The sequence below is a fragment of the Pinus tabuliformis genome, chromosome 8 (genome assembly GCF_031772625.1).
Source record: "Pinus tabuliformis cultivar Carrire ecotype Pingquan chromosome 8, CPIR1, whole genome shotgun sequence".
NCBI lineage: Eukaryota > Viridiplantae > Streptophyta > Pinopsida > Pinales > Pinaceae > Pinus > Pinus tabuliformis.
In genome coordinates, this window is record NC_142294.1 from 1,569,363,702 (window position 1) to 1,569,435,790 (window position 72,089).

Below are 72,089 nucleotides of genomic sequence, written 5' to 3' on the forward strand. Positions count from 1 at the left end.
ATTAGTTTCAAAGGAATGTTCTTGGAATTTTTGTTATAATTCATATTTAGGGAAGATTCAAAGAATGGAATTTTGGGCATATCAAGATTTCGCATTCATAACAGCTCACATTTCATAAATATCTTAGGACAAAGGTCATTCATTCATATAGTCTACAAATAAGGGTTTTGAGAGGTACATAACTTACAATTGGTATAAATTCTTATTAGATGATCTATTTTTGGTGATTCAAATTTTCTGATAATGAGGGAAAAGAGGAGAATTATTATTTATTTCCTCCAAACAAAAATATTAGAAGTGTTGATGAGGATCATAAAGAGTTTCCTCCAATTGAGAATTTTAAAAGAACTGTTGAAAATGGAGATTTTTCTTTAAAATAGGATTTTGAGTGTATTGATGAGAATGATGGAGATGATGTTAAAAAAGTATCGAAGAACATTATTACGAGGATAGATGCTTTCTTCCTAGTGGGGAATCTGAATCTAAAAGCACTAGTGGGGATGATGATAATTTTTCTTCAAGTGAGGATTTTAAAGACATTGATGATGATGTGTTGATGATCAAGACATTCCTCTTAGAGAACTTAATGGCAATGACAATTGAGATTTTCTTCTTGTCTCCCTAACAAAGTGATTATAATAAGGATAATATCCCTCCTAGTGATGAAGAAACTCCTTGTAGTAGGTATGATGAAATGATGGAGACATTATAAGTAAATATCGTATAAAAGACTAGCTAACTAGACCTTTTTATATCATTCCAAATTATTCCAATTATGTAATGTTTAGGAAAGCATTTTTCATGAAATCAAGTTCCATTACTACATATATTTAAAGTGAATATTGTCAAAAGAATTGCTTGAAAGGTACATAATTCATGTATTCCTTGGAACAAAAAAGATATATTTGTCAATGAATAAAAACATGCAAAATTTATATTTACTGAGGTGCATGATATCCACAAAGACACCTAATCATTATCTCATTGGAAATCTTTTATTCCATAAAAAGGTTTTCAACGCTCAATTAGTTATCTTCATTTATTAAAAATCCAAACACGTTCAAAAAAAGAACCTACATTTTATTCAAAAATACATCATAAACAAAAAAGTGGGTCATCAAACACTACATTGTCATGTATGGAAGACCTTTTTTCCAAACATGGAGGGTGTAAGCCATAAAGAGACAATACATATTCCAATAATTTCTCGAGACACTCTACAACTTATGCAAAGCCTATACACCCCTTGTTTGTTGAGAACGCTCCATAACAGAGGCTATTTCTTTTGGGCCAGCGTCATCCAGCAATGGCGATGGGAAGGAGCCATTCTTATTTAGAAATCCGCAGAATAATTGCAACTCTGTGGAGACTTGAAGTACAGTGGGATTTTGTTTTATCCTCATTAAATGGCCATGGGATTTTTCGATCAGCGGATAGACCTGCTCATTTGGGGAGGTATGGATGGTTCCATGAACGTGAAGGTAAAACATGTGTATTTGCAGCTCCTAGGTACTGAGATCGAGATCCATGGTGAAGTTTTCCCTCCCACATTGTCGAAATCAGGATGCCCCACCAAGATTATCTTTTTTGCTTGGGTGGTCTTTTATAATAGGAATCTTACGTGGGAAAACCTGCAAAAAGCAATTCGCACAGACCAGCCATATGTCCGCTATGCAGAGAAAAAACAATTTTCATCTGTTCCTCAACTGTCTACAGGTGCGGCCAATCTGGCAGAGCCTTGTGGCTCTCTTTGGTTTTTCATTCGGACCTTTTCCATCCATTTCTGAAGCATTTAAAGTATGGGGCACCATGAAGAAAGAGTGGAGAGCCATCCCCTTATTGGCCATTTGGGGCATTTGGATTTGGAGAAATGGCAATATTTTCAGCACAAAGATGGATACAAGCCTTTCTGTAACCAATTCTATAATTGCCCAATACTATACCCTCGATATACATGGGAAGAATAACAACATTTATGGAAGGAATCATGAGTCTCCAAAAGGCAGGTATGAGGGTGGAAGTAGACCCTAGACGACGTCTGATTTGACACCATGTGCGGTGCTGCCCAACAAAGTATTTGTGCATGTGGTGTTTACATTAGAACAACAAATGCACAAGCTATAGAAATCTATTGGAATGCTGGTCCAAGGACAAACAACAAAGCTGAAGTTGTGGCTTTAGCGGGTCTCCTCTCCTTCAGCGATTTCCTTGATATTCCAAAACTACAAATATTTGGAGACTCCAAGGTAATAACAAATCATGTTTTATCAAAGCAACGCGTTAAAAATATTCACCTTGCCGGATGGTTGGACAGGATAGCAGCATTATAGAATAGTAGGAAGGACTATTCAATCTCTCATATTGATAGGCAAAAAAACAAAAAGGCTGATGCCTTATCTAAATGAGGTCTAACCTTGCCCCAAGGCTTATGGAAAAACCAAATCCAGGATTTCCATTTTCAAGGCATATAGCATTAACATATGGTAGAAATTTTGGTTTTTTATAATATAGTTTCTTCTTCCTTAATCCACATCATACTCTGCAGTTTTTTGAATCCTTTTGAGCTCTATCTCAACTGAGTTTCCCCTCAGTTTTCCTCTCAGTTTTAGAGTATGTATCCTGGAACTTCTTTTGTCAGTTTTCAATGTTTGGGATATGTTATCTTTCTACAGTTTATCAACAGGCAGTCTCATAGCCATACTATGTAAGTCATTGTATGTATATCAAACATGGATTAGAATATAAATATTTAGCTTTTTCGTGCTGAAAAAAAAAAGCCTATACACTAAGGGTAATTTTATTACATTGGCATATTTTTTGAAAATGGAAGAAACAATTCAACAATATCCATATTCATAGGAAGTCAAATTCATAAGAAGCCATATTCATTCATAGGAAGTAAAATTCATAAGTCAATGATAGAGATTTGTAGTACATGTGATTCTCTTAAATAAGAAGAGGATAAATCTAAAGGAGTGGAAAGAGGTATATGTTTACAAAATTAAAATATATATATATACATAAAAATACTATAACCAAAACCATGAAAAATCTACAAAACGCGAGACTTGGTACATCAGAAGTCAAAATAGATCTAAACAGATTAGATATATATATATATATATATATATATATATATACAAAACCATGAAGAATCTACATAAAGTTCTCTGGCCAAAAGTCCTTGAAACGTCGGGTCGGGGTCCTAGAACGATAAATAAGTCAGAATCCCGCAATTAAATAAACAACCGCTTAAAAGGGATCTTTCAGACACGTCTATGGAACGATCCCACTAAGATTTCAGCCCAGTTGCATGAACATGGAAACCCGTACTAGTGTCGGAAACAGGAACCCCCAGAAACACAAGCTCCCAAATAGACACATGTAGACCGTCTCATGGACACTTTCCGAGTTTCCATGCGTTTTCTGTACTGGTACGTGGTGAACCAGGTATATGTAGAAAGTAGTTAGTGCGTGTAGTGCATAAAGTTTTAACCAAATATGCTTTCTCAAACATGTAATTCAAGGATGGATTTTAGAATGATAAGTAATAACAAAAATCACTCTCTACACCAAAAGGTTTAGTGAAAAACAATTGTCATTCTCTACACCCAAGCTTAATTCCTACAAGAGGCATATTGATCCTTCAATGAGTATATAGTTCTAATATCTTTGAGCCTTAGCCCTATATGCATAAAACCTTGAACTTCTGGGGATCAGTGGATCTACTGAATTTTGCCAAATATATATTTTGGTAAAACTCCGATGAAAAGCCCACTCTACAACTTCATTAAATGTAGCGCGTAAAACAAGAAATTGTGATCATCCAGAGAATGATAAATAACTACAGAAACAAATTACCAAATAAACAGCAGAAATAACAACATAAAATATTATGGAAACAAATCCATGAACATAATCCCATGGAGATTACAGGTACGATGCACATTAACTATCGATGTCATCATATATCATTTAGCAAATTAGAACTCTAACATCTCTCATTAAATCGCCTAAACATGGCTCTTCCAATGAAACACCAACAAGAAAGGTTCCATCAGTCCACACAGTCAAGATCCAAGAATCCCGAAATATTATTATAATAAGAACGATAAACTTTTTATATCCCTACTAATATTGCTTCAGTGTTGCAAAATAAAAACATTATATTTACTAAATTTTCAGTCCATAGTCGCAACCGATGACAAAGACGACGGTTCTGTAACTCTACTTGGAATATTCTCATGCACTGTACCAATATAAATAAAGCTGAAATTTACCAGTTTATTAGTCCCTAGAACCTCGAGCCTGGGTTTCTGGTCACATACTACCCATAACCTCCAGGCTCCAGCCTATTTCATTATTTTCTTCTAGGTAATCGGATAAGTACTGGATGCAAAGTAAGAAATAAAAACGAGGCTATGCAGAACTTGCATTAGCACAGCAAATGATTCCGATCTGCGTTCCAAAGCCAATATGGCTAGCAGGTGCTCCTGCCACATATTCAGAAAGAACGGAGATTTTATATATTACAAATTTACAAATATGTAAAAAGATTTCAAATTTCATTTGCGTAAGCAAAATTTATTTATTGTAACAATCATAGAACGCAGATAAAAAAAATCAAACCCTAACAAAACATACCTGCAAGCTGTGCAATGAAAATACTTGATTAAATGACCTGCCTGTCCATTCCAAAAATATCGAATCATTTACTCTGCGCTGTTCTATTATTTGTAGAAAACCCACCATGACATGATCCTTGAATGAAAAAACCTGTTTCCAACATGAACCAGTGTAACAGAATATGCCGACCTCAAATTTGCCTAGTCTTGAAAATAAAACAATTGAACTCCCAAGGCCTGATGCCGAGCTGTGGTCGGCATTCTTAGGATAGGTATGAATTGATTGTTATTCAGAATCTTCATACACATCCTCCCCATCGGACAATTCGTCAAAAGTCCTCATATCCAGCTGATAACGTAGGAGACCACCAATACCACCAAATCCCCTGCAAAATTGAGACCCTTCCTGTGATTTGTTGGTCACAAATTCAAGAGTGCAGCCAAAATTCTTGTATTCATTTGCAAACCACTCCAACAAGGATGCCTTGTCTTGAACTTCCAACTCAGCTTTTGAGCCTTGGTCCCTGAAATTGTTTTGATCAAGTTCTCCGTCTTTGCTCAAGTGCTTAATGACAATTTCACCAGTAACAGAATTCTTCAGAGTGTATCTACTGACATCTAAGCTCTCCCACACAATTAGGATTTCAACAGCTCCCATCTCCAGCGCCTTTAAAGTATCCTCCACACCAAATACGTACTTGCCTGTATCTTGGCTGATTTCATCAAAATATTTACCAATCAAGCGCTTTTCCTGAACAAACTTAACATTTGACAGAATCTCAGATGATAGCTCAATTGCTTGATTAAATCCATTCTCCCCTCCATACGACACATCCACGACATTCAATATCTTAGCCTGAAGCCTAGGGTCAAACATGTCAGATTGACTCAACTCTGTCTTAAAGTCTGCGGATCCAGCCAAAATCAAACCAGAAACATTGGGTTGACTCGTTGATGGATTAATGTAAAACTGAGTTGCCAGCTCTGCTGTTTTCCGGACATAGTTGTGACGCTTCTCCATCCGAAGACGTGCAAACCGCAGGGCTGACTGCCCTCCCCTTCCATGCTTTTTAGGCAGGTCTACAGTAAACTTGTGAAGCACTTCACGAGTGTTACCACTCAGAGTACCAAAAAGGGTGCCATTACCATCCATAACTATAAAACCAAATTTATCATCAGACTCGAGAAGTTCATTCAGTGCCTCTGTATGGAACTTATTATCACAGAGATAAAGAGAGGCATTAATAGGCTTGAAAGGCTCAAAATCAATAGTAACCTTCTTCTCTTTTCCGTCATCTGTGACAATAGTTCCTGTGTACAGCACCAAGCCATTAGGTGGAACCTTGCTGTAGAGCTTCAACCTTTGCTGAGCAGAAGTTATTGCTCCCAAAACCGATTGCCGGTTGACTCGACTCTTAATGTTTGATGCCGTCCCAAACTCATCGCCTAGCATTTTAGTGACACGTGAAATTTGGTCCCTTGGCGGCATTATCAAAGAAATCATACTTGTGCCATTGCCCCTGGCTGCCTCCAGGGCCTTGATTAACTTCTTGATCTTCCATATCTCAATGTTCTTATCAGTTTCCTGTCCCTCCACCATCTTTAACGAAGGCTTAACTAATTGAGCCTAGGTATGCAAATTAACGAAAGATAACTGTAGCCTTTGTCAGTCCCCTCTTCAAATTGGTGCTGATGGGCTATTGGCACCTACAAGGAAGCACAATAATAATTTAGAGGTTGGGAAAAAATCTCACCAAATATAAGATATCAAACAACTAGAAATACAAATAAACACTGAAACAATCACATTTAATATTTTTTATAGCCTACAAATGATCTTTAACGCTTACAAAAGAAATATAAAAGAAATACAATTAAACACTGAAAATCACACTTAATATTTTTTTAGCCTACAAATAATCTTTAACGCTTACAAAAGAAATATGAAAGAAAATATAAGTTAAATCAATACTAAAAGAGTTATAAAAACCTAAAAGAAGAAAATAAAACCAGGGAATGAAATCTCCGATGAAAAGGCAAATTATCAATTTCTTTAAATTTCAACAGTTATGGTCAGTCAACTCATTATCATTGTCTCCTCAGGGACTCCCAGAGCTCCCTCCCCAACTTTTTCAGATGTCAAGATCAGCAATGCTTAGCCTCGTACATGAGGGAGACCCTTGGGCATGGATCTCACACGCAATTCCCAGTGCTTAAAAACAAAGCCACCAAAAGACACACTGCAGCTACACCTCAGCACTAGATCCATGAGACCATGAGGAGTAATCCAGGATCCACCTGTGAGGCCCTTGTGACAATATCATGTTCAGACCCAGGACCTCCAGCCACAACAGACATCCAGAGGCCAGCCTCATCCAGGTAAGAGGATGTGCCACTTTCGTTCTTTCCTCTTTTTCTTTATGATTCCCAACTTTTGTATCTTACTACTGGATGACAGACTTTGGCTTTTAGGTCTTGGGTATAGAATTTAAAAGATTATATCTGTTTTTCTAAAGAGCTGAATTCGCACTCGAACTTGTATATTGATTCTGATGCCTAGCAGTGCCTTCGACCAAATTTGGGTCACTCGTCAACATTAATAAAATTATTCTATCTTCCATTAAAAAAAAAACCAATAATGTGCCAAATATAAACAGAACATAATAACAAGAAAATGTTGACTCATGCAACTATAACTACTTGGAATCAGATATGGGAGCACCTGGACAGCTTGATAAATTCATCAGCCTTAAATTGCCAGCAACAAGGAATACATTATTTTTGGAATGCATTATTTTTGAAAGCATCTTGTCTTGAGGATGAACTACATTGGCTGGTGGCTGGTGGCTGGTTCAAAACAGGTCGACCAAATATTGGAAATGTGGATTTTTCCGAAAATCTTCATAAATTAACATTAAAATTGCTGATATCAAAATCAGCAAACACAATTCCAGTGACAGCCTGGTTACCCTATAATGCTAATGCTAAATCTGCATGCATTAGCATCAACGGTGATAAGAGAAAGCCAATACAACAAAAAAATTGATTGACAGGGTCAGGGTCAGCAGAACACATTAGTTGGAATCTGGCTAAGTCGTTGAAATTTTGTTCTCTTTTTCAAGAGACATCCTAACTTGATCCTCTCTCTCTGCTGGCAAGTCAGACTTGGACCAGCATCTGGTTGTCAATTAAAGCTTTAAGAATGATCCACAGTGAAGCCACCCAGCCTGAAGTTGAAAAGTCCATCAATGAAGGAGAAGATGAGTACTTAAACTAACTGTCCTACTATGCATCCAAGCAAGCTAGCCACTATGCTCCTAGCATGCATTAATGCACTAGTTGGATAGGCTACTTCTTGATAAGGTCACCCTAATGCAAAAGCAAGCCCCAAAATCCACAGTAAAACAATGCGCAAGGCAGAAGACATCATATCCAGTTATCCATGGACACCGCTAAATGATAAACATGGTAGAGATAAGTATTAAAGATACAAATGTCAATAAAAAACTTGCTCTAACAGCAAAAGATGCAAACCCTAACCAAGTATATCAAGTGGTAATCTGGTTGAGGTTTAGGATCAGAGATATGAAGCCTCGGCAGGTACAGGTGACCCCCTCCAAAAATGCTTAGCAGTAATCCAGGAACAAAGCAAGGAAGCAGAAGTAATAGAGGTGTGAAGTGACCTCTCTCAAAGATTGGAACAGGATTAGAACTAGAAACCCATAAGAGGGAATATAGGATGACACTGCACCAGACTTGAGAGTCAAAACTTAAATCTTGCCTACTAAATCAATCTCAAAGGTTGCTTACGTTATTACAACGTTCTTTTCTTTTCCATCTCCTGTTAAGAATTTGCAAGTCTCAAAATAAGAACCCAAAACAAAAGGGCACCACGAACTTCAAACTACTTACACAGCTCCAGAGACTAGGAAACAAGTCGACTCATAGAAAAGCAACCCTTAGGAAAAATTGGAAGTAATTATTATAAAATTAAAATTAAAATTGAGGAAACCTTCTTGACACAAATCAAGAACACAATTGTCAAATGAGGGTGACAAGAACACAGTCTATAAAGCCTAAAGTGAAGCCTGAACAAAATTTACAGATTTTTTCAGGCAAATGGGACCTTGGTGGAAGACCATGGCTAAAATAAAGCGGAGAAGTTTGAGATACCCTGTTGGCAGACCCTGGAGTCTGTAAGAAAGAGAGAATAATTCCTACTTCCTCTGTCCTAAAGGTGATCTCTAAGGACCTCAAAAGCAAAATTATGACACCAACTTCAGAACTATACTCTTTTTTATAGAAGTGTAAATCCAGGACCAGGAGTTTCCAGCAATTTTCCTCCAACACAAAAGGGGCACAATTAAAAGATCCCGGAATCAGTTAAAGCAACCACAACTGGAATCAGTAGAAGGACCCTGGACATGAGGAAAGTAGAAGGACCCTGGACATGAGAAAAATTCCGAAGTATTAAAATCCAACGTTTCTAACCCTATTCCCAAAATGACAAGATGCCTCTACAATGGAATAATAATATTATCTCAAAAATAATATCCTCCGGACCAAGATTTCAGCTGGACAAAGTTAATATTAAAAGAACAAGGAACAAAGATATGCTGATTAAACTAGAATTTGTCATGGCATCCAGTACGGAAATGCTTTCTTAAAACATTACTTTGCCGAAGTAGCCAGCCCCAGACAGACAGAAACGAGCATCAAAAGGTTGAATTTAGTCAATTCAGCATTCAGAGCTAAATCACAATGACGATTATCAAATGAAATCAACCTTTTGATCAAAATTTGGAAGAACCTCTAAGACTCTCCAAATGGCAAATGAAACGCATAGCAAATTGGCACGGAATGAGAAAAATTTCTTTCAGAATTATGCCAAGCACGGGAAAAATATATATACAATTTAAAAATTGGGAAAGGACGCTGAAAGTAGTATGAAGATTGCAAAAAAAATAACTTAGACATTGGTATCCCCCATTCAAAATATCTCCCGAGAACCTCAACAGAGATAACTAGACGAGCTTAAAGAAGTGTTAATATCTTTCTAAAAAGCTAAACCCCCAGGCTCTCTGGTGGGTGGATATTGGTGTTCTATTTGGATATTTAAGATCTGATTGAGGATCTATAAAGGGGATTGGAGAGTCTTCCAGGAAGGTATTCGGTTCCACCAATCATACATTTGTATCCCTCGTCCCAAAAAAGGATAACTCTGAAAACTTTGACGAGTTCAGGCTAGTATCTTTATGGAATATCTTTATAGCAAACAGGTTAAATAAAGATTTTTCCTAAAAAGGTGGTTCAAAAATGAATTAATTCAATTAAAGTAAAGAAGATCCCCGGCATGGCTTTAAGGCTGGATCTATCCAAGGATATGAGAAGCTGGATCTATCCAAGGATATGAGAAGGTGACCGGTTATTATGGCCTTTTGAAATGAATAGGTTTTTAACCCAAAGCATATCCTTCCGCTGTAGTCTAAAAATTATGCTTTCTTGCCCTGCCTGAAAGTTATGGAAAGTTATTGAAAAAAATCTGAAATATCTGCCAAGAATTTTTCTAAATATAAGTAAAAGCAATTAAAATCCAAAATTTTAGGTGTCTTACTTTTTTGACGTTTTTGATGTGCTGAAAATTTCAGCCATCAAAAACACTCATGATTCAAACACTGCATCTACCAAATTTTTTATTCAAACACTACATCTACAAATTTTTTACTCAAACACCCCATCTACCAATTTTTTAATTTATTTTGCCCAAATTCCGATTTTGCCCAGATTCCGACCAATAATTTTGGCTGTCCGGGCAGTTCGACGACTCCTATCCTTTCTGTTGCCGTTTGGCTTTATGATCTATCATTTAACTGTTTTTGTTTGGGTTGGTTTCTTCTTCCCATTGATTCACAACCAGAATATAAAGAACTCATATTAGAGTTTCAACGCAAGTATTCTATTGGTCCTCTGTAATATCCCTTGAAACCCTAAACTAAATTCGAGATCTAAATCAGCTGACCCCAAAAAAAAAAAGCAAAATAACAATAAAAGTACAATTTTTATTACAAAGATTATTTAAATTTTCCTTAGTTGTTTCCGATTTACCTACAATGAATATTTGCAGAATATAACTATCAAACCCTAGCGACTTTTGTTATGGAAAAACAAAATAATAATAATAAATAGCTGCAGAATATAACTATTAAACCCTAGCGACTTTTGTTATGGAAAACAGAATAATAATAATAATATTCAACATGGAACCTGTCTACTAAGAAAATCGCGCGTTCCTCGCGAAAAAATAAATATTTTAGGACAAAATACAAAAATTCGAATAACAAGAAAATCCTGGAATGTATTGAATTGCAGACAACGCAATATAATATGTAATAAAATGCTCTTTAATAATAATATGTTTCCTGTCACGGAAAAGACAGAAAACATCTGCTAAACATAGGGTAAAGAAAATAAAAATAAACTGCAAACACGCAGCTGAGAAAGTATACAGGAAATTCAAAGGGAATCAAAATATTGGACCTACCCAATAACGCACTGCTTCACTTCCTTCAAACGCTCAGAAGCAACCGTCCCCACTAAAAATTGCCTGAGATAATAGGCGAAGGCATGCACTCAGGGATATATCAGTGAGGAATTCCGCGGATTTCAAACTCTTCTAAAACCCGATATAATCGTTATCTAATTACCTTCTAAATTCCGCCCTATATAATTTGGACATATACTGTAACTTTGCTTTAGAAAAAAGGAGGATGAAATTAGAGTCGGTTTGGGCGGTGAGGAGGGTGATATGGTCATAAAATTATACTAACTTTCAATATTTTATTTTTTGGATTTTTTTCAATAATTTTATGAGAATTTTTAAAATTGTAGAGTTTAGATTTTTTTAATTAGAGGGGCCACAAGTAGGGTGATACGGTAATAAATTTTGATTAATTCTCAATATTTTATTTTATTTTTGGATTTTTTCAATAATAATTTTATTTTTTATAATTATTATGGAAAATAAGCTTATTTTTTAGTGATATTATGATTTTTATTTAAGTACATAAATTAATATAATATTTTTAAAAAATTGGGTAATTGTACTAATTAATTTTTAAAAACTAATTAATATTTAAGGTTAGAATTAATTTGGTTAGAATTAATTTTTGTAATTTTTTATTAAATTTTAAGTAAAGTGGTAAAAGATTTAAAAAATACATAGTCTAATTTATAGTTGAAATGGTTTCTTTCGTGACATGTTTTTTGGTTAATTTTAATTAAAATTGAGCAGAAAAAAAATTAAAACTTAGTTTAAGTTGTTTAGAGTGCCCCATGGTGTTGAATCTATTTATGCATTCTAAACAATAAGAAATCACATTTTTTTTGTAATTTGTTTTGCTGGGTGAAAAATCTATTTCTTCTATAAGTTAGACTATGCCTTTAAAAAATAATGTTTAGATTAAGTTATATCATTTTATGGCTATATGTAAAGGAATGTTGTAAAAAACTTGATGTGTTAAAATGTAATATGTATGATGTGAATTTCAGTAAAATATATGCCATGGTATCTTTTAAGTGCTGAAGGAGATATAACATTTACAAGTCATATGAGCAATAGTAGTAAGGGTTTAAACATGGAATTAAAGGGACTCTAAAACTAGAGTCTTTTGTACATGAGATCTTAGACATAGAATAGACCAAATAGTGGTGGTGTAGTGTTGGGTGCTTTGTTGTCATCTACTCTACAGGGAGTCCACCCAAAGTCATTGACATATAATCACCAATGTCATTTGATATGCCTATTGGTGATGGTGTTACATTAATGGGTGTTGCCTTCCAACCCATTCAAGATGCATTGGAACAATCTATTGAAAAATGCAACAAGAAAATCCTAATTTAATTTTGCCCTTGAATCAAATTAGGAATTAAATTGTAATTTTAGTTATCATAACAACTTGTAATAGTTAATTAAGTTAATTTGACTTAGTTGGCTCAGTTAATTCGAGTTAGGAGTCTATCTAGAGTCATGTAGAGTGGTTCCTAAATTTTAAGGGCCCATGTTGAGTTCTTTTGGGTTGTAATTAGTTAATTCAATTTAACTGAGTTAATTCAGTAAAACTAGTTCCAACTGATGGAGGAATTAGTGGGAGATCCAGTAGTGGGGTGTAACCTGCAGTATTGGGGTGTAATCAACATTGCTCAACTAGTAAACTGAAGATTCACTCATAATTAACTCATGCATGTCAGATCAGAGAAAGACCCAGTTGAGATTGGAGTTCAGGGACAGTGTACTATCAGTTGTAAAATCATCTAAATTAAACTGATGGTGCATGCAATCAGAGGAAGGCCTATTGATGGATTATTAAATATGGGCGAATTCCCTAGGAAGATGTGCAAGGAAATAGGAGCTTGGCAAACAATAGATTTGGCTAAGTATTGGCTAGAGCTTGTTTGTGAAGCAGTGAGATAGATTGTGATAGTGCAGAGTTTGCTCGGGCTTGAGCAAAGCATTGTAATCTTCTCAAATTTTTTGATTAATGCAATATATAGATAGCAGGGGTTTTTAGCTATGGCTTTACCCGGAAAATTATTGTGTTATGTGTGATTGAATTCTTCCTTTTTCTGCATTGTGATTTCATCGATCAGTTATTGTTTCCGTTGATGAGTACAATAGATTCAAGTCAATTGTTTTGGCATATTACAATCTGCATTTTGAATCTACAAGGAATTTCTACATGGTATTAGAGTTGAAATCACTATAGAAGGGGAGAATACAAGTTTGTCTTTTACAGGAGAAGGAGAAATCGAATTTGCAACATCATAATTCAGAGCCAACAGGATGTCGTTCTACAGATTGAGGCTCGAATATGCCCTTGAGGGCAGTTCAAACTATATTGCATGGAAGGACAGGATGGAGGCAGTGTTGGAAGACAACGAGCTTCAGGAATTCATAGACAACGATATTCCTAAGCCTCCAACAACTGATGCTCAAGATCTGGCAGAGCGGAAAAAGTGTGTGGCAAAGGCAAGAAGGATTATCCTAGGAGTTCGAGATCATATTGTCTTAAACCTCCACAGTAAGGAAACTCCATTCGAAATGTGGAAGGCCTTGACGGATCGGTGTCAAAACAACAGTGACCAAAAGAAGTTGGCATTGAAGGATGCGCTCAGAAAGATCAAGATATAGAAGGGCAATACAATACCGAAGTACTTGACCAAGTTCACCCAATGTCGGGATGAGCTTGGAAGTGTCGTTGTTATAGTTGTTGAAGATGATCTGGTGAGTCTAACACTTCTAGGACTTCTCAAGAGATGGCACAACTACCAGGACTCAGTTAATGGGAGGGAGAAGCTACCAGAGTGGGAGTGATTGTGGTCCAACTTGGTACAAGAAGAGATCCGACGGAACACCAAAGATGGATCCTCATCCAAGCATGATGACAAAGGGAATTGTGCCTTAGCTGGAAAGGAAAAAAAAAGGGAAAGGGAAATCATCCCATTCCAAATTAGATTCCAGTCAGGGCGGCAAGAAGAAGGACATGTCAAAGATTAAATGCTTTCACTGTCACGAGCTGGGACACTATGCCACAAAGTTTCCACACAAGAAGGCCAGTAAGAAGCCCTCAAGAGGGGCAATAGGTGAAGCTCTTGGTTCACAATTCGAACTGGATTTCACCCTCATCATTTGCATGGTGACATCAGTTATGGGTAGTGTGTGGTACCTGGATAGTAGAGCCTCATTCCAAATGACCGGAAACAATGGGTTCTTTAATGACTTGGAGGAGAAGGACCTCCAGATACACATCAAGATGGGAGGTATAGCGCGACCGAAATCGATACTGTTGCCTTCCAAAGCGAGTCTGGTTCTCCCCTCACATTAAAAGATGTCATCTATGTTTTGGGTTTGAAGAAGAATTTGGTTTCAGTTGCCATGTTGGAGGATTGTCGCTACGATGTGATATTTAGCAAGCGAAAGGCTTTCTTTCGTCACATAGCCTTAAGACAAGTGAAGCAGATCGGGGTTCGGGTGAAGAACCTCTACAAATTGGATGTAGAAGACTACGCTGCTTTGAGCACAAAAGTAGAGAAGGTGTAGAGTCGAAACGTCGATGACCTGTGGCATAGAATATTGGGTCACTTGCACCATAGAGCTTTGAAGATCATGCAACAAATGTCTACAAGATTTCCCAAGGCTACACTAGAGCAGAGAGACACATGCAAAGGGTGTACATTAGAGAAGTACACTAAATCTTCCTTTCATGGTAAAGACAGTCAAGCGCAAGCGATCCTTGATCGAGTTCACTCAGATGAGTGTGGATCGTTCTTAATAGCCTTCATGACCAAGCACGTGTATTGTGTAATATTTATTGATGATTTTTCCTATAAGTGTTGGATTTTCTTCATTCAGAATAAAGATCATACATTCGCTCAATTTTGTGAATTTAAAGCACTTGTTGAGAAAGATACTTGTAGGAAAGTTAAAGCTCTTACAAGTGATAACGGTGGAGAATATGTGTTGAATAAATTCAAGAACTTGTGCATCAGAAGGAAGAACAGAATGGGTGGCTGAAAGGAAGAACAAAAGTATTGTGGGAGTGGTACGGGTGATGTTACATGATTAGGGCTTACCGTTTCACTTGTGGGTTGAAGCATGCAACATTGTTGTTTATTTGTAGAACTTAAACCCTCATTGAATTCTCGGGATGAGTACACCATAAGAAGCTTTTTTCAGGTAAGAAACTAGATGTGGCACACTTTAGGATCTTTGGTTCACCAGTCTACTGTCATGTTACCAAGGATGCAAGGAAAACGCTAGAGCCAACAATTGAGTTGGACATATTTGTGGGGTACACTGATACACCTCACAACTATCAGGTGTACCTATCATCCAACAGGATGACAATGGTCCACAGAGATGTGAAGTTCAATTAAGAGAAGGCCATGAGATGTTCCCTTGAGAGGGAGCTTCAGTTACATGTAAGTGAGTAGCTTTTAGCTCCAAAGGACGAACCTCAGGATGATGTGGAGCAGCCACATGCAAAGGAGCAGATAGTGGAAGAACCCACTCATGTAGAGACTTCTACAGATGGAAAGAATCGCACCAGAGAGGTTGAAAGATTGATGTGTGATACTAGAGAGAATGCGGGAGCACCCTCATCACAACGCAGGTAGATGAGGTCACCAGATCGATACACTGGCTACATGGCTCTGAGGAGCGAGAGTGTAGAGGTTGAGCCATCCTCATTCGAGGAAGCAATGCAACAACCAGTGAGGGTTGATTCCATGGTTGAGGAGTATGACTCCATTATCAGAAATAATGTTTGGGAAGTGGTCCCAAGACTGGCAGACAAGTCAATGGTGAGTTCCAAATGGATTTACAAGGTAAAGCAAACAACAGATGGGAGTGTGGAGAAACATAAGGCCAGATTTGTGGCGAGAGGGTTCTCTCAAGTGGAGGGAATTGATTACGAGGAGACTTTTGCTCTAGTAGCAAGTTACTCTTCAATTAGATCTATTCTAACACTTTCAGCACAAATGGGATGGAAGATACATCAGATGGATGTGAAGACAACATTCCTCAATGGTATGATTGAGGAAGAGGTGTATATTGAGCATCCGGAAGGATTTGAGACCTTCAACAAAGAGTCGCATGTGTGCAGACTCAAGCGAGCGTTGTATGGACTAAAACAAGCACCTCTTGCGTGGTACATAAGAATTGACAACTATTTCACTTGGTTGGGCTTCACCCATATGCAAACCTTTACCATATTGTGGTTGAAGGTAAATTGTTGATTATAGTATTATATGTCGATGATTTGATTCTAACAGGTGATGAGAAGCTGATAAAATCTTGCAAAGAGGATCTTGCAAGAGAATTCGAGATGAAGGACCTGGGGCTCATGCATTATTTTCTTGGTATGGAAGTATGACAAGGAGATGAGGAACTGTTTGTCTCTCAGGGCAAGTATGCCAACGAGATACTGAAGAAGTTCCACATGGAGAGCAGCAAACCCATGGAGACTCCTCTAACAGGTAACTAGAGGAAGGAAGATGCTACTTCAGGTGAAGTAGTGGAGGCTACTATTTATAGACAACTTGTGGGTTCACTTATGTATTTGGTGAACACATGACCGAACATGTGTTTTGCAGTTAACCAACTTAGTCAAGCTATGGTTAAGCCAACCAAAATTTATTGGAAGGCAGCTAAACATGTGTTGAGATACCTCAGAAGCACCACTCAATTTGGTCTTTGGTACAAACAGACAAAGGGAGTGAAGCTTCAAGGCTTCATAGATGCAGATTGGGCAGGGAGTTCATTCGATAGAAAGAGCACATCATGGGGAATCTTCAGTATTGGGTCAACAACGATTTCTTGGTATAGCAGGAAGTAGAGATCAATTGCACTTAATTCAGCAGAAGAAGAGTACATGGCTGCTAGTCAAGCGACTTATGAGGCTATCTGGATGAGGAATATCCTTGTTGGGTTATTTGGTCAGCAGATGGATCCAACAGTGATTTACTATGACAATCAGAGTTGTATCAAACTCTCTAAGAATCCAGTTTTTCATGATCGGTCCAAGCATATCGATATCCAGGATCACCATCTACAAGATTGTGTTGCAGAGGAGAATCAAGTTGTTGGAATACATTCGTACAGAGGAGCAAGATGCAAATATTTTGACAAAGGCATTGTCAAGATGCAAATTCGAGTTTCACAGAGGCAAGATCGGGGTAACAAATAATCCCTTTCTTGTTGAGAGGGAGCGTTGAAAAATGCAACAAGAAAATCCTAATTTAATTTCGTCCTTGAATTAAATTGTAATTCTAGTTCTCATAGCAACTTGTAATAATTAACTAAGTTAATTTGACTTAGTTGGCTCAGTTAATTCGAGTAAGGAGTCTATCTAGAGTCATGTAGAGTGGTTCCTAAACTTTAGGGGCTTGGGTTGTGTTTTTTTGAGTTGTAATTATTTAATTCAGTTAAACTAGTTCCAACTAATGGAGGAATTATTGGGAGATCCAGTAGTGGGGTGTAACCTGCAGTAGTGGGGGTGTAACCAGCACTGCTCAACCAGTAAACCGAATATTCATTCATAATTAACTCATGCATGTCAGATCATGGAAAGACCCAGTTTGATTTGTGATGGGGTGTTCATGTAGCAACACTCAACAACCAGTTGAATTCTCGAAGTGGTAGTTGCCCGAGCATTTCTCCTACCTCTCCTCCCCCCATGATGTTCTCTTCCTCAAGGCATTTTGTAATTGTTGTTGACAACACTAATGATTTTGCTTTCCCTTAAGTATTTTTCCTCACTCTTCTTCCAAGCATCTTTGTAACTTTCAAATTGCAATTTTATGCTTGTTTTATTTCTATATGTATTTTCGAATAAAATTTATGCATGAGAATAATAGATCAAAGGAGGTATGGTGTTTGCAAAACACATGTGGCATCCATGTGCCAAGAGATTTGGCATGACATTGTTAACAAAGTAGAGGTCAACAACATTACATCAATGGTCAAAACAATCTCAATGGTTGTCTTGGCAAATCGAGAACTCGCGTGCACAAATTATTTCATCTAAAAACATAAACTCTATAGTGGAAATACTTTACGATGTACTAATTAATATAAATTTGCTTCCTAGATTGTTCTAGGAACATGTTTGAGATTACCTATTAAAAGTAGCCCAAATGGTTGAAACTCATGATGATAATATCACCCATCTCGGCTCAAATACCAACTAACCTTACTTGTTATAATTTGCAAACTATTATATTAGATCAGGAAATTTTCTTTACCGCATTACTATATAAACTTTGATTATTATCAATCTCTATTATATTAGATCAGGAAATTTTCTTTACCGCATTACTATATAAACTTTGATTATTATCAATCTCTATCTAACCTAGGAAATAAATAAATAAATATTTAAAATTTACTAGTAACATTAGAATTTTCAATTAACAGATTATAAAAAATTATTCTAAATCATATTGAGAAGTGGAAGATTTTTATTATAAAAAGAGAACACTGAATTGAATTTCGATGTATGTGAAGTGAAAACTTGTAGCAATGATGTCCAGTGATTAAATATCTACTTAATTTTCATGGCAAGAATAAATATCGTTGACTTGCACAAGAGTTATTGAGATTTTGGAAAGAACAACTGTTTAAAAATGATGTGAAAACCACGGTTCGATTTGTCATTATATGTTGGAGACCATGAAATAAATCCATATTAAAATTAAAATCAAATATAAAGTAGGTTGGGTAATTAATCATATTCATGTTATAAAAGATATATTTTATTTTTCAATAAAATGTATAGTAAAAATATTAAAAATATAGTATAAGAATGGGTAATTGAGAAATTAATTTAGTGAAAAGAAATTCAATTAATAACTATAAGAATACTAATGTGTTATATGTTTTAGTAATTTTATTTGAAAATATTTAGTTAATTTTTAATAAATTTTGTTGTTGTTGTTGTAATATAAATTAAATAGTTGATAAACATTGATAGTATCAATTCATAATAAACATTAAAACACTTACTTCATGATATATCTCAAGTTGTTAAAACCAATCTAGATTTATCTTAATTTCGATCTACCAAACGCTGAGAAGGATCAAATATCTATTTAATTTTATTTTTATTTTTTTAATAATTTGACTAAGTCAAAATGTTTACGGGACAAGAAAGGACAAGACAGGACATGACATTACAACGTCCCTTCCATATCGGGTTGGAAAGTGCTTCTCGGCGCAATTAAAAAAAATCAAAAATTTATTTTAAATTATTATTATTGTTAATTATAAAAAATAATAATAGATAAGTTAAAGATATATACATTTTAAAAAGTCAATTGGGGTTACCTCAAGCAGAAGGGAAAAATGGTTGTTATCTTCCCCACCCAAATTCAAATCCTCACTAGTGACATGATGAGTTATAATGCCTTATGAATATTGTTCTAATGACTTCATGTGTATGAATATTATTGTATTGCCTTTGACCCTTGTGAACTCTTAAGTATACATGTGGGGTGGTCTTATACTACAACCTCACTTTAGCCCTTGGGTTGAGAGGAGGTTGTTTATATATATATATATATATATATATATATATATATTATTGCAGTGGAATCGGCAACAGGGGCAGCCTCGCGACTCTCGTTACCTGGGGTCGATTCTGACTACTACCTCTATAACCACTGGGAGCTACGTCCGCCCCTCTATACAGCTCCAGGGTAAGTCCGAGGGATTTGAACTCGTGACCTTCAGTACAGATCCCGCCTTTCTAACGAACTTCACTGCATTGTGATTACCAACTCACCTACCCCCGTGGGGATGGAGGTTGTTTATATATTATATAGACACCCATTTTTTATTTTTTTTTGTAAGCTTGGTAGGATTGCATCTTCATCATGTCCAACTTCTCACCCCGATCGGGGGGAGATAACACAAGATTTGAACCGAAGACTTTCGGTTTGACAAGACTCCATTTCCATGACCATTGCCAATTGAGCTACCCCAAGCAGACCACATTTTAAAAAATATGTAACAATATTCTTAACCATGAGATTCACCCTGAATTTATCATAGAGATTCTTATCATGAGATTTCATGTGATACTTATTCATACGATTCTTTTTTTAATTAATCAATTTAATTAAAAGGGGAAAATTTTCATAACTACTTTGGGAATAAATTTCAACCTTTGATTTGTGAATACTATTAATAATATTCTAGAATTATTAAGTGAAGGTTAAATCCCTATCATCTACCTAATAATTGTTGATATTAAATTAAACTTCTAGAAGCTTGTTCCAAAATTGACACACCTAATCTTAATTGAAATGAAGAATGCATTTTTAAAATATATTATATATTTAAAATGCTTATAACAAACATAATAAATAATTAATTAATTATGATAAGAATTTATTTTATAATTTTTTTATTGAAGTGATTATATTCTTCTTTTTAAAGCTAAAACACACACAGAGCCTAGATCCATTTTATCTTTGGGTCTACCAAGTGCCAAGAGGAATCAAATCTCTTTTCTCTCTAAAAGAGGTTTGCATTTCAAGGGATTTGATCCCTCTCGAGGCTTGGTAGATCAGAGTTAAGATGGATCTAGGCTAGTTTAATTATTAATTTTATGTTTTTTATTTTATTTTATTTTTTAATTTAATTTTATTTTGACCGAGTCAAAATGTTAAACAAAACATTACAACATCTCTACAATACTGGGTTAGAGAGCACTTCTTGGCACAATGGGAAGATCACAATCATTCTTAGTGAGGCTTACCACCCAGCTAGTGCCTCTAGTGGTTGAAAAAGAACATGTTATATCATATATATCCTTGATAAATATTTTGGTTTTCTAGGTAATAAGAAGAAGCCTCCATTTTGTCTAATGGTAAGCTATATGTAATAAAAACTAAAAGAAAAGACAACATGCATATATTAAGTAGTGGGCCTCGTTAAGAAATCAAGGGCAACTAGATTAGGTGATTTCTCTTACTTTGATAAGTGCTTGTGCTGTTCTTTTTCTTAACTTGATGTACTTGTTATTGTCTTCTTATTTCACTTGATTATTATTGTGTTCTTATCATCAAACAACTACCAAACTATGAAGATCAAAAGAACAAAAGGACACAAAATATAGGTTGCTAGACAGGGCCAAAACCTCTCCTCTTTAAAGGAAAACCCACAAGAATTATTCTCTTCTTATAGAATCTTCAAATGATGAATTCCAAGACCTAAGACCCTTGTCAAAGACCCCTCCAAGACCAAGTCAAACTTCTCCTTGATGAACTTGCTTCTCACAAAGTCAACCCAAGTCAAACTTCTTGAAAACTTCAGATTTCGTTCTTTACTTTAGATGTTCGGCCACTGCTTCAGGTCTGTAATTTTTGGCCTCTACTGCAGAAACCCTAGTTGGCATGCATGAGAAAATAATGGTGAATTTTGTCTCATTTCTCCTTCGCTTGGTTAACCTTCTCTTCCTTGACAATTCAGCCTGCAAACTTGGTCTATTTGACACCTGATTCAAGTTCCTTTCATGTCTGAAATTTCATCCTTACTGCAGTAGAAAGATACCCTAATTCTGTTCACACGTGTGATAGGAGAAGCCAAAAACAATCCTTTCAGATTCGATTTGTCTTTTTTCTTATTCTCCTCTTCTTCATTGGTTATTCTTGTCCTTGTTTTCCATCAATGAGCTTGAGTGAGTGAGGTACAAATGTGGTCGAGTATCTTATATATATAGGCTTCCTTGTGGAGTTTAAACAACCCTAATGGGGCCGACTTCTCACTTTGTAGGCCAACTTGGACTTGGAGGGACTTTGACACATTTTATGACTCAAATAAATTTTCTTGACATAATACAAGATGCCCAATGGGGTCTTTTATATATGACAATGACTCAATTGACTTCTTGACTCTATGACAAACCCTAGAAGCACTCAATGGGTGCTTGACCTACAAATAAATTGACCTTGAGCATGAAACCCATGCTACAAAAATAATAATAATATTTTTTTCTTTCTTTTTACAATATACAAAAATCAAGAATACATTTCATATTTATGAAGATCGAACCTAGTTACATACTTCAACACTCCCTCTTAACTAGAGAGGTATTCATAATACATACAAGGTTTGGACATCCTCATACTGAAAATTTCTCATAAGAAGATTCAGATTGGTAAGCCATCTCATAAGTTATCTTATCAACTTATATCAGTGCATTTCATCATATCAGCCAACATTGTCATATAGTAAGGCCTTGACTAACAACTCCATCTCTCCACAAGATTAGAGCACAATGTGTTGAAAATGCAACAAGGAAATCCTGATTTAATTTTGTCCTTGAATTAAATTAGGAATAAAGTTGTAATTCCACATCACAAGACAACTTGTACTAGTTAACTAAGTTAATTTGACTTAGTTGGCTCAATTAATTCAAGTTGATGGTCTAACTTGAGTCATGTAGAGTGTCTCCTACATTATAGGAGCCCTGGTTGAGTTTATTTTGAGTTGTAATTAATTAATTCAGTTTAATTGAGTTAAAGTCAGTTAAATTAGTTCCAATTGATGGAGGAACTAGTAGGAGGTCAAATAGTGGGGTGCTCCTTCATGCGTTCAACCAGTTAACTGATGATTCCCTCATAACTAACTCATGCATGTCAGATTTGAGAGTTACCCAGTTGAGATTGGAGTTCAAGGACAATGTACTATCAGTTGTATAATCATCTGAATTGTACAGGTGGTGCATGCAGTCATAGGAAGGCCTATGAGGATTGTGCAATTCATATTGAGGAATTTCCCTAATTAATAGGGGGCTAATTCGCAAGGAAACAAAGCAAGGAAATAAGGACTTGGGCAAGTGAGAAATTGGTTAAGTATTATGCTAGGCTTATCTAGGAAGCAGTGAGATAGATAGAGATAGTGCAGAGGTTGCTCAGGCTCGAGCAAAGAATTATAAACTTCGCATATTTTCTTACTAACGCAATATACAGATAAAAGGGGTTTTTAGCTGTGGCTTTCCCAGGAAATCATTGTGTAATGTGTTGATTGAATTCTTTCTCTTGTATGCTTCATGATTTCAAAATCGTTTAATTGTTTCTGCTGATGAGTATAGTAGATTCAAGTTTACTGTTTAATAAATTATAATTAGCAGTTTGAATCTATAAGGAATTTCTACATGGTATTAGAGCATAAATCACTCTAGAAGAGGTGAATACGAGTTTGTCTTTTGCAAGTGAAATCGAATTTGCAGTATCATTCTTCAAAGCCAACAGGATGTCGTTCTACAGATTGAGACTCAAATATGCCCTTGAGGGTAGTTAGAACTATATTGCTTGGAAGGACATTATGGAGGCAGTGTTGGAAGACAATGGGCTGAAGGAACTCATATGCAAAGATATTCCTATGCCTCCAACAACTGATGCTCAAGGTATGGCATAGTGGAGGAAATGTGTTTAAAAGGCGAGAAGGATCATACTAGAAGGAGTTCGAGATCATATTGTCTCGAACCTCCAATGGAAGGGGACTCCATATGCAATGTGGAAGGCCTTGACAGACCTATTCAGAACAGTAGTGACCACACGAAGTTGTCACTGAAGGAAAAGCTCAGGAAAATTAAGATGGAGAAGGGAAACACAATACCAAAGTACTTGACCAAGTTCACCCAATGTCGGGATGAGCTTGGAAGTGTTGGTGTTACAATTGTTGAAGATGATCTGGTTAGCGTAGCACTTCTAGGCCTTCCCAAGAGCTGGCACATGTTGGGGCCTTCGTTTTGAATTTTGGATTTTGACAAGAATAAAGGTCAAGAACAGGTGGTGGGGACAACAGTTCGGGTTGCGGAATTGACAGCCAAAGGAAAGGGGTAGGAACTGGGAGTGAACGGGTAGTTGCGGCAAGGTGGCAGAAGAGTACAGAAGCAGCTGAGCAAGGGAAATAGAAGGCAACCGAGGGCGGAGTCAGACGAACAAAACTGGCAGTGGGAATGCAGAGCAAAGGATAAAAGGAAAAAGATAGGATGAGGAAAAGGGTTGGTGATGAAGTGGGTGAGCAAGGGTGGGATCCTGAGAGCCAGATCGGTTGCAGAAAGGCTAGGACTGTCCTCGGATCTGCTTATGTCCATTATTGTCAGTTGTGTTCTATGAAAAGTACTCTTTGTGTATTTGATGAACGAGCCTCGAGCCTTGTATACTCTGTCATGTACTCTCTTATATTCCAGTTTATGAAAGAAGCAGTTTGGGTTCCTTATTGTATTGTTGTGTTCATTATGGGTTATTTAAATTTTTAAATGAATGATCAACAACTAGGTAGTTTCCTGCGATGGCATGAGCAGAATGACAGTCTTAGATAGTACAGAGAATTGAGTGTGATGAACTTTTATTGTATTTTATTTGCATTTCCTCGATACCCTACACAACCCCATCAAACTTCGATCACGACACGCCTCGGGTGAGACTCCTTGCCCTCTGGGTAAGGTGAAAATGCCGGCGTTGTCCTTGACTACAGTGGAGCCTTGTTGGCCCCTTGATCCCGAACCCAGGGTCTCTTCCTTGTTGTCATTTTCGTGCCAACAAATGGTTCCATTGCTGGGACTTGAAATAAAAAATAGGGGTTCAAAATATGGTATCGAGGATCTTTAAGAAAGAAATAAGAAACTGGTGGGATGACCAAGTGGATCGGTTTTGTTGAGATTGCAACAAGATGATGGAGCTTAGTGAAAAGAGTCGCCTTCACTAAGTGGGCCCGCAGGCTATTTTTGGCGCAAGTCTATTTTTAGACTATGTCTATTTTTAGACTATGTCTATTTTTAGACATATGGATCATGTCTATGTTTATGGATGATTGATCAAGTTGGGAAAATAGATGGACCTCTATTTTTGATGAAAGTGTGAGTGATCACAGTGTGAGTGATCAAGTCTATTTTTAGACTGGCTGTCAAAAATAGAAAAGTCAAATATTATTATCTCACAATAATATTTGGACTATAAACTTAATCTTATTCTCTTGGAGCACTTCAGTTTGAGCTACGGAAGTGGCACATGCAGCTGTCAGAAGGAAATTCGTTTTTCTTATGAGTCAGTTGAGTTGTTGCATGCATGACTTCAGTTAGAACTCAAGTGAGTTGAGTTTAGTGGACTGGAGGTACAGTTGATGGAGTTGTGTTCAGTTTAACTTAGTTAAACTGGTTGTAGTTAGTCTAACTGCAGATAGACTAATGATGAGTTGTTAAACTAATTATTAACTCATAATACAACTAAAGAATACATCAGTTAACTCAGTTGCATGTCAGTGCATGTTCAGTTCAACAGGGACAGGTGGTAGAGAATCAGATTGCTATCAGTTGTGACTATAGTTGTGCACCAGATCTTGCACAATCAAAGGATTGAGTATGCCAATGAGTTTGCTCACGTATTTGGCCCGCATTTTAGCCTTTGCTCACGTCCACAAAGAGTGAGTGACTATTTTGCAGGTGAAAATCGAGTTTGGGAAGCAATTCTCATCAGTTCTTGAGCAGGTATTGAGTAGTGGAGGCAGGCAAGCAGTGGAAGAGATTTGGAGATCAGATCTGAGCTGTATTGTGTGTAACAGAGGTGGAGATACTTGTGAGAAGTATTATGCTGTGTAATGTTACATGACTCAATCATTAATATACAGATAGTGTGGGGTTTTTAGCGAGATGCTTTCCCCGTGATACATACTGTGTTAATGTGTGAATGCTCTTGATGTTTTATTGTTATTGATGCTGCTATATTCTTGATCAACGTAGAGGAGTTTATGTATTGTGTATGTTTTCCGCATTAGTACATGATCAGGATAATCTCCATTGAATATGTGTTAAATTATTCAAAATTTCTACATGGTATCAGAGCTAGATAATTGTAGAAAAATTTTCTACATGGTATCGGAGCAGCTTGATTTGTAGAAGAGATTTTTACAGGATATCAAGCGAGGGTTGATCGGAAGCAGTTGAGTTGGTTGCTGGTGGAATTCGAATTTGCAGCAGTGTTGTTGAAAATGTCTTTCAACGGATTGCAAATGTTATTCCAAAGCAAGAGCGACTTGGCGCTCAAGGATAAACTCAGTAACAATAAAGGTGAGAATGGATCTTCATCAAAGGTATCTGATGAAGAGAATTGCGCTTTGGCTGCCAAAGCAAAGAAAGGGAAGAACGAGAAAGCTTCTCAGTCTGGTGCGAAAGGCAAGAAGCAGGATATGTCCAAAGTGAAGTGTTTTCACTGTCACCAGCATGGACACTATGCCACAAATTGTCCGCAGAAGAAGAAGAACAAGCAAGCTGCTGGATCTGCAGGGGGAGAGGCTTTAGCTTCTCAGTTTGAGCTTGATTTTTCATTGATCGCATGCTTGGTTTCAAGTGTGATGGGATCAGTGTGGTTCCTGGACAGTGGTGCGTCTTTTCACATGACGGGAGATAGAGATTTGTTCTCTGATCTGGAGGACAAAGATCTTGGAGTGCACATCGAGATGGGCGATGATGGTAGATACAGTGCGACCAGTATCGGTACCATTTCCTTTGAGAGGGAGTCTGGTAAACCCTTTGTATTGAAGGAAGTCATGCATGTTCCAGGATTGAAGAAGAATCTCATCTCAGTGGCGATGTTAGAAGACAAGGGGTATGATGTTGTTTTCAGCGAGGGAAAGGCCTTCCTGCGCAGCAAGACAACTGGTGAGACCCAGAAGATAGGGGTTCGAGTGAGGAACCTTTATCAGTTGCATGTAGATGGATGCGCAGCAATGGCAGGCAAGGCAGAAGGATTGGTGAGCCGGGATGATGGCGAGTTGTGGCACAGGAGATTGGGTCACCTTCACCATGGAGCCTTGAAGATACTGCAGCAGATCACTACAGGGCTTCCTAAAGGCACACTTGCGCAGTCAGATCAGTGCAAGGGGTGTACTTTGGGGAAGTTTGTGAAAGCCACCTTTCACGAGAAGGATAGTCGCGCCACGACGATCCTTGAGAGAATTCACACAGACGTGTGTGGACCTTTCTCAGTTGCTTCGACAGCAAAACACAGGTATTATGTGATTTTTGTTGATGATTTCTCTCGTAAGTGCTGGATCTTCTTCATGCAGAAGAAGAGCGAGACATATTCAAAGTTCTGTGAATTCAAAGCACTGGTCGAGAAGGAGTCGGGGAAGAAGGTGAAGGCTCTTAGGAGCGATAATGGTGGTGAATACATCTCGGACGAGTTCAAGGATTTCTGCAAGGCAGAAGGGATTCGTAGAGAGCTCATAGCTCCCCATAACCCACAGCAGAACGGGGTAGCTGAGCGGAAGAACAGAACGATTGTGGGTGCTGCACGGGAAATGTTGCATGATCAGGGCCTACCCCTTCACTTGTGGGCGGAAGCATGCAATACAGCAGTTTATGTGCAGAACCGTTGTCCTCATAGGATACTTGGCATGAGTACACCCGAGGAGGCTTATTCTGGTAAGAAGCCTGATCTTTCTCATTTGAGGATTTTTGGTGCTAACGTTTACATGCATGTGACGAAGGATGCCAGAAAGAAGTTGGAACCGACTGCAGAGGTTGGGATATTTGTGGGGTACACTGATACGCCCCACAACTATCGTGTGTATTTGCCAGACAGTGGTAAAACTGTTGTGCGACGGGATATAAAATTTCAGGAGGAGAAAGCCATGAAGTGTTCGCTTGAGAGGGAGCTACACTTGCATGCAGATGAGGAGCTATTAGTTCCTAAGGATGAGCTTCAGGACGTGGATCAGCCACAGGACGAGGTTCATGGAGTGGAAGAGACCACTCATGCAGCGCCAACCATCAGAGGGCGAAAGCGCTTGACAGAAGCTGAGCGACTGGCTCAAGATGCAGAGAAAGTTGTAGGACCACCTACAGCCCAACGCAGGCAGAGACAGTCACCTGATCGGTACACTGGATACATGGCTCTTATGAGCAAGTGTGTTGTGACTGAGCCATCCTCTTTCGAGGAAGCTGTGGAGGATCCCGCATGGGTAGACGCCATGGTGGAAGAGTATGATTCTATTGTCAGAAACAGTGCATGGGAGATTGTTCCTAGACCGGAAGGGAAATCAGTGGTAGGTTCGAGATGGATCTACAAAGTTAAGCAGGCAGCTGACGGGAGTGTGGAGAAGTACAAGGCAAGATTTGTTGCCCGAGGCTTTTCACAGATTGAGGGGATCGATTATGAGGAGACCTTTGCACCTGTCGCAAGGTATTCTTCCATACGGACGATTCTTGCTCTCTCAGCGCAGATGGGATGGCACATTCATCAGATGGATGTGAAGACTGCGTTCCTCAACGGAGTCATTGAGGAGGAGGTGTACATTGAGCAACCCGAAGGCTTTGAAGTCTTCAGCAGCGAGTCGCATGTGTGCAGGCTCAAGAGAGCGCTGTATGGGTTGAAGCAAGCACCACGTGCTTGGTACACACGGATAGACAGCTATTTCACAGGACTTGGATTCTCCAAGAGCGAGGCGGATCCGAACCTATACCAGATTGTGGTGGAGGGTAAGTTGCTTATCATTGTACTGTATGTTGATGATTTGATTCTAACGGGTGATGAGCTGTTGATACTGTCATGCAAGAAGGATCTTGCTACAGAGTTTGAGATGAAGGATTTGGGCCTCCTTCACTATTTCCTAGGATTGGAAATATGGCAGCGCAGTGGTGGACTGTTTGTTTCTCAGGGCAAGTATGCTCGGGAGATACTGGAGAAGTTCAACATGCATGGCTGCAAGCCTGTTGATACTCCTCTTCCTGGAGGTTGGAGGAAGGAGGATGCCACTTCGGGAGAAGAAGTGGATGCCACTGTTTATCGACAGTTGGTGGGGTCGCTGATGTATTTGGTCAATACACGACCTGATATATGCTATGCAGTTAACCAGCTTTCACAAGCTATGGTTAAGCCTACCAAGCTCTTCTGGAAGGCGGGCAAGCATGTATTGCGCTACTTGAGAGGCACATCGGGATATGGTTTGTGGTACAGACAGGAGGATGAGGTGAAGCTATGTGGCTTCACGGATGCAGATTGGGCAGGGAGCCCAACAGACAGAAAGAGCACATCAGGAGGGGTCTTCAGTATCGGATCGACAGCAATTTCTTGGTACAGCAGGAAGCAGAGATCTGTGGCACTCAGTTCAGCGGAGGCCGAGTATATGGCAGCAAGTTTGGCTGCATGCGAGGCTATATGGATGAGGAAGATCCTGGTTGGTTTGTTCGGTTCTCATTTGGATCCTACTGTGATTTACTGTGATAACCAGAGTTGCATTAAACTCTCGGCTAATCCTGTATTTCATGATAGATCTAAACATATTGACATCAGGTACCATCATATCAGAGATTGTGTGCAGCGGAGGATCATGTTACTTTCGTACATTCCAACGGAGGATCAGGATGCTGATATTCTGACGAAGGCTCTCACCAGGAGCAAATTCGAGTACCACCGAGGCAGGATAGGGGTTGCTGATAATCCATATCTTGTCGAGAGGGAGTGTTGAGATTGCAACAAGATGATGGAGCTTAGTGAAAAGAGTCGCCTTCACTAAGTGGGCCCGCAGGCTATTTTTGGCGCAAGTCTATTTTTAGACATATGGATCATGTCTATGTTTATGGATGATTGATCAAGTTGGGAAAATAGATGGACTTCTATTTTTGATGAAAGTGTGAGTGATCACAGTGTGAGTGATCAAGTCTATTTTTAGACTGGCTGTCAAAAATAGAAAAGTCAAATATTATTATCTCACAATAATATTTGGACTATAAACTTAATCTTATTCTCTTGGAGCACTTCAGTTTGAGCTACGGAAGTGGCACATGCAGCTGTCAGAAGGAAATTCGTTTTTCTTATGAGTCAGTTGAGTTGTTGCATGCATGACTTCAGTTAGAACTCAAGTGAGTTGAGTTTAGTGGACTGGAGGTACAGTTGATGGAGTTGTGTTCAGTTTAACTTAGTTAAACTGGTTGTAGTTAGTCTAACTGCAGATAGACTAATGATGAGTTGTTAAACTAATTATTAACTCATAATACAACTAAAGAATACATCAGTTAACTCAGTTGCATGTCAGTGCATGTTCAGTTCAACAGGGACAGGTGGTAGAGAATCAGATTGCTATCAGTTGTGACTATAGTTGTGCACCAGATCTTGCACAATCAAAGGATTGAGTATGCCAATGAGTTTGCTCACGTATTTGGCCCGCATTTTAGCCTTTGCTCACGTCCACAAAGAGTGAGTGACTATTTTGCAGGTGAAAATCGAGTTTGGGAAGCAATTCTCATCAGTTCTTGAGCAGGTATTGAGCAGTGGAGGCAGGCAAGCAGTGGAAGAGATTTGGAGATCAGATCTGAGCTGTATTGTGTGTAACAGAGGTGGAGATACTTGTGAGAAGTATTATGCTGTGTAATGTTACATGACTCAATCATTAATATACAGATAGTGTGGGGTTTTTAGCGAGATGCTTTCCCCGTGATACATACTGTGTTAATGTGTGAATGCTCTTGATGTTTTATTGTTATTGATGCTGCTATATTCTTGATCAACGTAGAGGAGCTTATGTATTGTGTATGTTTTCCGCATTAGTACATGATCAGGATAATCTCCATTGAATATGTGTTAAATTATTCAAAATTTCTACATGGTATCAGAGCTAGATAATTGTAGAAAAATTTTCTACATGGTATCGGAGCAGCTTGATTTGTAGAAGAGATTTTTACAGGATATCAAGCGAGGGTTGATCGGAAGCAGTTGAGTTGGTTGCTGGTGGAATTCGAATTTGCAGCAGTGTTGTTGAAAATGTCTTTCAACGGATTGCAAATGTTATTCCAAAGCAAGAGCGACTTGGCGCTCAAGGATAAACTCAGTAACAATAAAGGTGAGAATGGATCTTCATCAAAGGTATCTGATGAAGAGAATTGCGCTTTGGCTGCCAAAGCAAAGAAAGGGAAGAACGAGAAAGCTTCTCAGTCTGGTGCGAAAGGCAAGAAGCAGGATATGTCCAAAGTGAAGTGTTTTCACTGTCACCAGCATGGACACTATGCCACAAATTGTCCGCAGAAGAAGAAGAACAAGCAAGCTGCTGGATCTGCAGGGGGAGAGGCTTTAGCTTCTCAGTTTGAGCTTGATTTTTCATTGATCGCATGCTTGGTTTCAAGTGTGATGGGATCAGTGTGGTTCCTGGACAGTGGTGCGTCTTTTCACATGACGGGAGATAGAGATTTGTTCTCTGATCTGGAGGACAAAGATCTTGGAGTGCACATCGAGATGGGCGATGATGGTAGATACAGTGCGACCGGTATCGGTACCATTTCCTTTGAGAGGGAGTCTGGTAAACCCTTTGTATTGAAGGAAGTCATGCATGTTCCAGGATTGAAGAAGAATCTCATCTCAGTGGCGATGTTAGAAGACAAGGGGTATGATGTTGTTTTCAGCGAGGGAAAGGCCTTCCTGCGCAGCAAGACAACTGGTGAGACCCAGAAGATAGGGGTTCGAGTGAGGAACCTTTATCAGTTGCATGTAGATGGATGCGCAGCAATGGCAGGCAAGGCAGAAGGATTGGTGAGCCGGGATGATGGCGAGTTGTGGCACAGGAGATTGGGTCACCTTCACCATGGAGCCTTGAAGATACTGCAGCAGATCACTACAGGGCTTCCTAAAGGCACACTTGCGCAGTCAGATCAGTGCAAGGGGTGTACTTTGGGGAAGTTTGTGAAAGCCACCTTTCACGAGAAGGATAGTCGCGCCACGACGATCCTTGAGAGAATTCACACAGACGTGTGTGGACCTTTCTCAGTTGCTTCGACAGCAAAACACAGGTATTATGTGATTTTTGTTGATGATTTCTCTCGTAAGTGCTGGATCTTCTTCATGCAGAAGAAGAGCGAGACATATTCAAAGTTCTGTGAATTCAAAGCACTGGTCGAGAAGGAGTCGGGGAAGAAGGTGAAGGCTCTTAGGAGCGATAATGGTGGTGAATACATCTCGGACGAGTTCAAGGATTTCTGCAAGGCAGAAGGGATTCGTAGAGAGCTCATAGCTCCCCATAACCCACAGCAGAACGGGGTAGCTGAGCGGAAGAACAGAACGATTGTGGGTGCTGCACGGGAAATGTTGCATGATCAGGGCCTACCCCTTCACTTGTGGGCGGAAGCATGCAATACAGCAGTTTATGTGCAGAACCGTTGTCCTCATAGGATACTTGGCATGAGTACACCCGAGGAGGCTTATTCTGGTAAGAAGCCTGATCTTTCTCATTTGAGGATTTTTGGTGCTAACGTTTACATGCATGTGACGAAGGATGCCAGAAAGAAGTTGGAACCGACTGCAGAGGTTGGGATATTTGTGGGGTACACTGATACGCCCCACAACTATCGTGTGTATTTGCCAGACAGTGGTAAAATTGTTGTGCGACGGGATATAAAATTTCAGGAGGAGAAAGCCATGAAGTGTTCGCTTGAGAGGGAGCTACACTTGCATGCAGATGAGGAGCTATTAGTTCCTAAGGATGAGCTTCAGGACGTGGATCAGCCACAGGACGAGGTTCATGGAGTGGAAGAGACCACTCATGCAGCGCCAACCATCAAAGGGCGAAAGCGCTTGACAGAAGCTGAGCGACTGGCTCAAGATGCAGAGAAAGTTGTAGGACCACCTACAGCCCAACGCAGGCAGAGACAGTCACCTGATCGGTACACTGGATACATGGCTCTTATGAGCAAGTGTGTTGTGACTGAGCCATCCTCTTTCGAGGAAGCTGTGGAGGATCCCGCATGGGTAGACGCCATGGTGGAAGAGTATGATTCTATTGTCAGAAACAGTGCATGGGAGATTGTTCCTAGACCGGAAGGGAAATCAGTGGTAGGTTCGAGATGGATCTACAAAGTTAAGCAGGCAGCTGACGGGAGTGTGGAGAAGTACAAGGCAAGATTTGTTGCCCGAGGCTTTTCACAGATTGAGGGGATCGATTATGAGGAGACCTTTGCACCTGTCGCAAGGTATTCTTCCATACGGACGATTCTTGCTCTCTCAGCGCAGATGGGATGGCACATTCATCAGATGGATGTGAAGACTGCGTTCCTCAACGGAGTCATTGAGGAGGAGGTGTACATTGAGCAACCCGAAGGCTTTGAAGTCTTCAGCAGCGAGTCGCATGTGTGCAGGCTCAAGAGAGCGCTGTATGGGTTGAAGCAAGCACCACGTGCTTGGTACACACGGATAGACAGCTATTTCACAGGACTTGGATTCTCCAAGAGCGAGGCGGATCCGAACCTATACCAGATTGTGGTGGAGGGTAAGTTGCTTATCATTGTACTGTATGTTGATGATTTGATTCTAACGGGTGATGAGCTGTTGATACTGTCATGCAAGAAGGATCTTGCTACAGAGTTTGAGATGAAGGATTTGGGCCTCCTTCACTATTTCCTAGGATTGGAAATATGGCAGCGCAGTGGTGGACTGTTTGTTTCTCAGGGCAAGTATGCTCGGGAGATACTGGAGAAGTTCAACATGCATGGCTGCAAGCCTGTTGATACTCCTCTTCCTGGAGGTTGGAGGAAGGAGGATGCCACTTCGGGAGAAGAAGTGGATGCCACTGTTTATCGACAGTTGGTGGGGTCGCTGATGTATTTGGTCAATACACGACCTGATATATGCTATGCAGTTAACCAGCTTTCACAAGCTATGGTTAAGCCTACCAAGCTCTTCTGGAAGGCGGGCAAGCATGTATTGCGCTACTTGAGAGGCACATCGGGATATGGTTTGTGGTACAGACAGGAGGATGAGGTGAAGCTATGTGGCTTCACGGATGCAGATTGGGCAGGGAGCCCAACAGACATAAAGAGCACATCAGGAGGGGTCTTCAGTATCGGATCGACAGCAATTTCTTGGTACAGCACGAAGCAGAGATCTGTGGCACTCAGTTCAGCGGAGGCCGAGTATATGGCAGCAAGTTTGGCTGCATGCGAGGCTATATGGATGAGGAAGATCCTGGTTGGTTTGTTCGGTTCTCATTTGGATCCTACTGTGATTTACTGTGATAACCAGAGTTGCATTAAACTCTCGGCTAATCCTGTATTTCATGATAGATCTAAACATATTGACATCAGGTACCATCATATCAGAGATTGTGTGCAGCGGAGGATCATGTTACTTTCGTACATTCCAACGGAGGATCAGGATGCTGATATTCTGACGAAGGCTCTCACCAGGAGCAAATTCGAGTACCACCGAGGCAGGATAGGGGTTGCTGATAATCCATATCTTGTCGAGAGGGAGTGTTGAGATTGCAACAAGATGATGGAGCTTAGTGAAAAGAGTCGCCTTCACTAAGTGGGCCCGCAGGCTATTTTTGGCGCAAGTCTATTTTTAGACATATGGATCATGTCTATGTTTATGGATGATTGATCAAGTTGGGAAAATAGATGGACCTCTATTTTTGATGAAAGTGTGAGTGATCACAGTGTGAGTGATCAAGTCTATTTTTAGACTGGCTGTCAAAAATAGAAAAGTCAAATATTATTATCTCACAATAATATTTGGACTATAAACTTAATCTTATTCTCTTGGAGCACTTCAGTTTGAGCTACGGAAGTGGCACATGCAGCTGTCAGAAGGAAATTCGTTTTTCTTATGAGTCAGTTGAGTTGTTGCATGCATGACTTCAGTTAGAACTCAAGTGAGTTGAGTTTAGTGGACTGGAGGTACAGTTGATGGAGTTGTGTTCAGTTTAACTTAGTTAAACTGGTTGTAGTTAGTCTAACTGCAGATAGACTAATGATGAGTTGTTAAACTAATTATTAACTCATAATACAACTAAAGAATACATAAGTTAACTTAGTTGCATGTCAGTGCATGTTCAGTTCAACAGGGACAGGTGGTAGAGAATCAGATTGCTATCAGTTGTGACTATAGTTGTGCACCAGATCTTGCACAATCAAAGGATTGAGTATGCCAATGAGTTTGCTCACGTATTTGGCCCGCATTTTAGCCTTTGCTCACGTCCACAAAGAGTGAGTGACTATTTTGCAGGTGAAAATCGAGTTTGGGAAGCAATTCTCATCAGTTCTTGAGCAGGTATTGAGCAGTGGAGGCAGGCAAGCAGTGGAAGAGATTTGGAGATCAGATCTGAGCTGTATTGTGTGTAACAGAGGTGGAGATACTTGTGAGAAGTATTATGCTGTGTAATGTTACATGACTCAATCATTAATATACAGATAGTGTGGGGTTTTTAGCGAGATGCTTTCCCCGTGATACATACTGTGTTAATGTGTGAATGCTCTTGATGTTTTATTGTTATTGATGCTGCTATATTCTTGATCAACGTAGAGGAGTTTATGTATTGTGTATGTTTTCCGCATTAGTACATGATCAGGATAATCTCCATTGAATATGTGTTAAATTATTCAAAATTTCTACAGGTTTGTGTCGCAACAAGCTGTCCTTTGAAGTCAGACTATTGCTAAGGTGAATGACGAGATCTTGTATTCGAAAGCTACAAGCGATCAATACGAGATATTCTAGTGTAAGTTCCCAAAGGGACTATATAATTGGCTGCAAAGACTACAAGTGAAGCGTCGATCGAAAGGACAACAACCCTCTCATTGCAGTTGGGGCCCCACTGATCTTGTAGCACTCCAGCACCTGGACACCAATCTGACAAGAAAAATAGACTTTTGGGTACAGACTACTCTGGAGGGATACATGGTCGAGTTCGCGACAGAAGTTATCAGTCTTCTCGAAGGATGATGCGGTGTCCAGATTGGGGCTGATGGGAAAATTGCTAAGGGAAGTACCTCTTTGGATTAAAATTCTGATGGTGGAAGAAGGTTTAATTTCTTTCCAAGAGGAGAGCATGGTAGCATAAAACCCCAGTGCTGGGGGAAGGATACAAGGGGGGGAAATGCTACTGAACGAGGGACTGTGATGCCGCTAAAAGGATGGATGTAGAAGACTCATGAAGGGATAGGGAAGTGAGAGCATAGAGGAGGGCGTTGATAGCAAAAAAGTGGCAGGAAAGGGCCATGCAGGCCATGAAGGTGCATGCGGAGGGACCATACCAAGAAAGAGCGTTGTCAAAGGGTCCAAAAGGAAGAGATGAGATGGCAAAGAAATCAAAGAAAGGAATAGAGACAGGTGGGCTAGACGGAAGCACAAAAGGCGATAGGATCCCTCCCTCCCTAGTCGCGGGGGAGGTGTCTAATGGAAGTGGTCACAACAATCCCAAGGAAGAGATGGAAGATGAGATGTGTGATGTTATGAGACAACTATTTGCAGAGGGCAATGCGCCAGATGAAATCAAGCATCTAACCCCCCAAAGATTAAGTAGCGTTCACCCTGACCTTCCCTTAGTACTTTTCAACAGTCCTAGTAAATTTGTTGCTAAGTTGCTTAAAGCAATACAAATACATAATGTGCATGTTAGATATAAAACATATTTTGGTACCTTTAATAGTAGTGGGAATAATAGTATTAGTAATCTAGGATTGCAAGGATCTCAATAGCCAGGGACCCAAGGCTTTGTGCTTCTAGCACGCGCTCAAGCCAGAATGGCAGGATCCTTTACCAAATACCTGAAGTTCTCGGGTCGAGGGAATGAGGATGTGGAGCAACATTGGTACCTCTACGAAGCTATATGGAGAGCTTACCAAATACCAGACAATGTGAAGGTGATTGAATTCCAGACCACCCTTAGGGAGAGAGCCCTGAGATGGTTTATCAAATGGGCAGAGTTAAACCAAAATCTGATGGTGGATGACATCAAGAAGAGCTTTGTACAGGAATTCAAGCTTCCATAAACAGATCAATAGGGGCTGTCGGAATTATGGGAGATAAAACAACGGGATGGAGAGACCACCTGGGAGTTGATGCAGAGCTTCAAGGATGCAATCGGTAAGCTAAGTTACCCCATATATCCTAATCACTAAAGGGATTGGTTTATCAAGGCACTCCTACCCCTTACCCGGATTCCCTTAACACAACAGAAGATTGAGACCCTGCAGGATGCTATAGAGTATGAAACTCACATTGAGGCGATGGTAGGGTACCCACATGAATATCGGAGGGGGGGAAAGGTCACAAGACCCATCGATCATGGGAATCCAGTACTAGATAGCCAGCTTAACAGAGAAATTTAAAGACTTACAATTGGTCTGCCCAACGAGACCCAACGTGTGGTGCACCCATTGTTTGGTCGAAGATCACGTCGCAACTAAATGCCAAAGACTAAGAGGCACGAATCTTACTTCAGCGCCCGCCAGACCATCGGGGGCTCCGCCTACAGCTGGGGTTGTGGCGGTAGGATCATAAGGGGCATTTCCAAGTTGAAACCAACCTGAGTACTGTGAGGTCTGTAGGAGCTATGGACACTCACCTCGATTGTGCCCAATATTGCAGAAATATTCAACCATACCAAACAATACCTACTATGAGTTATGTGCGTCCATAACTCACCACACTGAACAGTGTCAAAATTGGATGGTTTAGTAGAGTGGTTAGACCAGTCGACTTTCAGGATCAGTGAGACCACTCGTGGAGGGCGAGGAATGGGAGGAGGAAGAAAAAGGGGTAGGGGACTTGTGTGATGCTACAACTGCGACCAGGAGGGACATGTCACCAAATATTGTCCTATTCTAAGAAGACCTTGGTGATCTCAATGTCGGGTCAATGCACATGCAATAGAGGATTGCCCCAAGTTGATCGCAAGATGGGAAGAACGAACTAGGCAAAGGGTACCTAACTTGATCAATGAAATAATTCCACTATATAATATAAACATAGTAACCAGAGGAGGAAAGAAGAAGAGGGCTGACCAGGGTGCGCCGGAGCAACCCCCAATTTTTCGAGTAGCTTCCCCAAAACAATCATACGACCCTAGACATCAGAAATGATACTTCAAAAATTTGGTGGAATCCTAGAAGGACAAGGTACCAAATTTAGCAAAAGTCCGCCGTGTTCCGCCCAATTGAGGAATGGTTCAGATTGTTCTTACAGATTGTCGACAATGATCAGATGTTAGTGTTGAAAATGCAACAAGATGATGGAGCTTAGTGAAAAGAAGTCGCCTTCACTAAGTGGGCTCGCAAGCTATTTTTGGCGCAAAGTCTATTTTTAGACATATGGATCATGGTCTATGAGTTGCAGGATGCTATTTGTGGATGATTGGTCATGTTGGTAAAAATAGATGGACTTCTATTTTTAGACATACGGGCGGAGTCTATTTTTAGACTGCCAGGCTAAAAATAAAACAGTCGAATATTATTAGCTCTTAATAATATTTGGACTATAAACATTATCTTATCCTCTTGGAGCACTTCAGTTCGAGCTACGGATGTGGCACATGCAACTGCCAGAAGGAAATACGCTTTTCTTATGGGTTAGTTGAGCTATTGCTGATGGACTTCAGTTAGAACTCAAGTGATTGAGTTTGGTGGAGTTGATTGAGGAGTTGATGGAGTTGTGTTCAGTTTGACTTAGTTGAACTAGTTGTATTTAGTCTAACTGCCGAATACACTAGTGATGAGTGATGTGAATTAATTATTAATTAATTCACTAATTATTAACTCATAAATCAACTAAAGAATACATCATTTAACTCAGTGCATGGACAGTTCAGTGGAGACAGGTGTTAGAGGTGGTGACTATAGTTGTGCATGAAATTTGCACAATCAATGATGGAGATTGCTAATGAGGATTGTGCAGTACAAGCCAAGGAAAACGAGCTTGGATCATTCCTATTCTCACATTGGATTGCGCAGTAGAGGCAGGCAGATAGCGGAGGAGATTTGAACCTGTGACTTGATTCAGATCTGAACTAGTTTGTGTGTAATAGGTGGAGATAGTACTAAGTACTTGTGAGGAGTATTGTACTATGTATTGTTACATGTTCTCTATCATTATAATATATAGATAGTTGGGGGTTTTCAGCTGTATGCTTTCCCCAGTACATACTGTGTTGATATGTGTGATTGATGTTTCAATGTGCGCATGCGATTGTTTCTTAATTCTGCAAAATTGATGATCAACGTAGAGGAGGTTATGTATTATGCATGCATTCCGCAAATAGTGTATAATCGAGATAATCTCTGTGAATAAGTGTTATATTATTCAAAATTTCTACATGGTATCAGAGCAGAGTTGATCATCAGATCTATTATTCAGAAAGTGATTACATTTTATTTCTTCAGGCAGAGTCTGTAATCGGGCCAGGTAGCCTCTGGATTCATCATTCTTTTGGAAGGTGAGATATCCGGTAAAAGCCCATATAGTCAATCTTTGTACGGGAAATACTTTGTTCTCACGAATTTTAGATCAGAAGCGGTTGAGTTTTGAGTTGGTGGAATTCGAATTTGCAGCAGTGTTTTCTTGGTGTCGAAGTTGAAATGTCTTTCAACGGATCGCGATTGGAGTATGCCCTTGAAGGCAGCTCGAATTATATTGCGTGGAAAGACAGGATGGAGGCGGTGTTAGATGACAATGGGTTGAAGGATTTCATAGAGACTGAGGTCCCAAAGCCTACTGATGCTGTTCACGTTGAGGCTTGGCAAAAGAAGACAACAAAGTGTCGAAGGATTCTATTGGAGGGCATGAAGGATCACATTTTATCCAGCCTGCATGGAAAGGATTCTCCATACTTGATGTGGAAAGCGTTAACAGATTTATTCTAAAGCAAGAGCGACCAGAGGAAGTTGGCGCTCAAGGATAAACTCAGAAACATTAAGTGTGAGAAAGGAGACAGTATGCCCAAGTATCTCACGAAGTTCACTCAATGCCAGGATGAGCTGGGAAGTGTGGGGGTGACTGTCGATGATGAGGAATTGGTGAGCTTGGCTCTCCTTGGTCTTCCGAAGAGTTGGCATTCCTATCAAGACTCTGTCAATGGTCGGAAGAAATTGCCAGGATGGGAGAGACTTTGGTCAGATCTTGTGCAAGAGGATATCAGGTGGAATACCAGGGACAGATCTTCATCAAAGGCATCTGATGAAGAAAATTGCGCTTTGGCTACCAAAGAAAAGAAGGGGAAGGAGAAGGGTTCTCTTTCTGAATCTAGTTCTTCCAATGATGGGAAGAAGGTTGACAAATCGAAAGTGCGATGCTTTCGTTGTCATGAGGTGGGCCATTATGCTGCAAATTGTCCACGGAGGAAATCCAAGAAGGGATCCGAGGAAGGATCTGAAGGTGAGGCACTTGCTTCACAGTTTGAGTTGGATTTCACACTCTTCGCATGCATGGTTTCATCCATGGTGGGAAGTGGTTGGTTTCTTGATAGTGGAGCTTCTTTCCACATGACCGGTGACAAGAGTTTTTTCAGTACTTTGGAGGAGAATGATCTCTAGATACTCATAGTGATGGGTAATGATGAGAAGTATAGTGTCTCAAGCGTAGGCACGGTTATTTTTCAGAGGGAGCATGGAGCTCGCCTTACCTTGACCGATGTCAAGTATGTACCAGGACTAAAGAGAAACTTGGTGTCGATCGCGATGCTGGAAGACAGAGGCTATGATGTAGTCTTCAGTAAGGGAAAGGTTTTCCTTGGACACATCATCACTAGACAGGTGAAGCAGATTGGTTCAAGGGTCAAGAACCTGTATGCTCTTGTGGTTCAAGATGCATGCAAAGCCTTGAGCAGCGAGGAAACTAATGGAGACTTGGTGGTTGAGAGGGAGCGTATATTACGTCTCAACATGTAGTGCCAGAAGAAGTCTCAGACGATTGTGGAGGAGCCATGATTGGTGCAGCAGCTTCAGGAGGTTTTGGAGCAGCCACAACAAGGGAAGCTGAGAGGAGATCGAGTAGAGACATCTACTCATGTAGAGACCTCTAGTAGGGGGAAACTTCGAGCCAGGTGGGCTAAGGGATCGCATGCAGCCATACCTCCAGGTAGGAGGTGGGGTGATGTGGATTGATCGTTCTAAGGAGGAGGGGCAGGATCCTTGAGGTACCCAACCTCTTGGATGAGACCTTGCTACGGGAGCCCCGATGTGGAGTAGCAGTAACTGATTGATTGGGTAGAGACAGATGCGGATGGAGCGGCAGAGAGAGTGACAGTGCAGGGAATCCCATGACAACGCATAGCTAGCAGGCTGCAGCAATGCAAGAGGCACAAGTGTTTTGCACAGTGCTAGGTGGCACAGAGAAGTGTGCAATGGTGCGAGATGCATGGAGATGTTGTAGTAGCGTAGATGTCAGAGAGGGAGCACTTGTCAGCAACAGGTAGAGCTTCAGCATCAGAGTATGTTCCTAGCCCAACAGAGTGGTCAGTTGGGAGTGTTTTTGTTCCAAGTGTTGTTGGAGCAAGTGGACCAGGCAAATGTGTTGCATGCAGAACATTCCAGAGTTGCAGGATAGGGGTTGCAGATAATCCATATCTTATTGAGAGGGAGTGTTGAAAATGCAACAAGATGATGGAGCTTAGTGAAAAGAAGTCGCCTTCACTAAGTGGGCTCGCAGGCTATTTTTGGCGCAAAGTCTATTTTTAGACTATGTCTATTTTTAGACATATGGATCATGGTCTATGAGTTTCAGGATGCTATTTGTGGATGATTGGTAAAAATAGATGGACTTCTATTTTTAGACATATGGGCGGAGTCTATTTTTAGACTACCAGGCTAAAAATAGAACAGTCGAATATTATTAGCTCTTAATAATATTTGGACTATAAACATTATCTTATCCTCTTGGAGCACTTCAGTTCGAGCTACAGATGTGGCACATGCAACTGCCAGAAGGAAATACGCTTTTCTTATGGGTTAGTTGAGCTATTGCATGATGGACTTCAGTTAGAACTCAAGTGATTGAGTTTGGTGGAGTTGATTGAGGAGTTGATGGAGTTGTGTTCAGTTTGACTTAGTTGAACTAGTTGTATTTAGTCTAACCGCAGAATACACTAGTGATGACTGATGTGAATTAATTATTAATTAATTCACTAATTATTAACTCATAAATCAACTAAAGAATACATCAGTTAACTAAGTGCATGGACAGTTCAGTGGAGACAGGTGTTAGAGGTGGAGACTACTATCAGTTGTGACTATAGCTGTGCATGAGATTTGCACAATCAATGATGGAGATTGCTAATGAGGATTGTGTAGTACAAGCCAAGGAAAACGAGCTTGGATCATTCCTATTCTCACATTGGATTGCGCAGTAGAGGCAGGCAGACAACGGAGGAGATTTGAACCTGTGACTTGATTCAGATCTGAGCTAGTTTGTGTGTAATGGGTGCAGATAGTACTGAGTACTTGTGAGGAGTATTGTACTATGTATTATTACATGTTCTCTATCATTATAATATCCAGATAGTTGGGGGTTTTCAGCTATATGCTTTCCCCAGTACATACTGTGTTGATATGTGTGATTGATGTTTCAATGTGCGCATGCGATTGTTTCTTAATTCTGCAAAATTGATGATCAACGTAGAGGAGGTTATGTATTATGAATGCATTCCACAAATAGTGTATAATCAGGATAATCTCTGTGAATAAGTGTTATATTATTCAAAATTTCTACAGTTAGGAGAGCTATGCAGGAGTCTGAAAGTAGTTGTGATGGAAGGAGAAATTGGGGAAGAAGGAATCTTGATAAATCTACTAGAGAAGCACACGAGGAGAGTTCGAAGAAACAAGAAAAGAACGGGTATGGAGTTTCAAATTGACACACAAGTGGCAGTATTCCAGATCAAAGATACAATGTTGGACCTAGGTTCAGACGTTAACATTCTGCCCAGGAAAACATGGGAGGCACTAGGAAAACCACAGTTGAAGTACTCACCGATCCAGTTGCGGATGGCTAACCAATACTGCATTTTTCCCATCGGGAGGTTGGAAGATGTGGAAGTAGATGTCGCAGGGGTGAAAACACATGCAAACTTTGAGGTAATAGATATAATGGGGGGCAAATATCCTTACCCAACACTGCTTGGCATCGAATGGGCTTATGAGAATTATGATGTCATTGATCTCAAGAAAGAGTTGATGATATTTGAAGTGGAAGGGATGTGGGTAATACAACCACTGGATCCGTACCAAGGGCCAAGATTCACGGAACCAGTAGATGACCGAGATGAACCTGGAACACTAGACCAACTATACCGATTAACAACAAGGAGGAGGGAAGATTACATCAATCCCACGATGGAGGGGTCAGTCAGATGGAGGAGTATACAGAGCTCAGAGGTGGTCTCTGAGACTGCATGGGATGCCTGGTAGCAAGGAGGATACGAAATCAATACAAGACGCTGCACTAACATATGTTGCACCAACTGGATTAGGATAGAGGTAAGTCATTATCCTACTTTCCATAGCATAGACTCGGTAAACGTATTTATAAGTAAGGTTGATAGAACCATAATGGAAAGCCACAAGGTACCATTGTTAGACATTGCACTGCAAGCAACCCCAACACAGTGGTGGGGATCTCAACGCAACGCCCTTCGTGATTGAGACAAGGTCTAGCGGGCCATGAGAGAAAGGTTCAAGTAGGAAGGGGACCAACCGCGAGAGAGTGTAAAATACAGGGGGGACTCTGATCCCCGATGTTTTCCATGATAACCCCTAGAAATAATTTGTTAGTTTGATTAATCATTTGCATCTTTCTGCTACTTTTCCGAAAGAGGTTGTTGTGTTTTGCAAATTGGAGATTAAAGAAGGAAGGACAGGTCCAGTCTAATTTGTTTTGGAGAAATTCCCATATTCTCTAAAAAACCCATTTCTTTCACAAACCCCATTTTTCCCTTTGTATATCCCTCTAGTCGCATTTCCATTTTGTTTATACATTGAAACTCTAGCCGAAATCCATTTAATATTCCAACTCTAGCCGTGTTCCCCATTCCCCTTTATTTGTTTTTCATAAACCATGCCCCATTCTTTTTATTATATATATTGCATATAAACCCCACACCACTCCCGTTGCAAATAAACTGGACTTGCAGGCCACGTGTCAGCATATCGCATAAATCAATATAACAGTCGCCCGTCTCCCCTTCCCTTTTGCGATTGCGATATCGCATATTGCAAGTTCCTCCACCGATATCGCAAAGTTTTGTCCCCCCCATCAATTGCAATATCCCAAGTTCTCCACCGATATCGCATCTCACAAGTTCTCCGTCAATTGTCATATCCAAGTCCCATTATCACTTCGCTCGCCGATCGCAATATTTCCTCCTCCCCACCGATTGCAATAATTGGGATCGCTCAAGTCACAAGTTCCTCCTCCGCCGAACTCCCTTCCGAATTGCGATTGCGATGGACCCGAAAAGTTATGCATTATGGTTGTGTGAAATTTCAGGTCCGACATATTGGGAAATCACCATAAATTAGTGTTAACACCCCTTCTTCCTTCCCGATGGCGATATGCAAAGTCTTGGTTCCGGATGCGATATTCTATGTGTCATGATTTATTAAAGTTTCACGTCCGGACAGTTGGTGAACACTATGGAATATGGTAAAAAGGCCCCCTCCTGTATTGTGATTGCGATAACAATAGGCCCGGATCAACGACCCAGATTGAATTAGCCCGAAACAACGACCCAGATCAACAAAAATTAAAATATCCATTTTGCTTCTGCTCAGTGGGACAGCGAGGGTGTTTTTCGGCATATATCCAGTAGCATGGTCATCAAACAGAATGTAGAGAAAAGAGGACAGCGAGACATAGAGGACAGTGAAGGCACTTTCAAACACGTTTTAATCAGCAAACAACACACGTACCAGCTGGACAAACAACATTGCTCATTTAAAGGCCCAGAAACAACACTTCAGGATTTGAAAAGCCGAATGTTCTAAACAATTGCAATTTTTCATAAATTATTGTAACAATTAGATAAATTCTGTTTAGATGTGACTCCTATTTGTATTCAGACTTTGTTAAAACATAATTTCCCTATAAAAATTCTGTTGGTTAGAAGAAAAGTAGGAACAAGTCTCTAGAACAATGAATCGAATTTGGCCCAGGTGGCAAGATATGTAAAGAGATATTTTCTCTATAAATAAGTAGATTTTTGACTCTGAGAGAGGATGGAGAATGTGAGGAATTGACCTTCTGTAATATTTTTATCTTTTAATAGAAAATCTGCAACAACTCTGTTTTTGTACCTGAGATTCATGTCATGGATTTTATGGGTTTTTATCATATTGTTTGAAGTTTTACATAGTATTTTGATTACTTGGAAATATGTCAAACTACTCCAATTTCCTTCATTTACTGTGTATGACTGTGGGTGTTTATTTGTATCATTTTCAAAGCCATAGATGCCTCAACTTCCATTAAACATTGTTGTTGATCATAATTTGTTTTAATTTGACTCCATGCCCAATGGTGGCAATCATCACATTTTTCTTCACCTACAAAATCATAAAAAGAGATTAGAGTTAGTCATCTGAATTTTGAGTTTATCACAATCATTTATAAATATTTTGAGAGAGCCCTCTCAGATTGGAAGGACTAACTTCCAGTCAAAAGTTGGTTTGAAATAGTTACACTTGGTTGAAGGTTGATACAACCCAACCCTTTCCAGCCCAGTGATAACATTTTGGTGCGTCTGCCGGGAGTCTGAAAGTTATATCATCCTGGATGTTTCATTTCAAAAGCTGAGCTCTTGAAGGTAGCAGGAGATCAGATTGTTTGAGGCTACATTTCTACCTTGGCGACTTCACTGGTACTCTCAACTTAAAGGTGGCTTCCAAGAAAATTCATATGAGGAGAAATCCAGACCCCAATCCACCAGAAATAGTTGATGATCCAGAAAAAATTCTCAGAAAAGATGCTAGCTCATCAAAATCAGGTACTTCATTTCTCTTAAGATCTACCTCATTACCCTCTGGAGATATTCAAGATATTGAAGGTATTAGATTTGATGAAGAGTATAAGCCTATATTACTCAGATCTAAATCAGAGAATGATTTACCAAAAATAGAGTTAGATTCTACTTTTGAGGTTCCTAAAGAAGTTAAAGATAGGTTTTGGGAGATTGTTGCATTAGAATTGTCACTTGAACAAGAGTCTTTAGAAAAACTAAAAGAATTTAATCCTTTTGAACTTTTGTCAAGAAAATAAATTGGTTTCCCTTTGCCTGAAAGAAGTACCTTTACTTCGAAAACAAAAGTCTTTGTCACTCAAGCCCCTTCAAGTACATCTTCTTTCATCACTACCCCTACTAGTTTCATTTTTACCCCTCCTGTTGGAATTTCTGCTATGGCAAGCCCTGCTAGATATGCTCCTCTTGTTTTACCAACCGTACTTCATGAATTACCTCAAGGGTACTCCACTAGAATAAAAACTTTTGGAAGTGAGGAGGGAATAACTATAGAACAACATGTTGACCAGTTCAATGAATTTATAGACCTGGAAGAGGTAGATTATGAAGATGTTAAAATGAGGTTGTTTGTACAGAGTTTCATTGGTGAGGTGAAAAAATGGTTCAAAGCTTTAACCCCTAGAAGTTTACATGATTGGAATGAATTAGAAGACACTTTCCTAAGGAAATGGGGAAGTAAAGTTAATCATGTACAAGCTTTGACTGAATATAACAATTTGAAGAAAGCAAGCCATGAATCAGTACAAGATTTTTCAAAAAGATTCAATAAAGTCTATAATTCCATTCCTTCTCACATTAAGCCTCCCCTAGGAGCTGCTCAATTACATTATGCTGAGGCCTTTGATTATGAGTTTTCCATCCTATTAAGAGAGAGAGAGTTTTCTACCTTAGCTGACATGCAGAATGATGTTGTGAAAGTGGAAGTTAATATGGCTGCAACAAAGAGGTCTAAAATTGGTAAAGGAAAAGTAAGAGAGGAAGAACAACCTTCTACATCTTCTGATGTTAAATTTGATACCATCATGAAAACAATGGAAAGGCTCATGGATAGACTGGCCCTTGGGAATAATCCTCCTGTTGCACAACCCGAAACACAAGTTAGAAATCCAAATTTTAGAAGGGTTCAAATTCAACAGAGACAAAGAGAACATAAAAATCAGCCTGACCGACAAGTTAGGCCTCCTTACCATCAAATCATGGTAAATGATGAGGAAATGAAACCATAGATCCAAGAAGATACCATTGATTGTTTGGATGAAGATGAAAAAGAAATGTTTTTAACAAAAGAAGAACATGATGAGTTTAATAATGACTTGGGTGGTGATGAAACTGAACCACAATCAAAATACTTAGAAGGTTATCAGCATGCTATTCTAGAGATGCAAAATCAATATAATTTGAGAAACATAAATGTTCCTATAGTTGCAAATAAAAATAAGCCTAAGAAAGATGCTCCAAAGGTTACAGAACAAAAGAAAGAAACCCCTGCAAAGGAAGTTGAGAAGACACAACCAATTTTCAACTTAGAGAATGAAATCTCAAAGATAAAGATTGTTGTCCCCTTTGGAGAAATAATAAGGGTTACAAAATACAGAAAGAAAATTGTTAGAATGCTTAACACTGAAGCTGGATCATCTGATATTCTAAATTTGCAAGAAGATCATCCTACTGTGTTCCTAGGGCCAAGAGTAGAAGATGAGCAGAATGAAGAGGTACCACCTTTCTATGTGAGTTTAAACATCCATGACATGACAATACATAATGCTATGTTATATTCAAGGGCATCACACAATTTAATGCCTAAGGTCATCATGGAAAGATTAGGTTTAGACATAACTAGGCCATACAAAGACTTGTTTTCATTTGATTCAAAAAGGGTGAAATGTATAGGTCTAATCAAAGATGTGGTTGTTGCTTTAAGTCAAATTCCTACTAAGACTATATTAATGGATATTATTGTGGCTGGTGTTCCACCAAAGTTTGGCATGTTGCTATTAAGATCATGGGTTGCCAAAGTCAAAGGAACCATTCAGATGGATATATCCTATTCTACTATCTCAGTTTTTGGTGAACAAAGGAGATTATATAGGGAGTCTAGGATGGCATATATGGTTAACAAACAAGACAAACCTCAAAACTTCCCAACATATGTAGTGGAGACTGAATTGGGTTCATCCATACTCTTCAATGAAATCACCAACAACACAGAAAATCAACATGCAGAAAAGGGGCAACAATTTGAAGAAATTGATAGGAAAGGTTGGTGGCACATGAACTTTGATGGTGCTACAAGAAGAGATGGAGCTGGTGCAGGCATATGGATAATTAGCCTGGGTGATGAAAGTAAGTTTTGCTCTTATAAACTCAATTTCGATTGTACAAATAATATGGCAGAGTATGAAGCATTGGTTTTGGGTTTAGAAGTCTTGAAGAAGTTAGGCTCTAAGAAAATCTCTATTTTTGGTGATTCTGAATTTGTCATTAAAAAAGTTAACAACGACTATCAAACCAAGGATGTTAGAATGAGAGCATATAGAAATTTGATTCTTGAATTACTGGAAAATTTTGAAGGGTATAATTTCACCATCAAGCCTGGAGAACAGAACAGTGTTGCAGATTCTTTGGCTGTTTCAACAAGTTTATTTACAATTCCATTTCATTCCAACAATAAATACAAAGTTGAAATTAGGCACAGAATTGCTATACCTGATAACATAATAAAATGGCAAGTGTTTGATAATGATCAACAAGTAAAAAATTTATTGGAATTGAAAGAAGAATTTGAATCTATTCATGTTGGTCAGCAAAACATCTTTGCTAAAACCAAAAGCCAATATTGAGGTTGTCCAACTCAAAAATAATTGTATTCCAAAGGGACTAATTCCTCTTGAGAAGTTATTTGACCAGAATGATGTGGCCAAAAACCCTAAGATGAAATCTGATGATGAGGAGGTTGAGACTTATAATCTTGGTACTGCAAAAAATCCAAAGAATGTCAAGTTATCCAAATTTCTTTCTCCTGATGAAAAACAAAAATAACTAGATTTGATGAATAAATACATAGATATTTTTGCATGGAGTTATGCTGATTTGAAAAGCTTTGATCCAAAAGTTATTTAACATACCATACCAATAAAAGAAAATGAAAAACCTTTCAAGCAAAAACTGAGAAGGATAAATCCATTGCTTTTGCCATTGATTGAAAAGGAAATCAAAAAGTTGTTTGAAGCAAAGATCATAGTGCCATTAAGGTTTTCCAAGTGGCTGGCTAACCTAGTGCCTGTGAGAAAGAAGAATGGGGAAATTAGGATATGCATTGATTTCAGGAACTTGAATAAGGCCTCATTAAAAGATAATTATCCACTTCCCAAAATGGATCATGTATTGCAGAACATTGTAGGATCACAAAGGATGTCAATGCTAGATGGTTTCTTAAGCTATAATCAGATATTGGTACATCGTGATGACCAAGAGAAGACAACTTTTACCACACCCCCGGAACCTTTATGTATGCAAAATTGCCTTTTGGACTTATGAATGTAGGGGCAACTTTTCAGAGAGGTATGGAAATTGCATTTGCAGATGAGATAAACAGGTCTGTAGTAGTATATTTGGATGATATTACTATGTTTTCTAAAAAATAAGAAGAACATCTCAAACACTTGGAGAGAGTCTTTCAAAAATGCAGAAAATTCGGTATTTCTCTAAATCCTACTAAGAGTATTTTTGCTTTGACAAAGGGAAAGTTGTTGGGTCATATTATATCAAAGGAAGGAATTAAGATTGATCCAAGTAGGGCTTCTGCTATCCAGAAAATTGGTCTGCCCAGAAATAGAAAATAAATCCAATCTTTTTTAGGCAAAGTGAATTTTGTGAGAAGATTTGTTCCTAACTTTGCAGAAATTGTGAAACACATCACAAAGATGCTTAGGAAAGATTGTGATATTAAATGGACAGCAGAGGCTAAACATTCATTTGAAGAAATAAAAAAGGCTCTTACTCAGGCTCCAGTCCTCATAAATCCTGATTTTTCAAAGCATTTTTTGGTTTTTACTTTTGCTTCAGAACACACAATTGCTGGAGTATTGTTGTAGAAAAGACAACAAGGTTATGAACAACCTATTTCATTTTTTAGTAGAACACTTGGAAATTATGAATTGAAATATAACATCATGGAGAAGCAAGCTTATGCTTTGGTGAAAGCTCTTAAATATTTCAGGGTGTATGTCATTCATTCACACATTATTGCCTATGTACCTAATGTTGTAGTAAAGGACATATTAACTCAAGCTGATCCAGATGGTAAAAGGAGTAAATGGATTGCTACTCTGTTGGAGTATGATTTGGAAATTAGGCCTACAAAATTGGTAAAAGGACAAGGATTGGAAAAGTTGATGACTCAATCAAATTTTGATTGTCTAGATATCAATTTTGTAGTAGAAAATTCAGATGCAATTGAAGATGAAGAGTTGATCCTTGTTGAAGAAAAGTTTACAATGTCAGATTGGTATAAAGATGTTATCTTTGTACTGCAAAATCATAGAGCTCCTCCTGAACTAAAAAAGTCAAAATCCAGATTTGTTAAGTTGAAATCAGTGAGATATTGTATTTTGAATAAATGTTTGTATTGGAAAGATTCAGGTGGAATACTTCTTAACTGTCTATTGGAAGATGAAGCTGAAAAAGTGATTGAAGAGTTTCATAAAGGTGATTGTGGAGGACATCATTACTGGAGAGAAACAGTGAATAAGATACTCAGAGCAGGATTTTATTGGCCTTCAATGTTCAGAGATGTATACAAAAAGGTTGCTGCTTGTCATGAATGTCAAATATTTGAAGGAAAAAGGAAATTACTCTCATTGCCTTTGAAACTTGTTTTTGTGGAAGCCCCTTTCCAGCAGTGGGGGTTAGATTTTATTGGCGAAATACATCCTACATCTTCAGGCCAACATTAGTGGATCTTAACAGCCACTGATTACTTCACAAAATGGATTGAAGCAATTCCCACAAGACAAGCTACAGATGCAGTCATTATTCAATTTCTGGAAAATAACATCATGTCAAGATTTGGCTGCCCCATGAAGATCATCACTGACAATGCTCAGGCTTTCAAATAAAAAAGGTTGGTAAGTTTTTGTAACCAATATAATATCACTCTTGGTCATTCTACAACTTATTACCCCCAAGGTAATGGCTTAGTTGAATCTTCGAACAAAATCCTAGTTAGAATCATCAAAAATATTTTATAGTGAAATAAAAGGTCATGGAATTTAAAGCTTAAATTTGCTCTATGGGTTGACAGAATTTGTACTAAAAGATCTCTAGGGGTTTCTCCTTATGAGTTTGTTTATGGAACTGAAGTTGTTTGTTGGGTCCCTATAATATTAGTGATTACCCCATTACTATTGTAGTTATACCCCTTATTTATATTGTTGTGCCCCTATTACCCCCATATTGTTATTTCTGTGCCCCATAGAATCCCTCTATTGTTATTTTTGTGGCTTTATATTATTATTGTTAGGTCGGCTGGATTATATTGTGACTCCTTAGACTCCTATATATAGAAAGGAGGTTTTGTCATTTGTATCATCCAAGAATTGTTCATTTATGTAATGTAAAGGAGGTTGCCCCCTCGAAGAGGCTGAATTCTAAGGCGTGGATCTCTCTTTTCTATCTTTTTGTGAGCTGGTTTCATAACATTTGGTATCAGAGCTTTGGATTCTAGGGTTTCGCTGCTCCAAACAGGTCATCGTGGCATTTTCGCTATAACCTTTTTTCTGTGACGTTTCAGAAGTCGCAAAAAAAAACCCATTTGAGAAGAAATCGCGCTGAACCTTGGGTCCGAATTTCAGAGCTTTTTGCGCGATATTTGCGGAGATATGATCTGAGGAAGTTGGTCTTTTTGCAGACTCCTGAATTACATTCAAAACAGGTGACCTGGGGAAAATCGTCATAACTTTCTCTCTGGGGATCGGATTGAAATTTCGTAAGAAGGTACAGAAAGAGGACGGACTTAGTTTCTTGTATGTGTGTTTCAGATTCAAAGGTTGAAACAGTGACTCGTGGCACGTCGTACAAGTTCGCTCTACTGAACTAGTCTAAAAGCAAGTCACTGTGGGAGATTTCACATAACTCTTCCTTGGAGAATCCAATTTGGGTCAGACTTGTGGCATTGGAAAGAGGACACAGAAGGCTACTACAGGTCGCAATTTCAGAACTGGATGATCCGAAATTACAGAGATACATCAGATTCAATATCAGGCTTCTATAAAGTGAAAAAAGGTGTGTAGTTTTTTTTAAATTTTGTGTAAGCTTGGTTTAACGGAATTCAAAGGGCATAGTAAAGCATTATTATCGGTAACTGATGCCCCGAGGAAAGAAAATGCAAACACCTAGTAAGGAACCTGAAAGCTCTAGCATGACTCATGAAGAAGAGGAAGAAATGCTACATGATATATCAAAATTACAAGAACAAGTGCAACAAATGTCACGCTCACAAAAGCTAACAGAAGCTAAGATAAGTGGCGTGGAATCTAAGATAAATGGCGTGGAATCTAAGATAAATGGCGTGGAAGCTAAGATGGACGATTTGAAGATAGATTTGAAGACAGATTTGAAGAAAGACATGGCAAATTTGAAGACAGATTTGAAGACAGACATGGCAGATTTGAAGACAGATTTGACAAATTTTCTACAAGAGATACTTACTAATGGTGAAAAGGTTGTAAAGGAAACTCATGATGTGAACAAAAGTAATGTTAATCATGATTCCATAGACTCTAATGTTGGATCGAAGACCCACCATATTCCAAAAATCGATATGAGGAAGTTTGATGGCAAGGATCCCGCCACATGGATATTACAGATGGAGCAGTTCTTCGATCTCAATAATGTGCAAAACACACAAAAGGTACGTATGGCAACTGTATATTTGGAACCAAATCAGTTTGTATGGTATCAATGGCTTTGCTCTCGTAAAAATTTATCACTTGGGCAATTTTTACGGAAGAATTGATAGCACATTATGAGGATACAAAAAGCAACACTTTTTTTAGCCAATTGATAAGTCTCAAACAAAAGGGTTCAATAATGGAGCACATTGAGGAGTTCCAAAAATTGAACATAAGGGTAAAAGATATTCCAGAGGAGCATAGGATTGATGTGTTCATAGGGTCTTTAAAGGATAATATCCAACATGATGTTCGCCTTTGGGAACCTGATTCATTAGAGAAGGCATTCAGGTTAGCAAGAAAAATGGAAAGCAAAATTATGGCAACCAGGAAGCATACCACTCACAACTATAAAGACGGAAGTGTTGTTGCCCCTAGTCTTCCACAACCTATAAGGTTGACACCACAACAATTGGAAGAAAAAAGAGCAAAAGGGCTTTGTTACAGTTGTGATAGCAAATACACTAAAGGTCATAAGTGTGCTGAGAAGAAATTATTCTACATAGATTGTGAAGAGGAAGAAGAAAAGGAGCAAGAAAGGTCAAAAGAAGAAGATATACTCCAGGAACAAAGCCTAGATGAAGAACAAATAAATCCGACCATATCTTGTAATGCATTGGCGGGAATTACCACTCCTCAAACCATCAAGATAGAAGGACAAATCAAGAAGAAAAAGGTAATAGTGTTGATTGATTCAGGAAGCACCCACAATTTTATTCATTGTAGGGTAGCAAAAGAATTGAATTGCTTCCTATATCCAGCACCAGAGTGTCAAGTGATGATTGCAAATGGAGGAACAATAAATTGCTCTGGAAAGTGCCATAATATCAAGCTATCCATGGGAGAATATGTATTGACTAGCCCAATGCTTTCCATTCCAATGGGAGGTGCTGATGTTGTACTAGGAGTCCAATGGCTACAATCCTTGGGTACAATAGCTTTTAATTTTCAAGAACTTTTCATCAAATTTTCTACGGAAGGAAAGGAAGTTGAATTAAGGGGTATTGCAGGGAAACCAGGAAAGATAATCAGCTCTAATGGTATGACAAAGCTTCTAAAAAAGGAGCAAAGAGGTGTAATTGCACAATTATGTTCGCTAGATGTTTCCACATTGGAATCATCTATTTCTCCAGATCTCCAAAAAGTCTTGGACAATCATTCCAAGGTATTTGAGACTCCCAAAGGTCTCCCACCTATGCGTGATCATGATCATGCTATTCATCTGATTCCAGGAAGTGTTCCTCCAAACATCAGGCCGTACAGATATCCCTATGTCCAAAAAAGTGAAATTGAACGTATGGTTGCAGAAATGCTAGAGGCTGGTATAATTCAACCGAGTCAAAGTTCTTTCTCTGCTCCAGTAGTATTGGTGCACAAGAAGGATGGATCATGGCGCATGTGTCCGGATTATAGGGAGCTCAACAAGCTCACTATTAAAGATAAGTTCCCCATTCCTGTCATTGATGAATTACTGGATGAATTGCATGGATCAATTTACTTCACCAAGTTGGATCTTCGTTCGGGATATCATCAAATCAGAATGAAGATTGAAGACATTCCGAAAACGGCATTTAGAACTCATGAGGGTCATTATGAATTTTTGGTCATGCCTTTTGGCCTTACCAATGCACCTTCAACATTTCAAGGTTTGATGAATTCAATTTTCAAACCATTCCTTAGAAAATTTGTGTTAGTATTTTTTGATGATATACTAATCTACAACAAGTCTTGGAAGGATCATGTTGAACATGTTGACAGGGTGCTACAACTATTGGAGGAGAAACAATTATATGCAAAAAGATCCAAATGTTTCTTTGGAGTCCAGGAGGTGGAATATTTGGGTCATATTGTATCTCATGAAGGAGTTAAGGTAGACCCTAGCAAAATTAAAGCCATTAAGGAATGGAAAATCCCCACATCCATAAAGCATCTGCGAGGATTTCTTGGGTTGACAGGGTATTATCGCAAGTTTGTTAAGAATTATGGGAGAATAGCAGCACCTCTAACAACATTATTGAAGAAAGATGCATTTTCATGGACTCCGGAAGCAACAAAGGCCTTTGAACATCTTAAAGAGGCAATGTGCCAAGCACCGGTCTTAGCTACACCGGACTTCACAAAAACCTTTATTGTGGAATGTGATGCTTCAGGAAATGGAATTGGTGTTGTTCTAATGCAAGATGAAAGACCCATTGCTTTTGAAAGTCGTCCAATCAAGGGAAAGTTTTTAAGCAAAGCTATTTATGAGAAGGAAATGTTGGCAATACTCCATGCACTTAAGAAATGGCGACCCTACCTAATGGGAAGACACTTCAAGGTAAAAACGGATCATGATAGCCTTAAATACTTTTTAGAACAAAGATTATCCTCTGAAGAGCAACAAAAGTGGGTCACAAAGATGTTGGGTTATGACTTTGAAATCATCTACAAAAAAGGGAAGCAAAATGTGGTGGCAGATGCACTCTCAAGAAAGGATGAGGATGTGGAAGCATTGTTGTGCGCCATTTCTATTATCCAACCAGATTGGATAAACGAAGCAAGGGAGGAATGGAAGAATGACGAAGAAGTGTGGGCACTTATTCGAAAGCTACAACAAGATTCCAGTACATCTGATACATTTAGCTGGCAAAATGATTCGTTATGGTACAAAGATCGCTTATACCTCTGTAAGAATTCCCAGCTAAAACAAAAGATTCTTATGGAATTGCACACTTCTCCCTTAGGAGGGCACTCAGGATTTTTAAAAACTTACCACAGGGTTAAGAAGGAATTTTTTTGGGATGGCCTTAAATCAGATATTCAAAAGTTTGTGGCGGAATGTTTGGTTTGCCAACAAAATAAAGTTGAAACAATTAAGACACCGGGTCTATTACAACCTTTATCCATTCCAAGCCAACGTTGGGAGGAGGTTTCAATGGATTTTATCACAGGTTTACCCAAGTCTGAGGGAAAGAGTGTCATCATGGTGGTAGTTGACAGACTTACCAAGTATGCACACTTTTGTGCATTATCACATCCATTTAAAGCCAGTACAGTTTCTACTGCATTTATGGAAACAATTCAAAAGCTACATGGAAACCCAAAGATTATTGTAAGTGACAGAGATCCCATTTTCACTGGAAATTTTTGGACAGAATTATTTTCTTGTCTTGGTACTCAGTTAGCTCATAGCTCATCTTATCATCCTCAATCTGATGGGCAAACTGAGATAGTAAACAAATGTTTGGAAGGATATCTTCGTTGCTTTGTATCTGATAAACAGACACAATGGGTCAAATGGTTGCCTCTGGCTGAATGGTGGTATAACACTTCCTTCCATACAGCAACAAAAATGACCCCATTTATGGCACTTTATGGGTATCAACCACCATCCATCACATCATATTTAAGAGAAAATTCTAAGGTTCAGGCAGTGGAACATCACATCGAACATCAACAACAAGTCCTCCAACTCTTAAAGGATAACCTCGTGTTGGCACAAAATAGAATGAAACAACAGGCAGATCAACATCGCAGTGAAAGAAGTTTTGATGTAGGTGATTGGGTATTCCTACGGCTACAACCATATAAGCAAATGTCCCTAAAGCAAGCTAAGAAGGATAATAAATTATCACCAAAGTATTATGGTCCGTACAAGGTGTTGCAAAAGATTGGTACTATGGCATACAAATTGGAGCTTCCTGCAGCTTCTCGATTGCACCCAGTTTTCCATGTTTCATGTTTAAAGAAGGTTATAGGCGACAAGCTCCCAGTTCAAACAATATTGCCAGAACTTGACGAGGAAGGAAAAATTATATTGGAACCGGAAGCAGTCACAGAAACAAGAACTCGACAGCTACGAAATCGATCAATTTCAGAGTATCTTATCAAGTGGAAGAACTTATCCGCTGAAGATTCCACATGGGAGGATGAGAATTTTATGCAGAAGTATCCAGAACTACTCAAGCGTTGAGGACAACACTTTTTTGAAGGAGAGGGGCATGTTGGGTCCCTATAATACTAGTGATTACCCCATTACTATTGTAGTTATACCCCTTATTTATATTGTTGTGCCCCTATTACCCCCATATTGTTATTTCTGTGCCCCATAGAATCCCTCTATTGTTATTTTTGTGGCTTTATATTATTATTATTAGGTCGGCTGGATTATATTGTGATTCCTTAGACTCCTATATATAGAAATGAGGTTTTATCATTTGTATCATCCAAGAATTGTTCATTTATGTAATGAAAAGGAGGTTGCCCCCTCGAAGAGGTTGAATTCTAAGGCGTGGATCTCTCTTTTCTATCTTTTTGTGAGCTGGTTTCATAACATTGTTTTTCCTAGTTTTCTTGGATTCCTGGTCATGGAATTGTTGCAGGGACTAGAAGAAGAACCAAATGCTATCCAAAGGAGGATCAACCAAATAATTGCTTTGCAGGAAAAAATAGAATAAGTTTACAACAATCATCAACAATCTCATAACAAAATCAAAAAGACTTTCGACAAAAAGATAAAAGAATAAAATTTCAGTCCTCAAGATGTAGTTTTGAAGTGGGAAGCTAAGATTGAAGATAAAGGAAAACACAAGAAGTTTGAAAATCTCTGGAAGGGGCCATATAAGATTTTAGCCTATCATGGAAATAATACATTTATATTGCAAGAGATGGATGGTCAACTATATGCAGGAGGAACTGTCAATGGCAGGTTTCTCAAACATTATATCTCTTGATCTAGTTGAAAGAAATACCATTGTATATATTCCATTTTTTTGTTTTTCTCATTTGCAGGTGTGGATGATATATTTGACAAGTTTGAGCCCGAAGTGAAGGCCATAAAAACTTGGAGATTATGTCGTCAATTTTCAGTTTTCAATAAGGCAACTGGTCTACTAGTTCTTTGTTGCACCATAGGGGCGCAACATCCCCATTGGAGCCATTGTTATCCATGATAACCCCTAGAAATAATTTGTTAGTTTGATTAATCATTTGCATCTATCTGCTTCTTTTCCGAAAGAGGTTGTTGTGTTTTGAAAATTGGAGATTAAAGAAGGAAGGACAGGTCCAGTCTAATTTGTTTTGGAGAAATTCCCATATTCTCTAAAAAACCCATTTCTTTCACAAACCCCATTTTTCCCTTTGTATATCCCTCTAGCGCAATTCCCATTTTGTTTATAAATTGAAACTTTAGGTGAAATCCATTTAATATTCCAACTCTAGCCGTGTTCCCAATTCCCCTTTATTTGTTTTTCATAAACCATTCCCCATTATTTTTATTATCTATATTTCATATAAACCCCGCACCACTCTCGCTACAAATAAACTGGACCCGCAGGCCACGTGTCGGCATATCGCATAAATCAATATAACAACTGCCTGTCTCCCCTTCCCTTTTGCGATTGCGATATTTCATATCATAAGTTCCTCCGCCAATATCGCGAAGTTCCGCCCCCCCGCTGATTGTGATATCCCAAGTTCTCCGCTGATATCGCATCTCGCAAGTTCTCCTTTGATTTTCATATCCAAGTCCCACTACCACTCTGCCCGCCGATTGCAATAAAGACCTTCCCTCCAATCATGACATTTCCTCCTCCATGTCGATTGCGATAATTCCTTCCTGCCGATTGCGATATCACAATCGGGGATCACTCAAGTCACAAGTTCCTCCTCCACCGAACTCCCTTTCGACTTGTGATTGCGATGGACCTAAAGTTATGCATTATGGTTGTGTGAAATTTCAGGTCCGACATATTGGGAAATCACCATAAATCAGTGTTAACACCCCTTCTTCCTTCCCGATGGCGATATGTGAAGTCTTGGTTCCGGATGCGATATTCTATGTGTCATGCTTTATTAAAGTTTCGCGTCCGGACAGTCGGTGAACACTATGGAATATGGTAAAAGGCTCCCCTCCTGTATTGCGATTGCGATAACAACAGGCCTGAATCAACGACCCAGATTGAATCAGCCCAAAACAATAGCCCAGATCAACGAAAATCAAAATATCCATTTCGCTTCCGCTCAGTGGGACACCGATGGTGTTTTTCAACATATTTCCAGTAGCATGGTCATCAAATAGAATGCAAAGAAAAGAGGACATCAAGACACAGAGGGGAGTGAAGGCACTTTAAAACACATTTTAATCAGCAAAAAACGTGCCTACCAACAGGGCAAACAACATTGCTCATTTAAAGGCCTAGAAACAAAACTGCAGGATTTGAAGGCTGGATGTTCTGAATTTCCACAAATATAGTGCCAACATTACAAACAATTGCAATTTTTCCCTAAATTATTGTAACAGTTAGATAAATTTTGTTTACATGTGACTCCTATTTGTATTCAATCTCTGTTATAATAGAATTTCCCTATGAAAACTCTGTTAGTTATAAGAAAAGTAGGAACGGGTCTCTAGAACAATGAATAGAAATTGGCCCAAGTGGCAAGATATGTAAGGAGATCTTTTCTCTATAAATAAGTAGATATTCGACTCTGAGAGAGGAGGGAGAACGTGAGGAACTGACCTTCTGTAATATTTTGATCTTTTAATAGAGAATCTACAACAACTTTGTTTTTGTACCTGAGATCCATGTCATGGATTTTATGGCTTTTTATTATATTGTTTGAATTTTTACATAGTATTCTGATTACTTGGAAATTTGTTAAACAGAACAAAATTTCTTGATCGCGCGCATGGCTGGACTGCAACTACCCTAGCTACGTTCTCCCTTCCTATCGATTGGTTCCTTGCCGCAATGGATCTTGGAGGTGGCTCTGAGTCCCCTTCTTCCTCGCCTACTGAAGTTGAAGCATTCAGGAAGTCAATAGTAGCAGCTGGAAAAATAACAATCTCCGGATCACAACAGAAGTTTGTGAAAAAACTGGATAATATCCCCACGGTGGTATTGCCGGTGGAAGAAACTTGTAGATCAATGTTGAATCTAGTCGAAAGGGGTCTTATTGGCCAGTTCACAGGGCTATGGCCATCCTCGAAAGCAGTAGAAGAATGGGTAAAACGAAACTAGATTTCGTTGGTTTCAGAAGGAATTAAAAGTCACTTCGTTGGAAAAGGGTTCTTCGTCTTTGTGTTCGACAATGCAGAAGACAGAAGTCTGATCTTCAGGAACGGGCCATATTTTATGGGCCCTCAAGGGCTTTATTTGAATAAATGGTCACCAGATTTCGATCCGGCACAGGATGTGCCCATAGCAGTTCCAGTGTGGGTGCGCCTTCCTCATCTCCCTCTTCATTGCTGGAACCAGAGATCGCTGCAGTATATAGGCAATGCCCTAGGCAAATACATAGACCAAGTGATGAGAAAAGACCAATACTCCTGTGCCTGAATCTGTGTCGAAGTTGACTTGGAAGTCGGTTTACCTGAAGCCATCAAACTTTCGGTTGCAGACTGGACCCACATCCAAGAGCTTGACTATGAACAACTTCCCTTCAAATGCCGACACTGCCACGAGTACGGGCATTTCGCAAGGTACTGCAAGAAGAAGAGCGAGGAGACAACAGAGAAAGACAAAGGAGAACAATGGAAGCAAGTAAAGAAACCAGCACACAACAGGTAGAATAATAAATCCAAAGGCAAAGAGACGGGGAAAAGATCCGGGCAAGACAGTGGAAACCCTCAAATCTCAGGGAGCATGGAACCAAACAACACCGAGGAAGATAAAAACTCCTTCGAACCTCTCAACACTCCTCTAGAACCACCAGAAGCAGATCGGGAAGGACTCATCCAGACGAATGACTTCGCCTCTCCGGTTTCAGGTAATGTGGAAATCCTTCCCTCAAGTCCGGTTCTAGGTAGTAATTCCTCTCCGTCATATGCAGACATTATAAAAAAAAGAAAAAGACCATAGAGAATTCTGGCTCATCGGAGGATGAGACCTTCGAGAGGCCCTCAAAGAGAACCGGAAGGAGAACTCACAAGGAAACTAGAGAAGAAGAAGCAGAAAGATAAAAAAACCCTAGGGAGCCAAGCCACCATCGAGATGACTCTCGAGAGAAGCACCAGAACCAGACCTCCCAAGGGAGGTGGACCCATCCCAACAAGCAGTAAGTAATGCAGCTGGTCTCTTGGAACTGCAGGGGATTGGGGAATCCTTCAAAGGCAGAAGCTATTAAAGACTTATTGAAAATGGAACCCACAGACATTCTCATGCTCCAAGAGACAAAAATAGAAGGGGAGCTCCTTCTAAATACAAGCAGCACAAAATGGAAATTTGACAATGGGAAGGCAGTAAGCGCCAGAGGCTCGGCTGGAGGAATAGGCACCTTTTGGTCTGGAAAAATCTTCTCGTTAGAAAGATCCTATGAGACACAACATTGGATCTTCACCGAGCTTCGACATACCTCAAGCAATCTCATCTTAGCTCTCTTTAACTTGTATGTTCCTGTACACTATGCTGAAAAGAGAGAGTGTTGGAAGTCACTCTCGGACTTTTTAGAACTTCATAATCCAAAGAACATTGTCATAGGAGGAGATCTGAACATTATTATGGATCCCAAAGAGAAGAGAGGAGGTTCTTATACCAGGGATCCTATGCTCTACATAGTGGAAAACCTCATGCTTCAATGGGATCTGGTAGATTTCAAGCCAGTGAAAGGAGAATATACCTGGACCAACAATAGAATAGGGGAGAATCATATCTCAGCCAGGCTGGACAGATTTCTCACCCACAGTTCAATCATGATGGATAGAAGAATCATCTTCTCCAAGATTCTTCCAAAATTAACCTCGGACCACAAGCCAATACTTCTCTGTTTGAAAGAAGAAGAGGACTTAGGCCCACTTCCTTTTCGATTTAGTCCTCTCTGGGCTGAAAGAGAAGGGTTCTTCGAAACAGTTCAAACAACTTGGCAAAAAGAAGTAACAGGCTCCCCAAGCTTTGTGTGGGAGCAAAAGTTAAAAAATGCAAAGTATGCCTTGAAAGATTGGATAAAGAAGGCTTTAAAAACTCCTACCAGCCAGAGGAAAGAAGTTGTCCAACAGCTGGCTGAAATCCAATTTGATTTGGAAAAGACTGAAATCTCCTCATTGGACATTGACAAAGAAAAATCTGCTCAAAGGAATACTTACAGTTACTTTAGAAGAGAAGAAGAATATTGGTGAATCAAGTCTCGCAGCTTGTGGTTAAAACTTGGAGACAAAAACACTGCATACTTCCACAGACAGTATAGGTCTTGCCTTTCGTGAAACCACATCGTTGAAATCACCACTTCCAGTGGGCAGGTGTGCAAAGGTTTTTATCAGATAAAGGAAGCAGCTAGGAACTACTTTCAGACTCTTCTCAGCGCTGAAAGGGATGGGTGCGAAGAGGACATAAATGATTTCCTCAGTCATATCCTGAACCTAGTTAACATAGATGACAATAACATGCTGTTGAATCCCATCTCGGAAGAGGAAATCTCTAGAATAGTGTGGTCCATGGAGCCTAACAAAGCTCCTGGGCTAGATGGATTTTCAATTCATTTTTATAGACTATGCTGGGAGATAATTAAATCAGACCTTCTGAGAATGATTCATGGATTCCTGAGGAAAGCTAAGGTCGGAGGTGGAATCAATTCCACCTTCCTTGCCTTAATTCCCAAGGAAGTGAACCCTGGGTCTTTTGAAAGATATAGGCTGATCTCGCTATGCAATGCCTCCTACAAGATTCTGGCTAAACTCCTGGCGAATAGAATCAAACCTCTGCTGCAAAAATTAATTTCTCCAACTCAAGGGGGGTTCGTGAAAGGAAGGCACATCCTGGACAATGTAATTCAAGTCCAAGAAGCTCTGCATTCCAGCCATTCCCGAAAAGAACAAGGTATGCTGATCAAACTGGACATGTCTAATGCTTTTGATAGAGTTAACCGTTCATTTTTGTACAGGGTTCTTTTATCCTTTGGTTTCAGTCAGGAGTTCATTAATCTCATCAAAGCCTGCATAGAAAAGATCTGGATCGCGCCTTTGGTAAATGGAAGGCCTGCCAACTACTTCCTAGCCACCAGGGGATTGAGGCAAGGCTACCCTCTATCCCCCTTCCTCTATATTCTGATGGCAGACTCCTTGAGTAGAAAGCTTTCTTTTGAAAAACAAGCTGGCAGCATTCCTGGGATTCGAATAGTAAAAGGAATTGAACCCGTGAACCATGCTTTGTTTGCAGATGACTCCTTAATGCTTGGAGGAGCTTCTCTGAGAATAGCAAATTCTTTTAAAGTCATCCTCCAAAAATTCTGTAGCATCTCGGGAGCCCTTATAAGTGAGAGGAAAAGCGCTGTGTTTGGATGGAACACAGATCAACACACAATTGAGAAAATTGCAAACCATTTAGGCTTTGCTGGGCATGTTTCCTGGGAAAAAATAAAATACTTAGGCCTTCCTCTAATGCTGGGTTCCAACAGAAACCAATTGTGGGAGGAAGTTATAGCAAAATTCAAGAAGAAAATCGCTGTCTGGGGAGGTTTTTGGCTCACCACAGGAGGCAAGCTCACTTTAATCAAATCTGTTCTTTCGGCACTGCCCACTTTCCAGGCTTCTCTAATGTTGGCTCCAAAAGCAATCTCCGATCAGATTTCAAGGCTCATTCGTGATTTCCTGTGGAATGGAGGCCGTGGAAACAATAACCGATTTCACTTAATAAACTGGGACATGGTGAAGCGACCTATCGTGGAAGGTGGATTGCAAATTAGAGACCCCACGCATGCCAATTTAGCAATGGGATGCAAGTTATTATGGCAGATCCACGCAGAGCCTAGCCACCTGGTCAGCCAATTAATCAAACTTAAATATCTCAACAATCAGTCATTGAGGCAATTCACGGTGGAGAAAAATCCAAAAGGATCTTTGGCTTGGAAGTTGTGTAGCAGAGGCATTGAATTTTTTAGATCCTACCTGTATCGGATTCCTGGCAATGGAAAAAACACAATGTTATGGAGAGACAACATTATGGGCCATCCTCCTCTTGCAGAAGTTAACGAAATCTCTGAGTTAAGAGCATGGTTACATGCGAAAGGAATCAGGAAAATAGAAGACATCTCGGAATGGGACAACCATGGGAACTGGCAGCGATGGAAGTTTCCTAGAACTCCAGAACATTTACAAATGCAGTTGGAAATTCTTTTTGAAGCAATCTTTGATTTCACACCAGTCCACAAGGAAGAAGAAGATTCCTAGGGTTGGGGCAAGACTGGGGTCTATTCGGCATCTCAAGGCTACATTCAGATGCAAACTAGGAAGGAATCGACTCACCAGGAATCTTTTTGGAAGCAGATTTGGGATAGCTTCAACATCCCCAAAATTAATTTCTTCTTTTGGACTTTGATGCACAAGAAAATTCTGACTGGAGAAAACTTGTGCAAAAGGAATATAGTAGGCCCCCATCGTTGTGTGTTATGCAAATGTGCAAAGGAAACTTCTGATCACTTATTTATAGAGTGTGAGTTCGTGAAGGAGGTCTGGTCCTTTTTCCTGCATGGGCTGAATGTTTGCCCTCCATCTCAGGTCTCGGTTGTCTCCATGTTTACCTCTTGGAAAGATAGTTATCCTCATAGCATCACTAGCAAGTCTCTTTGGCACCGAGTGTGGATTGCTGCCCCAAAATATGTCTGTTGGAAGCTTTGGCTCACCAGGAACGATATCATTTTCAACAATACAGATTGGTCTCCAACAATGGTGGCTGCTCGAGCAAAGGGCCTGCTCTTAGAAACTTTGAATCATTTCCCCGTCAAAGATGACAGTTCCCTTCTAATTGAAGAAAGGATGTGGCTGGATGCTTATTCCAGTAGGGTCAGAATCAAAGCAAATCCTCACCCAATTCAAAAGGAAAGATGGAAAATCCGAGATTCAGAGGACAACTTTCAACATTGGTGGAGATCCCAGGGCAAGTGCACAATCTTCTTCGATGGTGCTTCAAAAGGCAACCCAGGAAAGTCAGGAGCGGGCAGGGTGATTTTTTCACTGAATGGGAACAAAGAAGATAGTTTCAGCTGGGGGCTTGGTCAGAGAACCAACAACCAAGCAAAAATTCTCGGCTTATTGAAAGCTTGTCAAATGGCGAGAGAGGAAAATCCAAGAGAAATCTTAGTCTTTGGAGACTCAGAAGTGCTGATAAAAGCACTCATTAGTGAGAAAGAGCTAAAGGATCCGGTGCTAAACAAGCTGCTAACAAGACTAAAGAGAATTCTGAGAGAAATTCCCTCGGTTCAATTTTACCATATTCTCAGGGGTTTAAACAAGGAAGCAGACAGATTGGAAAATATAGGATGTATGTTGCAAATTGGGATGATAAGTAAAAACACTGATTCCCCTATCAAGGCAATAATCCCCAGGGTGGGAAGGTTGTGCTTCTGAATTTCCGAAGAATGTATTTTGGTTGTTTGGCGTAGCCCAACCTGATTCTCTCTCTATATAAAACATAATCGTTTCAGTTAAAAAATAAATAAAAATTTGTTAAACAACTCCAATTTCCTTCATTTACTGCATATAACTGTGGGTGTTTATTTGTATCATTTTCAAAGCCATAGATGCCTCATCTTCCATTAAACATTGTTGTTGATCATAATTTGTTTTAATTTGACTCCATGCCCAATGGTGGCAGTCATCACATTTTTCTTCACCTACAAAATCATAAAAAGAGATCAGAGTTAGTCATTTGAATTTTGAGTTTATCACAGTCATTTATAAATATTTTGAGAGAGCCCTCTCATATTGGAAGGACTAACTTCCAGTCAAAATTTGGTTTGAAATAGTTACACTTGGTTGAAGTTTGATACAACCCAACTCTTTCTAGCCTAGTGATAACACTCGACAACACCTGGAACGTTGCATAAACACATGGAATAGGGAACAGATCCCGAAGGATCTATGGGTACAAATGTTTGTACACACCCTGGGTACAGTCCCGCAGTCTTGGTACATAAAAAAAGAAATTCGAAGACAAACTGGGGATTGGGATGCACTATCTAAACAATTTCGTAGCAAATTTTCATTTAAAGATAGTGACAGACAGCTAACTGAGGATCTTTATGCCATCAAAAGAATACTCTTCACATCAGGAAAATTATGGGAAGGATGCATTGACGAAAGGTTCCTGCAATACTTTTATGAGTTAGGTTACCCAGAGTCCATGGCTTGTGGGATGGTGAGTGCAGATCTAGAGGAGGATGATTAAGAGGGATTAAGGCACATGATGTTTCAAGAGACTGAAGGAGAAAGGGATATTCAAGAGGGACTGATAACAGATGCCCCCCACTTTCTCCCAGTAAAACTGCGGAAGCTTAACATCTGGATAGAGTACAAACCAAACATGGCATCAATGGGGGACTACTGGGATGAGCACACGACTAAGGAATTTTTTGATCTATTGCGTGAGTATGAGGATTTATTCCTAGCTTCAGTCATAGAGTTAAAAGGAATCAAAGGAGATATCAAAGAAATGAAAATTGTGTTAAAGCCTGACACCAAGCCTGTGAAGCATAGACCGTATAGGTTGAACCCAAGAGTAAAAGAAAAGGTCAAGAAGGAGATAGATAAAATGTTGGAGGCAAGACTCATCTTTTTGGTAGACGAAGTAGAATGGATCAACCCAATAGTGATCCAGAACAAAAAGGACGCCATGGAAATAAGGGTCTATGTAGACTACTGTAGCCTCAACAATGCTTGTGTCCATGACCCATTCCCCACACCTTTCAGTGATGAGGTCTTGGATAATGTTGCGAGGAATGAAGCCTACTCCTTCACAGATGGGTTCTCAGGGTACCATCAGGTCCGAATAGCAAAGGAAGACAAGAAGAAAACAATGTTCACCATAGAATGGGGCTTGTATGCATACCACATCATGCCTTTTGGCCTAAAGAATGCGCCTGTTGTGTTCTCCCGAATTGTTATCGCCGCTTTCAGAGACTACATTCACCAGTTCTTGGAGGTATATTTGGATGATTGGACAGTTTACATCATGTTGAAAAAACATGCCATCTTACTTAGAGTAATGTTCGATCGGTGCAGACAATTACAAATCTCCTAAACCTGAAGAACTGTATCTTTGCAGTTCTGTTTGGTATGTTGCTGGGCCACATCATTTGCAAAGACAATGTTTTTGTGGACCTTGCAAAGCTTGCGACAATTGTAAATATGGATCTGCCATCCAGTGTGAAGCATTTGTGATTGATGTTGGGCAACACAGGGTATTATCGTTGATTCATCCACAACTATGCATCCATAACCGCTCCCATGGAGATGCTGCTCAAGAAGGCGGAAGAATTTGACTAGACAGAGACTTGTCAAGCGACGTTGAAAATCCTAAAGGAAAAGTTGGTAAGTGCACCCATCTTAGTATACCCAGATTGGAACAAACAATTCCACGTACATATCAATGCATCGGGCATTGCTCTAGGGGCAGTGTTGGTGCAACCAGGGGAAGGGAACTTGGATCATCCGATCTACTTTGCAAGTAGGAAGTTGTTGACTGCAGAAAAGAACTACACCACGACCGAAAGAGAAGCACTAGCCATGGTGTACTCCTTGCAAAAGTTTCAGCACTATTTACTTGGAGCCCCATTCAAATTATTTACAGATCACTCAACATTAAAATACTTGGTCAACAAGCCAGTCTTAGAGGGAAGAATCTGCAGGTGGCTACTATTGTTCCAGGAGTTTACATTCGAGGTTATCATTAAACCAAGCTAGTTGAATGTGGGATCGGATCACCTCTCCAGACTGGAATCAGGGGAAAGTGGGGGCTCCCTAGATGATCAATTATCAGACGCCGATTTATACCACATAGAAGCAAACTTAAACTACTTGGAGGAAATCGCAACATTTCTGGCCACAGGGTAATGTCTGGAGGGACATACAGTGACACAAAAGAGACACATGGTGGTGCGAGTAGCTGACTATCAACTAATCGCATGACATCTATATAAGTGTGGCCTCGATCAAGTCTTTCGGCAATGTCTCCTCCAGCATGAAAGGCAAGATGTCCTATGGGAGTGCCACTCTGGAGTCGCGGGAGGGCATATCGAGGGAAAAGAAATGACAAGGAAGGTCTTGCAAGTAGGGTTATGGTGGCTTACACTCTACAAGGATGCCAAAGAATATGTGAAAGGTTGTGATGTGTGTCAGAGGGTTGGAAAACCATCGCATCGTGATGAATTACCATTACAGCTAGTACGTATAGTGCAGATCTTTCAAAAGTGAGCAATTGATCTCATTGTGTCGATCAACCCACCAACACATCATTCTCAAGCACGATATATCATCATAGCTACTGAATATCTCACGCGATGGGCAGAGGTGACACTAGTGAAATATTGTACAACAGACACAGCCGCGAGGTTCATTTTTGAAAACATCATATCAAGGTTTGGATGCCCAAAAAGCCTGACAAGTGACCAAGGGACTCATTTTATAAATGAAACAATTGCATCCTTCCTACAGAATTTCCTAGTCCAACATCATAAGAGCAGCCCATACCGCCCTTAGGCTAACAAGACGGTTGAAGCATTCAACAAGATACTAGAAAAGGGACTAACGAAGATATGTTTAGCAAGTAGAGACAACTAGGATGAGCATGTACTTGCCATGATATGGGCATACCGAACGACAATCAAGCGATCACAGAAGCAAACACCTTTCTAGTTGGTATATGGATGAGAAGCCATGGTACCCACTGAATTTGCAGTACCGAGCATCTTCATTGCTCAAGCTACAAAGATGACAGATGATGCATCGCTACAAAAGTGGTTGGAGGAATTGATGGAATTAGATGAAGCCAAATTTCTAGCTAAATTCCACTAGTCTATCGAGAAAACAAGGGAGAAAGCATGGCATGACATGCACATTAAGAGAAAATCATTCACAGTCGGAGGACAAGTTTTATTATATGACAACAAGTTTCAGAAGTTCCTAGGTAAGTTGCAGATGCATTGGCTCGGTCCATTCATAGTTGCGGAAATTAGGGAGTTCGGAGCGGTGAAACTTGTGCAACTGGATGGAATATTGATACCAGGATGGGTGAATGGTGCACACATGAAGCCTTTCCACCAGCACAACACCTAATCTTCTAATTGACGAAGTCTCTTAAAAGGACCTATAGGTAGGTTTAGAGTCAATCAGAATAAGACAGTCAAGCAATCAATCCGTTTAGTTTATTTTATTTTATTTTCAATACGATAATTCTTGCGTGTCAATTCAATTACGACACCTATGCCGCCTCACCACAACCGACTATGGTCGTGGAGGTCAGTCACATGTTTCAAAAGTCTTATCCACCATACTCAGAGTCTTTTCTATAATAATTAGGTAATAATACCCCTGTCAGGTAAATTTCCGTAGAATCTTTTCTCGTTATGGAAAGAGTTAACTAATAAAACTGCCATTACAGTCACATTATTACCCATCTTCTCCACTTTGTACTTTTCTTGTCATGCGTCATCCAAGTCAGGTACAACTCAGCCAGCGGCCAGTTAACACGATCGAGTCTACATAGGGAAAGTTTTCGTAGTAATTAGTTAGCGAGTCTAGTCAGAAACGTCGTGTCGAAGCTGGTCTACTTAATTTGCATGGCTATGAAAGAATTTTCAGAATTTCGAATCCAGGTGATAGAATTCTTTGAGTCTTGGTTCGAAACTCAGCAACGTCACTCAAGAACTTGCTATCAGCCTCCTGTAACCATTTTATATCAGCGACGCAGAAGTAGGATGAAGATAATCTCAGTTCCCAGACACAAACTAGATGATCGAATTATGATTATAGAATCATTGTATGGGAAATATGACAAGGAAACACTGGTAGACAACGATCTTTCATATTGCTTCCAATTTCCAGCGCTCAAGCGAGAGGTATATAGAGAAGAAGTTTCGAAGGGTGATGGCACAACGACGATGAAGGTCAAAGGAACATTAGGGTCACTTCAGCGGTCGACTTTGATCAATTGGAGGAGTCTACTAGTTTTTGGAACGTCTTTCATTGTAATGAAATGCACTAAACTTCTGGTGAGCAGGATGCATGGTGGCTCGCTCTGGTTAGACAAGGAATATCCAATTCATGTGGAGGACATTCAGCGCCTCACCGGACTCTCAGCAACATGAGATGCAGTCTCAACAATGTTCCAAACTGGGTCGAAGTGAGCCAAGAAAGAGGGGGACAATGATTATTACAACAAGTATAACACCAAGCGTGGCGGCAAGGGCGCTAAAATAGATTTGATCAACAAAGACCACATCATATTCGCCTGCTACATCATTGCAGGGAAAGTAATGTGACACTTCTCTAGAAATGAGTGCACGTTGGACACCATATCAGTTGTGAAGCACTATTGCGAAGGAATTTCGCTCAACTAGTCTGCATTTCTATTGAATGAGTTATTTGAAGCTTGTGAGGATGTCTACAAACAAAGAACAAATTTCATTTTTGGGTATTTGATTATGACTTTGGCAATGTGGAAATGGTGCCCGCCAGTAGGGAGGAACCTCACAAAAATCGCAGATGAGCAAACATTGGCACTCAAATACACAATATGGAGGATGTTAGGGGACCTAACAACCAAGAGATCAATGAGGTATGCTTTAAGAACATGTACCGGAAGATGCTCGCGACCATAAGGGTGGCGGAAAGTGTTGAGCCTCAACCTTGCACTTACTTAACCATCTTCCCAACAGCCTTTTCCCATTCACTTCTTCCTTTTTCCATCTTTTCCTCCATTAACTTGTTCAAATTATTGCATTACATGTCTTTTTATCATGGTTTGTTAACTATGCTAATGTTTGACTGTTTGATTAGAATTTTGGAACATATACAGCAATTCCGCAGCTGTTCAGCCATTCCGCAGCTGTTCAGCAATTCCGCAGCTACTCAGAGATTCCGCAGCCTTTTTGTTGTTTGATATACTCCACGTGTCTTCTCAAGGAACGGGCCACATGGGTACGTTGGGTTGGATGTACACATGGATCGTATGCTATTGGTTGAGCCAAACCAGTCACGAATGCCCTTGGTCAACGCAGGTGTTCTCTCGGTCAAACGATCAAGTTCTAAACGGTGGCACGGGAGCCGTGAGCAGCTGGGACACGGAACTATAGCTGGAACTTCCTCCACGCCATGAGGACAGCAAAAGACAGGATCCAAACATAGATTTACTTCCCATGATGACCGTTTCCCTCAAAAGTGCACGGAGTTGCCTGCGTGTTGCTGCATAAGTGAATTAGTTAAGACTGCGTGTTGCTGCGTAGTTAATAAGTTAGGCTGTAGTTGCTTAGTTCACGCAGAGGGTAGTTTGCCTCTGTGCTTATAAATAAAGCGTGTGCCAACGCTTATAGATTAGCTTTTTGAATATTGTAATTGCTGCGCTGATTTTGTTATCAAAACTCTGTTTTAGAAGGCTGTTTCTACAGCACTTTTTCACTGTATTTTGACATGCTGGTTTTATAAAAAGAAGACTGTTTCTGTTCACCTTCTCGTAGCTGATCTTTTAGCTGGTTGCGTGGATGGAGGGCCCCCATCTATGACAGCCCGTGTACATAGTGTTTGATTTCATTTTCCTGCCTTCAGTAATTTTTATTTCTTTCATCATGTATAATAGTGTACCATTTGATTTCATGTCATTTCATTTCCAGCTTTTATTTTAAACTGATCAGTATTGTTTTCTGCAGGTTCTTAGCCCAGGATTGTGTGTTTTGTGTATTTGCTTTATATCTGATGGTATTTTCAGTTGTCGTATTCATAGTTGCTGCCTTTACTTTGATTTTCTAGCTTAACTTCTAGCTTAGTTCCTCAAGCTGTATGCTAACACATTGATGGTCTCCTTATCATAAATTATTCATCTTTAAGAGATCAGAATACTAATAAATTACAGCTTGCTTTGAGTAGCTTTTGGCTTATATCACTAACTCTTTCTGCACTTGTTACACATAACAATGTATGTTGGAAGCAGAATGCTGGAGAAAGGCACAGTGGTGTTATAATTTGTCATTTAGAGCTTTATCACTTTTTAGACTTATCTCTAACTACTTCCTAATCGTGTTTTACATAGTACCATATGTTGGAAGCAGAGAGTTAGGAAGAGATAAACATTATCATTGGTTTATAAAGTGATTTTCTTACCTTTTTATTTACAACAACATGAGTAGTGACTAGTGCCATTAGAAAGTGGTTCTTTGCTTTCAGTTCATTTCAAGTTATTTATTTCAAGCTCTTTCTTTGCAAAGTTTAGAAGGTAGTTAGAA

General features: G+C 39.5%; 1 pseudogene across 1 annotated transcript; it reads right to left on the reverse strand.

The window, feature by feature from the left end:
• Positions 1–4,076: 4,076 nt before the first annotated feature.
• LOC149242021 (eukaryotic peptide chain release factor subunit 1-3 pseudogene) lies at positions 4,077–11,322 on the reverse strand (annotated as a pseudogene). The gene is made up of 3 exons (XR_016246613.1): positions 11,167–11,322; positions 4,645–6,332; positions 4,077–4,493 (listed from the first exon to the last, which is right to left on the reverse strand). The product of XR_016246613.1 is annotated as a eukaryotic peptide chain release factor subunit 1-3 pseudogene (transcript).
• Between the last annotated feature and the right edge of the window lie 60,767 nt (positions 11,323–72,089).